This window comes from Bubalus bubalis, chromosome 2, assembly GCF_019923935.1.
Source record: "Bubalus bubalis isolate 160015118507 breed Murrah chromosome 2, NDDB_SH_1, whole genome shotgun sequence".
Classification (NCBI taxonomy): Eukaryota; Metazoa; Chordata; class Mammalia; order Artiodactyla; family Bovidae; genus Bubalus; species Bubalus bubalis.
The window spans coordinates 6,786,704-6,857,196 of NC_059158.1; the positions used below are offsets into that span (position 1 = coordinate 6,786,704).

The 70,493-nt window shown below is 48.7% G+C and overlaps 2 protein-coding genes across 7 annotated transcripts; one reads left to right on the forward strand and one right to left on the reverse strand.

The window, feature by feature from the left end:
- Nucleotides 1–22,474: 22,474 nt before the first annotated feature.
- TFAP2A (transcription factor AP-2 alpha) lies at nucleotides 22,475–45,247 on the reverse strand. Of its 6 annotated transcripts, none has more exons than XM_025265624.3 (8): nucleotides 45,039–45,247; nucleotides 35,937–35,994; nucleotides 35,560–35,797; nucleotides 32,413–32,464; nucleotides 30,149–30,380; nucleotides 28,112–28,230; nucleotides 26,035–26,176; nucleotides 22,475–24,159 (listed from the first exon to the last, which is right to left on the reverse strand). In XM_025265624.3, the coding sequence occupies exons 1-8, from the start codon at nucleotides 45,109–45,111 to the stop codon at nucleotides 23,871–23,873; spliced, it is 1,203 nt and encodes a 400-aa protein (XP_025121409.1). In that variant the 5' UTR covers nucleotides 45,112–45,247; the 3' UTR covers nucleotides 22,475–23,870. The 6 variants fall into 6 exon arrangements, with proteins under 6 accessions (XP_025121409.1, XP_044782814.2, XP_025121394.1 ...); XM_044926879.2 differs by lacking the exon at nucleotides 45,039–45,247 and adding an exon at nucleotides 38,252–40,511 and having other exon boundaries at nucleotides 35,941–35,994; XM_025265609.3 differs by having other exon boundaries at nucleotides 35,560–35,994; nucleotides 45,039–45,204.
- A 2,219-nt stretch (nucleotides 45,248–47,466) lies between these two features.
- Nucleotides 47,467–49,876, forward strand: LOC123332259. Its single transcript, XM_044938252.2, has 3 exons — nucleotides 47,467–47,784; nucleotides 47,969–48,140; nucleotides 48,754–49,876. Exons 1-3 carry the CDS (start codon nucleotides 47,467–47,469, stop codon nucleotides 49,413–49,415), a joined length of 1,152 nt encoding a protein of 383 aa, XP_044794187.2. The 3' UTR covers nucleotides 49,416–49,876.
- The last annotated feature ends 20,617 nt before the right edge of the window (nucleotides 49,877–70,493 follow it).

Genomic DNA, 70,493 nt, shown 5'->3' on the forward strand with positions numbered 1-70,493 from the left:
TTTTTTTTTTAGTACATTTCCTAACTAGTCTTATGTTCTACTACTCAAATGTCTTTCTACAGTGAAAAATTCCTTTCAAAATTCCTCCAAAAAATCTCAGATATTGGGCCCAGTAATTTCTTAGGTTAAGCTTTGGGCAAGATATAGAAGTGGTAATTACAGTTAGCCCAAAGGATAAGAACTGCAAACCAAAAGAATAAATTACTTACAACCTTGTGAAGGGATTGTATTGCTTTCTCTGTGTATTAAAATTTGATATCTTAACCTCTGCATGAATGGAAGGAATCATGCTTGCAAATTCAACAACCATCTATTTGTAACTAATAACACAGCATATCATCTGTGCAAAACTTCTTGCTTCTCAGGATGTCGACGTTGTATCTAGCAGCTTCTTCTGGCAGCAAGGAAACTGAGGGACTAAAAGTTGGTTCAGAGTTAACTAATTTTTGAGGAAACAAGAGGAATAATAGAATTCACTTTTTTGAGACTGGGCAGGACAGGGCAGGCAAGTCTCTATATTAAGACACAAACCAAGAAAGCTTTTATCAGTAAAATAATGAAGAAGTTTTGGACAAATCAACCAAACCAACAGCTGCTTTTTAACTAACTGAAAATGCCAGCCACAACTGCCAACTTGGTAGTCTTAGATAGCCCCTGACTTTGTAAGGGAAATTCATCTATCTAGCCCAGTGGTTATCAGTCCTTTTTTTTTTTTTTTTCCATATATCACTCCCTCAAAGATGAAAAACATTTGACTTCAAGTCTATGTAACAAGGGAAATTAAATATAAAAGAATAAGCTTTTATTGAGTATTGCTGGTCTTGGAAGATCACAAACCAATGTAATAGCTAAAAACTTCTTGCCCCCCAAGAAAGACCTTTTGCCCTTTTCAAGTCAATATCACCCCAACTGAGAATGCATGCTGTAGCCTGCTGCCCGTATATCAAAATGATTAACTGACTCGGCCCGACTGTGTGAATAAATCTGTATTAAAACTTCCCTCACTGTTCGGTAGTATATTTTCACTCATCTGCCTCCCCACCAGCCTGGGAGCCTCTCAATGGAATTTTTGAGTTTTCAGCAAAGAGCTCGAAAAGAGTTGAGTACATGAATGCACACATAAACAAATGAAGGAAATATAAAGACTGGTTGTGAAAGGGTTAGCTGCTCAGTCATGTCTGACTCTTTGTAACCCCATGGACTGGGGCACGTCAGGCTCCTCTGTCCATGGGATTCTCCAGGCAAGAATACTGGAATGGGTTGCCATGCCCTTCTCCAGAGGATCTTACTGACCCAGGAATCAAACCCAGGTGTCCTGCATTGCAGCCAGGTTCTTTATCACCTGAGCCACCAGGGAAGCTGGTTACTAAAACCGTTAAGAAGCTGCTGCTGCTGCTGCTGCTGCTGCTATAGTCCCTTCAGTCGTGTCTGACTCTGTGCGACCCCATAGACGGCAGCCCAGCAGGCTCCCCCGTCCCTGGCATTCTCCAGGCAAGAACACTGGAGTGGGTTGCCATTTCCTTCTCCAATGCATGAAAGTGAAAAGTGAAAGTGAAGTTGCTCAGTCACTCAGTCGGGTCGCTCTTAGTGACCCCATGGACTGCAGCCTAGGAGGCTCCTCCATCCATGGGATTTTCCAGGCAAGAGTACTGGAGTGGGGTGTCATCGCCTTCTCCGGTATTCAGAAGCTAGTATGTCCTTAACAGCTTTGCCTCTTTGTGCCTCGACTAGCTGACCCAAGTTTCCAACAGTAAAGACATCTTTAGGTGTCACCCCAGACAAGGGACTCCTGTGAAAAGGTGCTAAAGGTTTTCAAACACCCACAAGGTCTTGCTTACTCTGTGGGGGATGACAGGTGCGATAGGCAGTGCCAGACACTTGATGTTCGTTTGATGTCTTTGGGGCCGTTTCTCTACCAGTCACAATAAGATGTGGGAAGTAGCAATTATGTTGTCTCCAGGCAGCACTGCAAATTTACTCAGCAAAACGAACACTTAACCTTTCTCACTGCTGTGCTGGACCGGCTCGAAGAGTGATGGCCAACGACAGGGCCGATGGCACAGGCAAGGAGGAGCAGGGAACCCTGCAATTAGGAGGAAGGATGTCCCTAGGGAAGACTGTGGAGGGTGGGTAGGGGGCCTCAGACCCCTTCCTGCCAGACCCTGAGATCCCCCAGGATGCAGCAAGACTCATCAGGAAGAGCCGAGTCATCTCCGTAGTGTTTTCTCTACTTAACCAGCACATTAAATGTGCTAGCCTATCCCCACCAGATCCATCACCGCCTGCATCCCCCAAACAATCGCTCAGCCAAAGTTCCATCAATTTCAGTGACTGCTGCTGCAGAGCACCTTATGGGAGGTACTAGCTGTTACAGGGAGAAGGCGATGGCACCCTACTCCAGTCCTCTCGCCTGGAAAATCCCACGGACAGAGGAGCCTGGTAGGCTGCATCCCATGGGGTCGTGAAAAGTCGGACACGACTGAGTGACTTCCCTTTCACTTTTCACTTTGCTGCATTGGAGAAGGAAATGGCAACCCACTCCAGTATTCTTGCCTGGAGAATCCCAGGGACGGGGGAGCCTGGTGGGCTGCCCTCTATGAGGTCACACAGAATCGGATACAACTGAAGTGACTTAGCAGCAGCAGCAGCAGCTGTTATAGATCAGGAACAGCATAGAGCGATAATAACCAAAACCCGCGGTATACTCATGCAATGTTTTAACATTTTCACAGTGCTTTTAAATTTTATCTTCACCACACTGTGAACAATACAGAGCAGACAGGTATTGGCTCCATTTTATAGATAAGAAGTTCAGTTCAGTCGCTCATTCATGTCCGACTCTTTGCAACCCCATGGACTGCAGCACGCCAGGCCTCCCTGTCCATCACCAACTCCCGGAGTTTACTCAAACTCATGTCCATTGAGTCGGTGATGCCTTCCAACCATCTCATCCTCTGTTGTCCCCTTCTCCTCCCATCTTCAATCTTTCCCAGCATCAGGGTCTTTTCCAAGGACTCAGTTCTTCATATCAAGTGGCCAAAGTATTGGAGTTTCAGTTTCAGCATCATTCCTTCCAATGAACACCCAGGACTGATCTCCTTTAGGATGGACTGGCTGGATCTCCTTGTAGTCCAAGGGACTCTCAAGAGTCTTCTCCAACACCACAATTCAAAAGCATCAATTCTTCAGCACTCAGCTTTCTTTATAGTCTGACTCTCACATCCATACATGACTACTAGAAAACCATAGCTTTGACTAGAAGGACCCTCGTTGGCAAAGTACTGTCTTTGCTTTTTAATATGCTGTCTAGGTTGGTCATAACTTTTCTTCCCAGGAGCAAGCGTCTTTCAATTTCATGGCTGCAGTCACCATCTGCAGTGATTTTGGAGCCCCCGAAAATAAAGTCTATCACTGTTTTCACTGCTTCCCCATCTATTTGATGTGAAGTGATGGGACCAAATGCCATGATCTTAGTTATCTGAATGTTGAGTTTTAAGCCAGCTTTTTCACTCTCTTCTTTCACTTTCATCAAGAGGTTCTTTAATTCTTCTTTGCTTTCTACCATAAGGGTGGTATCATCTGCATATCTGAGGTTATTGATATTTCTCCTGGCAATCTTGTTTCTAGCTTGTGCTTCCTCCAGCCCAGCGTTTCTCATGATGTACTCTGCATATAAGGTAAATAAATAAGCAGGGTGATAATATACAGCCTTGACATACTTCTTTCCCGATTTGAAATCAGTCTGTTTTTCCATGTTCAGTTCTAACTGTTACTTCCTGACCTGCATACAGATTTCTCAGGAAGCAGGTCAGGTGGTCTGGTATTCCCATCTCTTTCAGAATTTTCCACAGTTTGTTGTGATCCACACAGTCAAAGGCTTTGGCACAGTCAGTAAAGCAGAAGTAGATGTTTTTCTGGAACTCTCTTGCTTTTCCAATGATCCAGCAGATGTTGGCAATTTGATCTCTGGTTCTTCTGCCTTTTCTAAATCCAGCTTGAACATCTGGAAGTTCTCAGTTCACATACTGTTGAAGCCTGGCTTGAAGAATTTTGAGCATTACTTTGCTAGCATGTGAGATGAGTGTAATTGTGCAGTAGTTTGAGCATTCTTTGGCATTGCCTTTCTTTGGGATTGGAATGAAAACTGACCTTTTCCAGTCCTGTGGCCACTGCTGAGTTTTCCAAATTTGCTGGGATGTTGAGTGTAGCACTTTCACAGCACCATCTTTCAGGATTTGGAATAGCTCAACTGGAATTCCATCACCTCCACTAGTTTTGTTCATGGTGATGCTTCATAAGGCCCACTTGACTTCACATTCCAGGATGTCTGGAACATTCCAATATTCAGGACTGGTTTCCTTTAGGATGGACTGGTTGGATCTCCTTGCAGTCCAAGGGACTCTCAAGAGTCTTCTCCAACACCACAGTTCCAAAGCATCAATTCTTCAGCACTCAGCTTTCTTTATGGTCCAACTCTCACATCCATACATGACTACCATAGCCTTGACTAGATGGACCTTAGATGGATAAGAAAGCTGTGGGCAAATAAGTTGCCTTTGATCACGATGGCTGGAAGCTCTATGGTGTGTTCTCCCTTCTAGTGCCAAGGGTTCCAGATTGGGCATTGCCAGGTACTCAGTGCTGGCCCAAGATTCAGTACTTACCTTCTCTCAACCTTGGTTCCCCATTTTAAAAATAAAACACTGACCATAGAACTTATCTCAAAGGGTTTTTGACAGTTTGAATGAGGTAATGCCAATAAGGCACCAAGCACAGTAACTGGCAAAAGATAAGGGCTTAAAAAAGTAGAGTTATTAGTATTGGTACTCATATTTACAGCCCACAAAATATTAAGCAATGGATGCAAAGCCAAAATGACTTGATTTCAGCAGCTCTCAAAGGGAACAGGAAAACATTCAAATTCTCCTAAGTATTTACAAAAAAAAAAAAAAAAAAAAAAACAATTTTATCCATCAGAAATAAAGCCAGAAGAGAAAACAATCACATTAAAGGAATATAAAACATGCACTTTCAAAACATATCCTTTAAAATATTGTGTATATTATTCAGCCTTAAAAGAAGGAAATCTTGCCATTTGGGATAACATGGATGAACCCGGAGGACATTATGCTAAGCCAGACACAGAAAGACAGATACTGCAAGGGCTCACTTATAAGTGGACTTTAAAATAGTTGAGGGCTTCCCTGGTGGCTCAGTGGTAAAGAATCCACCTGCCAATGAAGAAGACGCAGGTTCAATCTCTGCGTCAGGAAGATCTCCTGGAGTAGGAAATGGCAACCCTCTCCAGTATTCTTGCCTGGGAAATCCCATGACCAGAGGAGCCTGGGGGGCTATAGTCCATGGGGGTCACAAGAGTTCGACACAACTTAGCAACTAAACAACAACAAGAAATACTTGAACTCATAGAAGCAGAGAGCTGAATGGTGGTTGCCAGAGGCTGCGGGAGAGGGGTTGGGGGAAAACAGGCTTCAGGATGAAGGGCTGGGTGAACAGCAGAGAGGGAGGAAGAGATGTTAGCTAAAGGATACAGACTTTCAATTATGCAAGATGAACAGACTGGAGATCTAATGTACAGCGTGCTGACTACAAGTAACAACACTCAATTGCATACCTGAAATTTGCTCAAAGTGTAGGTCTTAAGTATTGTCACCAAAAAGAAAAATAAAAAGGTAACAATGTGAGATGATAGATACGTTAATTAGCTTGCGTGTGGTTATCATTTCACAATGTACCCTATATAAAAACATCAAGTTGTACACCTTAAATATATACAACTCCTATATGTCAATCATGTAGCAATAAAGCTGGGGGAGGGGGGAAGGACATATCATTTATATAATGAATTTCAGCAGTTGACCTCTCATCTCCGAAATTCCATTTAATAAGGAAGAATCTGGAAGGTGGAAATTAAAGTATTTTTCCAAAGTTAGGAGACCATTTGTCCAGCCGTGTGAAACAACACATCTACAAAAACATCCCAAATCAAATGTAAGCTTCCTGAGTGGAGGGATTATGGTCTGTCTTGTTAGTTTTGCTGTGTCTCCAGGGCCAAGAACAGTTCCCTCCCATAGTAAGTTATCAGAAAGAAATGTGTGTTGAATATTGAAACTATTGAGTGCTTGAGCATCTCAAATGTCATCAAGTAGATTATCCATTGAGTTATTTAACTTTCTGTTACGGGTCCATCTGCTCATTCACTTACTCAGAACATACCTATTAAACACCTGCCATGTACCAAACACTGGGCTAGATGCTCAGGGCAGAAATAGCAGAATAAGATCGCTGGTTCTAGGAGCTTACCCTCTAGGAGCTTACAGTCTGCAGCGAAAAGAGGAAGAGAAAAGCAATGAGGTCCCCTGGCGGGTGGAAGATGATAAACTTGCCTGGCCTCTCTTCTTCTAGGCACCTCCTCTGGGTTCGATTTTCAGCAGGATGTTTGAGGACATCTGAGTCAGTAACAAGCATTCTGTTGCAAAAGAAAAGGAACAGAGGCGCTGGTTTTATTTTCATTCTGCTCCACCTGTTTGTGCGCCTCTAGTTTTTGGCTGTGTTCCTTATGCCGAAGCGGTTCTCCCTGTCCAGAGAAACACCAACGGCCAAGCCAGATGGGATACTGGGGCGCGAGGCTGGACCGCTGGACCGGACCTCCGACCACAGGAGCCATAGGCCACATTGTTGCTGCCGCTGCTGTTATTTTAATTATAACTGTACGTTAACCACCACCTTCCTTCCTCTGCCTCCCTTCGGCTGCAATGATGTATGTTACTTTTTGGTAACTGGATTTCATTAACATTTATGAACTCTCATAAAGTAGTAGAAAAAGCAATTTGTGTGGAAGAATTTTCCACCTCATTAAACAGTGTTCTTTTGGGGGTCAAGTTGATATTTTTTGTTGTTGTTGGATTTTTTTTTTTTTTAATAGGTCCTTTGTCCTTCCCGGAGCCCTGGGGGATGAAAGGAGAGCCGTCCACACTCGGCGGGGCTCGTGGGAGCTATAGAGGGCGCTAGACCGAGCGCGGGCCCCGCGCGGGCTTCAGCCCGGCTCAGATTGCCCTCAGTCCCTGGCGGCCACTCTGGGTCGCTGTGCCCTTGGCCCGCGGCCCGGTCGGACCCCTCTGTCGCCTGCGCTGTAGAGGAGCGGGGTGGTGTGGCCCGCGAAGGGGCGCGTGTGGTGGTTCCTGGGCCTCGGGGGCTGCTCCCACCCGGGCCTAAGAGGCTACTCCAGGCTTTCTCCCAGACCGAGGTGCTCGGCATCCCGGCGCCTGGCAAGGACAGTCCCTAGCTCGGCTCTCGCCCTTCGACGGCCCCCACCCAAGCCGCCTCTCCCTGGAAGCTCCAACGTAGGCCTGGCGAAGTGGGAGCAGAGACCCAGCTGGGGGGTGGGGAGGGGGGGAGCAACCTCCGTCTTTTTCAAGCCTTTCTCGGCCTTTCAAGCATAGTTGCATCTTTTAGCCACTGTCTTTTGGGCTCAAGGAGCAGGCGTTTCTGCCGTCCTCCGCATCATTACCGCCCCCCGCCCCCGGACTGCAGGCCGAGCCGGCCTCGGTGCGCAGCGGGCCGCGGGGACTTCGGCACATCTCCGGCCGGCCGCAGGCGACGCTTCCATCCCCCCAGCCGCCACCCCTCCCCCTTTTCCCTCACCCACCCTCCTGGCCTGGGCCCCCTGGGGCGAACGAGCAGGCGCGCGGGAGCCAAGGCAGAGGGCCGGGGGGCGGGGGGAGCCATGCCGGAAAGAGGGACCTCCCGTGGGGCCGGGAAGCGGGGTATTCAGCAGCAATCGCGAAAGGCCTTGGTTAGGGAGGCGCTCGGTCCCAAGCTGGGCCCAATAACCCGCCTGTGGGCCCCGGGGAAAGAAGTCAAAAGCCCTAGGCAGTCTTGACGCTTGGGGGAATAAAGCGGAGACCCCAAGACGCTGCGGCCTGAGGGCGCAGCCAAGTGACCCCGGAGCCAGGTGACAGGTGCTGGGGGAAATGAACACGTGAGCACCGCCTTGCTGTGCTCTAAGGGTAAAAATGGGAAACAGTGGTTCAAATTCAAGAATCTGTGTGTCTACCTTGATGCAAAAACAATACCCTACTCTCCAGGAAATCGATTATTTGGTCCGTGAGATGTTTTTCTGCCAGACGGCTCCCAAATCAGATCTGATGAAGGAAGGCCTCTAAGAGCGGTCAGCAGGTGACCCGGACAGGGGCAGGGGCGACTCGGCTGTCCGGCCTCGGGAGAGGCGGTCGCAGGGCCGGTGTGGACCGGGTCGGTGTGGACCGGGTCCCGGAGCTTCTCGGATTTGCTGAGTCAGCTGCCGGCGCCGCAGGCTTGGCTGTTTTCAACCCTGGCGACTGTGCTTCGCTGACTGGTGTGTGTGACTTGGTGGTGTAATTATTGTTTTGTTTTCTAATATGTAATTACTCTTTGTCGTCGCTATTATGAATCCGCCGAGCCTGATTCGAGCAGCGAAATGGATGTAAGTTTGGGGTTAGGATTCGATGCGTGGGAAGTAGAGGCTTCTGCCTACGCAGAGGACAGACGGCCCACTGCCTCTCCTCCCCACCAGCCCAGCGGAGAAGGGAGCCCCTGGGGCTCCCTAGGTGACCAGAGGCCGCGAAGGCCGATCCCCAAAAGCCAGACCCCTTTCTCTACAGGAATTGCTGAGGCTCTTTCTCTCTCTCTCTTCGGCATGTTTTTAAACTAGACGATAGAGGCAGGGAGGAAAGGGAGAGGAGAGAAAAAGAAGATAGAAAAATAGAGAGGAGCTGGAGAGTTGAACCGGACGGGGGCGGGGAGGGGGGGTTGATTTAGACAGCTAACAGACAAGAAAGAGGAGAGAGGAAAGTGTGGGAAAGAGGGAGGGGAGGAGATACACAAAGATGCTTGCCTATATTCAAATATTCCGTTCTTAGACTTGAAATGAAATTCTGGAAAGTTCTATTTCCCCCGTATTTACCTGCTTTAGTAACCCTCCTCCACCACCAGTGGCCGCTGGGGCCCAGCACTAAGAGCCACTACCCTTGCCCCTCTGCTCCGAGTCAGACCTGCAGGGTCCTGTCCCATCCCCACCCCCACCCCCACCCCCACCCGACGGGGCGACCCCTCTCGCGTCCCCAGAGGTGCATCCATCCGAGGCCCTGAAAGTGCCAGAACAAAGAGCTGCCTTCGTGAGAGCCTCCCTGGGCTCTGCCCGCGGAGTCGGACCTCAGGGCTCAGCTCGGCGGCGAAGACCCCAGACCACTTCGCGAGCGGAAGTTGGCGGCTGGCCTCGGTGGGCACCGCGGCCCGGCCCTGCCCACCGCGCTCTGAGGCCTGCGTAGCACGCGGTGCGCAGCCGTCAGCCTTGAGGAGGGACCCGCTGCCCTAGGCCGGGGAGTGGGTCCCCGGCCGAGGAGAGCGATCCATTCTAACCATTTACCCGAGAGCTGTCAGGTTAGCGCTGCCTCCTTGGCCGCCCAGAGAAGAAGGTGTTAAAATTCTTTGCACGGAAGTCTCCCCAGACCCAAATACACCGCACAGTGGCTTGGGCGGCGCGGACCGCCGATCCCTAACCTCGGCCACCTTCTTCCGTTGAAATATGCACATCGCTCTTCAATAATTTAGACACCTGGGAGACTGGACAAGGATAATTTTTTTTCCAAACACACGAGCATCCGGGTTGCCATCAATCATGCTTTGTTTCATGTGAGATGGGCTTTGTGTGTTTAGCTGCCCGGCTCCATCCTATTTGCATGTGGCTATTTAATGGGCATTTATCTGAGCTTTGAAGATCTGCTTAAAAATCTAAACCCAGAGAAGGGAGGAGGGGCGCCCCCCTCTCCCCGTGACTCGGGGGGACTTGCCTCTGGGGCTTCATCCTTTGAGAAGACGGGCCCTAAGGGTCTCGATTACAGATGCATTTTGATTCCGAAGTGGGACTCGCAATGGAACAGACAAGATAGGTTCTTTTTCCTAAATCTCAGGGTTTCTTTCTAGCAAACAATGCTCCAGTCAGTATTTGTGTGTGAGACAAGTCATTGTGCTCCAAACGCTTAAATTAATCATTGATGGGTGAAATTACACATGATCACTTAAAATGTAATGTGATTAAGAGATTATGAGATTGAAGCTAATATCTTGTCTCCCAGCTCCTGGCCCCAAATCTTGACACCACAAATTTGTCAACTGCAACTGTCCTGAAATTTACAGATACAATAGGCTTCTACTGACAACGAATCAAAAGACAACCTCTTAAAAAAAATAAACATATGTAGGTGTGTGTCTCTATATTGTATTGGTGGTGGATTTCTTCTTAAAAGGACTGGAGAAGAGAAAAAGACTGGAGGTGGTGGAGAGCGGGTGTTGGCTTGTTTCGTCTTTGATTTTTGAAAAGTAAATGTGGGGGTGGGGGAGGGCCGGGGCGGGCTCTACGTCTGCGAGCTGATTACTCCCGGTCTGAAAGCGGCTCCATTTCCCGCACGGTGGGTAAGTCCTTTATCGGGGGACGCCCCGGCCTCGCCCGCAGCCATCCTTCGCCTCGAGGCGCGCGCTGGGCCGGGGCACGGGAGCCGCTCGGCGACTCCGTAATGACCCGGGTTCGCCGCAGCTGCGCCTTGACCCTTTGTGATGGCGCCGATAGCGCTCGGATGAAATTATGTCCTTCTCCGGGTGTGAAATTACCATGTTTATTAATTGAGCCAGACATTAGCTTTACCTTTTCTTTTTAAGCCGTGAAAATTTGTGATTCAGGGCAAATGATTCTCCGACAGACGCTCGGCCCGCGCGCCCCCTCCCCTCGCTGTTCCCCTTCCCCCCACGTCCCGGGCAGTTCGAGAAAAGCTTTCCAGGTTTCCACGCTGGAGAAGCCCAAGGAGAAAATGCCAGCGGGGCCTCCAAGTGTGCGAGCGCGCGTGTGTGTCATCGCGCACGCGGGGCTTCTCCTCCTTGGCTAGTGTTACCCAACAATAATAACAACCCCGACTCTGAATTACAGCCTTGCCCCCAGAATCCTGGATCAGGAAAACCCAAATCGTTTTCAAGACAAAGCAGCATCAATCAGCGACAAGACAGATTTAACGTATTAAATCTTTATTAAAGTGAAGTCATTCTTATTGAAATGATGTATTGGATGTGTAGAAAGATTGGATTTTTTTTTTTTTTTTTAACGGTGCTCAAGATGGAGATGGTGGCGGAGAACCAGCGCTGGGTCCTGCCTTTATTGTCTGGGGCTTGGGATTGGGTTACTGGGGCCCGGGGGTCCCGTACATGGGGAACCCTGCCTTGGACTACGGGGAAGAGGCTGACCCCCTTCCTCTTACCGGTCCCACTTCGATTTCCCGAAGCACAAGTGTCCCCGGCCCCCTCGGAAACTTCCCGGCTTGGTCCGCGCGTCAGGGAAACTGAGGTCTGGAGCGCAGCCTGGCTGCCCGCGAGTGAGCCATGTCGACGACTCCGGAGGCCTGGAGAGAAGGAATGCCCAGGGTGCCCACTAGTTTTAAAGAAGACCCTGTCCTCTCTTTGGAAGGTCCCAGCGCCCCCAGGTTCGAAGGGGACAGGGAGCGCGTTTGCTCTCAGAGGGCTCTCCTCCGGCAGTCTCCACCACCTTCCCCTCCTCCCGGCAGGATGCAGGCAGGAGCTGACCGCTTCCCCGGCTGGAACCGATTCGCAATTGAACTGGCCCTTTGGACCTCGGGTCCTGTCAACGGCGAGGAAACCGTGATGCCAGAGAGTTCACACCAAAGTCCTTCCCCACCCCCACCCCACCCCCACGACAGGCTCCCCAGAGTTGTCCTCATTACATCTTAAGTGACTCAAAATCTTATTTATCCCCCTCCCAGGAGTGGGGGGGGGGGGAGGGGCGGCCCAGAGAGGGAGTGCGGGAGGTGGGGGGTCAAAATCTGTGAGCCGCTTCCCAGCTTGGCAGCCACAACTTCAACAAGATGGATTTGTGTCTCCACCTCCAGACACACGGACGTCCACCCCGACTGAAAATGAACTGTTGGAATCAATTTCCTTGGAACACCCAACTTTTTTTTTTTTCTATCATATTTCAGCAATGGGCTGAACGCTGTAGCCCCTTGATTCAATTTAGTATTTGCATAACCAGGAGAAGAGAGGTGGCTTTGCAGACTGGATGAATAGATCTCTTGTTTGGTGTGTGTGTGTGTGTGTGTGTGTGTGTGTGTGTGTGTGTCTGTTATGGGGTTAGATTCTTAAATATATGTAGGGGAGGAGGCCTATAGGAGGGCGTTTCTAGGACTGTGTGACTACCCGTAGGTCAGACACAGGGAAGTCACTGCTGGGATGGAGGCAGACCATTCTTCCCTGGACCCAAGCACTCTTCTCTTGTCCACCCATAGAATCTTCTAGATGGGAATATTTACTCATGGATCTTTTCTTTCATTTGTTCCAGACAAGGCTGCTTTTAAAGATAAATTGCTTTGGTAAACTGAAATAATTCAGCTCCAAAGAAAGATGGCCATGCCGTTTTCTACTCTGCACACAGGAAAGGAAGATGCAGATTTTCAGGGCCGTCTTCAGAAATAGAACCAGTTTTAATAGGATCCCAACCAGTGCACTAATTAAATATTTCACAGCTCCCAAAGTTAATGTGCTAACATTGGGATTCTTTTTCCACCAAATCAGACAAATTGGCCTTCTGTAACACCATCCCCCACCCCAGCGACCCCTCCCATACACACACACACACACACACACACACACTCCCAGCCACAAACTCCTACCGAATGGTTTTCTGAATGGCATTACAAAGAATTTTGTTAAAGAAAAGTCAGACTAATTGCTGCCAGAAGACCCGTCTCGTAGAGAAGTCTGGTTTTCATAAGCCAGATTCAGTAAGGGTTGTGGTTAAATCTAAACCTAGTAGAAGGTTCTTAAGGTTTTCTCGGCAAAGGGGAGAAATACAAAGGAACACAAAGTTCAGCCAAAATATTCAATGAGGAGGGAGGGGAAGGTAGGGAGGAAGAGGGATTCAGGAGGATGCTCTGAACTCCTGTTTCCTTCTTGAAGGAACTCTTCTTGCTACCTTTTCTTAGGACTTTCTCCATACTTACTAACACCCACTGAGAGTTTCTCTAAGTAGCTGTAGCTCTGCACGCAGACCAGTGACTTAACTCTCTTGACTTCCAAGGGCTGGGGAGGAATTTCCCAACCCCACCATTATCTGAGCCACCTCTCTGCTCCAGGCTTATCCCTCAGACCTCCTGGTGGAGTTAGTAGCAAAAAGCCCCTTCAGAAACAAGCAGGTGGATTCTTCTCCTTCTAAGCCATGTCGCTGAGGGACACAGGGCTTTTCTGGAGCCTCAAGGGGCATGACCAGTCCAAGCATCCCTGTCAGCTCTCCCCGGCTTTCCTGAACTAACCCAGCAAGATGCTTCTCAGCCTTGAAACAGAGCTCGACAGCAGTGGTTTCAGTGCTGTTGGGTGAGATCAGTATCTCTTTACGTGAAAATAAAATGAAAAATCCCCCCAAGAATGGTCTCCTTATTAAAGGATTGGTTTAATTTTAGATTTCTCTCATCAGAACTTTCCTCTATTCTGTTGTTCCTGGAACTTTTTTAGGCTGAGTCCCCGGGGAATGGTTAGAAGCTCCCTGCAATTCATCATTTCCCCATAATCAGTCTCCCTCATCCCACGTTGTTTCAGGAGCCACCAGCTTATGTCTCATAATGTAAGAGGAGAAACCCACCCAGTTCCCAACCTGCGAGCTTAATGGGAATCTTCAAGACTGTTTTAACTTTTAGAAATAGCCTCGAGGTTAGAACTCTTCACTACCATATTCCCTGATATTCCAGAAAACACATTCTTTTCTGGAGCCCATTCAACTGACCATGGAAGGAGTGATGAGAAATTGAGAGATTATGTAACAACTATGTTTATTGAGCCTGGTCTTCCCCACTGGAGGGTTCTTACAGTCCCTGCCATCATGGTTTTTAACTTCTCTCTCCTTTTCAAGATGACTACTTCCTTCTGAATTCCCCTCCGGCCCCCTCACCACCCCCAACCTCACCATAGAGATGAAAAGAGAATTGGAGGAAGACTTAATGTTACTGTGCATTTCTTTTGTTCTATAACTACAAAAAGATCATAATATATGCAATTGAATGAAAACTCACTCTCTTTTTCCTTCTGACGATCCTCATGGTTTAAATTTCGAAAGATTTCCACCATCCTTTAGTGTTTCATATTCATAGCAAAGTAATTTCTAGTTCTCAAGATTTAGCTAAGAAATTTCCCAGTTTCCAGGGTGAGTTGGGACAGCCTTCCCCTTTAAATCCGACCCCTTCCTATCTCACAGCCTGGACATTTTTAGAGGACTTCAAGCCTTACATTTGCAATCACCTTTTCAAACTGTGGGCATGGAGGTCCGACTTAGACACCTTGGCATTCACAGCAAATTTGGCTCATCCACTTGGTTAATGGAGAGGACATCAAAGATTTCATCTGACTTTGGAACTGGACCATGGCTACTGGGATTGGCATTGTGGGGTCTATGTGATCAAAGAAGACCTTATCACTTGCAAACCTTTCATAGTTTCCTTAGCTTGGACTTGTGAGGAGTGAGGGAAGTCACCAGAACACCCCATGGAATTTTAAACCATAAAGGCCTGCTGTATTCTAAGACTGTAGAGCAAATGGTCATGTCCAACCACATTGCCTTTCTTCTCCTCCATCATCAGGAAATAAATAGCTGCAGAAGAAAATTACCTAAGTCCTTGAAATCGGTCTCAACATGGGGTAATTCTGGATTTGAAGGGCACTGTTCATTACTCTGAGGTTCTCATTTTACAAACAAGCAGCAAAGCTGTGTTCCTGTAATAGAACTACAACCTCTTCTGTTTGTGTATATTTGCATAATAATTGCTACACAAAATCAAAGCTGGTGCTTTCTCTTTTGCATCTGGGTTCATTACTTTTTTCTATAGCGTCACAAATATTTTAAAGATCTCCTTGTAGGGTCTTATCCAGAGTTCATCTTTTCAATCTCTCGTTCTCTCTTTTCTTTTTTCTCCTGAAGCTGGGAATCCAGTCAAGTTATTAAATCAGGAGTGTGTAAGACTTGCATATTTACCCAGAGAGTACTATCATAAAGACAGAGATCTTCAAATTCAACTTGCATTTATCCCCTTCGTTGGCAACAAAAGAAAGAGAGGGGATACTACATGGGGCTCAACTCGAGGGATTTTTTTGTGAGAGTTTTTTGAGAAAGAGACTATCAAAAACATCCTTCAGACATGGTCCTTCCCTCTTCTCTGACCGTTTTTCTAAGCCTGTTTCTGCCCGTCTTTTTAACCCACTGGACTGCTGGAATACTCGACAGAGGCGCTTGATTTCTGTAATTCCAAAGAAAAATATAACAGATGAAGCATGTTTTCACTTTGAGGGTGACCTCTGACCTTTCCTTTCCAATACACCTGACACCAAGGACCAAGGGCTTTAGAAAAAGACATGTGTGTGTCTAGGATGCTGATGTTGCTTTTTTGTTGTTGTTCTCTTCTGTCCTCTTCTGCTCCCTTTCTCTCTCTCTCTCCCTTCTCAGAGGCTGAACTCAATGAAAAGTTGTTGCAATAATCTCAGCTCCCAGCTCCGCCAGGGCCGAGGGAGGCGGGCGGAACACCGAGGGTGTTTTGTTAAATGCTCCAGTCGTTCGCAGGGGCTGGGACTTGATAAAAGGAGACAGTTTTCTGAAAAGATTTGATTGAAATGGCGTGTGCCAGGGCTGATGGGAGCCAGCGAGGGACAAAGCGCCGCGAATCCATGGACACTCGAGCAATTATGCCTCCACGCTGAAGGTGGATTAGCGCGCTGGAAAGAAGCATATGTTTGGCCCGGGGCGACACTTCCCCCCGGCTGAGCTTAGAGAATGGGAGCGCGGAGAGCTGCTGGACCCGGAATATCAACTATCTGCGAAGCCCCCCTCCCCAGCCCAGCCCAGCCAGCCTCCCCGCCCCCGCCCCAAAAGTCAGAGCGCATTTTTACAAAGGGAGGAGGAGGGAGGAGGGTGAGTGTTGAGAGGAGGGAGGCGGAGGAGGGAGGCAGGGGGCAGGGAAGAGGGGAAACGAAGGAGCAAATGGGCCTGGGATTGGCGAGGATCAGCACCCAAGGCTTTCATCTGAAGTCATCCTAATGGGCGATCCATGTTGGGTGCGGAGACCCGGGGCGTTGTCGGGGAGCGGGGGCCGAGGGTCACATAAGTGGTCCTCCATAGAACCTCCCATTCCTAAAATAGTCTCTGGTCTGGGATGCTGGCTCAAACGGGTATTGGAAGGTCAACTGAATTGTCGCAACCAAACAAGGTCTTAATGAGTTTGTAAAGATTCAGATGGCTAATGGTCATTGTCCTGCTGTGGGCGGGCGGCGCGGGTCCAGGCGAGGTCTCGGTCTTCTCGGTGAAAGGGAAGCCTGGGGGAGAGGTCGGACAGTCACAGCTCTGCCGAGATGGGTTGAAGGTGGAAAGCTCGGGGAGGCCTGGTGGGAGAGGGAAGATGTGGGTCCCCAAGTCGAAGGCCCACGCCGCTCTGATCAGTTTAGAGACCCGGGCCGGGGAGTCTGAAATTTTGCGCCGCCTTGGGAGTAGTGAAGCAAGAAAGTTGCCCAGATCTCGCCTCCAATCATTAATTAAAGCGCCATTCCCGTGAAAAAGGCCCTGAGAACTCTGACCTGGAGCCTCCCAGCTCTCGCTCACTGCACCGGCGAGCGCAAAAGGGAAGCTGGCAAGTCCCAAACCTCTATCTCGGGGTTTTATTGCAGTTTAATTGGGTCTAACCCGGAGGAGGGCTCGCGGGCCGCCGCCCAGGCCGCCCACACCCCTCCGGGGCCTCCTGTGCCCCTCCACCCCCGACTCCGACCACCCCAGGTGGGCTCGAGCCTCCTGGCCCCCAACCCAACCTTCGCCGCCTCGCCTCCCGCCTCCTACTCCAGACCCCAAAATCAAACAGCAAGTTGCTTTTCATCCGGGGGGGTAGGAGGGGGGCGCGCGGAGGGATTTTTTTTTTTTTTTTTTTTCCTGGAAATTGAGCTAAGAAGGCTCCCAGGCCGGCGCCGATGGGGTACGGACCGTGCTAGTCTCCTCCCCGGCGGGAGCCTGGAGCCTGGAGCTGAGATCTGGCGCTGGAGGCCGACTCCATGCTGGGGACAAAGGCTCAGCCCAGACCTGGGGGCTCCAAAAGAAGATGGGGTGGGGAGGTGGATCCTGACACAGGATTTGGTAGCTGACAAGGCAAAACGGAAATTCGATCCTGGCATTAACTCTGTGCCTCAGGAAAAATTCTTTCAAGCTATGATAGTTAAATTAAGGTTGACCAAACACCTCAGATATGAATGTAAATAAATTTGTATACATATGTGTGTACATTTCCCCAAGATACGCTGGACTTTAAAAGGGTGATGAGCCAGAACAGCTCGTGAGAGAGAGAGATTGGAGACATGTGGGTCCAGAGGAAACCCAGGGCCGGGGTCTTTCCACTTGCAAAAGTCAAGAGTCCTAATGGACACCCAACAGAGGGAGTTGTGATGGGCAGAGGCTGGACCATGAGATTCCACCTTCAGTTTGAGGGCTTGTGTTTCGGATTGTTACTGAAATTTAGCAGATAGAATCTTTGTTTCCATAGAAAAATCACACACCAAAAAAAGCATAGCCTGGAATTGGGCCACTCTGAGAAAAATCCCTGACCTGCTGCTGAAAATATTCCCATTTCTAAATGGATGTTGGTGTGGAAGACCAAACTAAGTCTACCAAGCTCCCCCAAAGACATTAAATTTATTGTCTAGTTACAAAGAGATAGAAACGGAGAGAAAAAGAAGAAAGGGGTACTGGGAGAGAGGAAGTTGGGAAGGAAGGAAAGATGGAGAGAGGGAGAGAAAGAAAGAGAGAAATATATGTATCTGTACATAGAAAGGCCCTCTACCCTGAGTTTCCTTCTTCTCTAACATAGATTTTTCCAGCAATATGCTCAGTGTTGCCCTTTTGCTAAAAAATAACTCTCTGTGAAAGCAAAGATGGTTCGACATCATCCTTTCAGGCATCAAAGAGGGGGAAAAAGTAGTTTTACATGTGAATAACATTTAAAGCTTAGTTATAGGGGTCCCAGGTATAGCCTCAGATCTTTTATTCCCTCCTTTCTTTTTCTCAGTCATGATCCTAAGGAACAGAATGTTTTTTAAATTCAAGACCTTCCCATATACATGAACTACACAATTTTCCATTCGAATGTCCTTTTCTCTCCTCACTCTGATGATCACTATGGGATATACTCTGATACTATAGTTCCATGGGAAACACCAATTACTTCTTTGGGGATGGACTTAACGTTCCTGATTTGATTGCGAATGTTTCTCATCTATGTCCATAGGGGCAAGGATGAGTTTGGGCTCTGCTTTTGCAGACAGGAATCATAGTTCTCTTGAATCACACAAATTGCTCTCTGTTTGTAAATAATCCACTTCAGACTACTTCATTCCTGCCTTCAGAAAAACAGTGGAGTCAACTCTGATCATTAATGGAGCCTTTAGCTCTTAACTCATGGTTAACTTGGCAAATAATGTTTCTAAAGAGAAGCTTCCAAGAGAAACCCATTTCAGGGTAGACTTTCTCAGTTTCCCTCCCACGGTGTGTCACAAAGAGGGCAGTATCATCATAATAAAAACAATGGAAAGCTGAGATGGCATACCTGCATAGCAACCACGTTTAATATAAAAAAGAACTGTTCATTAAAATGGACAGGGAAAGATAGCCCTAAGCATCGTAAGCAGTGATGCCGGGGTGTGAGAACCATTGGTACCTGCTGTGCTCTGTGGGTTCATCCCTCTGACACGGGTGGTTGGGTGATGCTAGGAGATCACAGGTTTGTCCGTGGCGTGCGTGGGTTATTTCTTCTCTCCTTGCATTTTTAGATTTCTTTTTACCACACAGCACTAAACAATAGGGAAACAGGGATGCTTTTCTTCAAATGCCCAACTTGGATAATCAGACAAATGAAAGGACAAAAATCTGTGCTCTTGCCTCAGGATGCTCCCATCTCTGCACCTGTAACTCAGAGAATGAAAACGCTGGTTATTTATGTTGTCCTTTCTGCCTCTTGGATCTCTAGTGAGTTGACCCGATTTTTATAGCCCTTTTACCAAAGCCATGAGGATTCTTCCCCTCACTTCACCTCCCCCCGACCCCACAAGTGAGTGGCTTAGGAGGGGATCTGTAACTGGGATGAAGCAGCTGTTGGCTCCATGCCGTCCTCTAACTTGATTATTCTTTGGACACGTTAGGCAAGCATTAGTGATTGATAATGACGCTAATTAACCCCTTTCCTTTCCAAACAGTAAACTGCTGCCAGCAGGATGCTACAAACAATAAATATAAAGCACTGCATACATCAATATCTGTTTAAAGCACAACTTCATTTGGGCACATTTAACCGCATTGCTTTCAGTTAACAGTTCGCTATTTATTCAAGCACTTCTCCCAAAGCCGGAGGGGGGGCACAGAGGAAGGGAGAGGGTTAAGAAAAGGGGCCTGTGGCTTTAAGACCACAAAATGCTGTCATACCTGTCAGCTGCAGCGAAGTTGAGCTCTAATGGAAACCATGCGTAATTTTTTTTTTTCAATTTCAGGTCAATACTTTTTTAAAAACTTAATTAATCCAGTTCTGTTCTTAACCTATTTAAACTTAACACAAGGCTGATGACCACAGATGAGATTTTTTTTTTCTTTGTGAAGGGGAAAGCAACTTTCCTACCTGACCTGGAATTATGATGCGTTTACTTTTGATTGAGGAAGGAAGGGGGAGACATTGTTTTGTAAAGAGTGGTGAAATTTAGATTTTAAGCAGGATTTGGGGAAACCAGGGCAAATTTGATCTGATTGTGCAAGCCAACACAACCTGAGTTGTAAAGAAATGTACGTTAAATTTGAAATTTTGATAAATGAATATTCCTAGCAAGTGAATAAAATGTATTCAATTAACTAAAACCCTGTGCACTTCTGAACTGAAGTGGAATCGACTGTAATTGATTTATTTGAAACCAGAGGTTAAGGACTGAATTAGCTAAGTACAACTGGGTATTTCAAGCCACTGACTTCTCAAATGTCAAATCCCTTCTATTTTAAATATTATTTCAGCTGCGGGGCATTGCAGTCCTGATGGTAGTTCCATCAAGAACTCAAATTATATTAATATTCGATTTTGGGGAGGAGTGGATTGGATTGTGCTTTTTAAAGGGTATTGGAGAATAGAAGGGGTAATGATGACTACCAAACTGGAAGGAGACTTGTGTTGCCATAAAAATCAGTCTTAGTAATTAGCACAGCCTAGCAAGCATCCTTATCATTCAACTGTGTATCCTAACTTGAGTTAATCCAAAGAGAATCACTGTTGTTAGTATATAAGCACCTGACCTGTCAAGTAATCACCAAGTGTTTTAGAAAAGGTGCATTGGTCACAACAGAGAAAGCCCAAATCCATATAGCCATAAAAGTCATGTTTAATAATAACCCTTCTGATCCCCCACCCCTTAAAAGTATGCATAGCTTCTCTAAATGCGTGGTTTTTTTTTTAAAGAAAGAAAGAAAAAGTGACAATATCATGTTCCTCCAAATACCCAACTACAGAATAAAAACAACTAATTCTGTGCATTTGGAAACCATTGTTTATCATGACCTTGCCATGCTCTAACCCACTATTTCCTTCTATCTTTCTCAGGATGCAAGGATTATATGGGGCTCAGGTTTTCCAACATAACAAGCATCTGTAAATCCAGATATGAATGAATGGTATTTAATAAGATTGTTTTCGTTTTAGAATGAGTATTTATGTGTCATTGGAGAAAGACTAGCAATGTATGGCTGTTTGTGAATGCTATTGCGCCTGAGGTCAGGATCCCCCACACAATCTGAGATGCAGCCAAGAAAAACAGCCTTGATAGACAATGCTTCACTTCACCTGCTACGATGCTGTGTGCATTTCATTTCTGTCAAGAGTATGTACAGTTAGGGTTCATTCGCCTCATTATTCTGTTACATCTACGTTACAGTTAACCAGTCTCTCTAGGAAATAATAAATAACCGCTTTAAAAAACAATTGCTGCACTGCGAGCTGAGGATACACTTTCCATCTGAATTTTTTTTTTTTTTCAAACCCACCATTGTTATGAATTCTCTGGCTTTGGAAAATAGAATTTAGACTCCACCAACTCTCGTTCGTCTGTCGAGATTGATTTTCCCCTGCCTTCCATAAGGAGATTAGAAAGCAAAAGGCTGCAAAATGGACACTGTCTAATGCTTTCTTCTTCAGTCCTTGAGAATGTCAAACCGGAAGAACAAATGTTGAATCCCTTCCAGTATGTATACCTAGACACTTTCCCTATGACCTCTCCTGTGAATCTTCCAGCTAACCACCTCCACTTTCTTCTTTAAAAACCATAAAAAAAAAATCCTCCTTACTTCCAAAGCAAAGACTTTCCAAAGCAGTTTACACAGGCTCAGAATTCGCCATTTTTCACACACAGGAAGTCCTTTCGGTAAAAGCTAAATGCTAAGTCAGGTCTGCAGGGGTAGGACCCCCAGCCCACCCCCCCAATTCCCTCCACCCCAGAGAACGTTTTGTATTTCTTAAAGGTCCTAGGAGGAGCCCGCATGGTGACTGAAAGGGGTGGGTGGGCATTTAGGGGGCTGGAGGAAAAGATTCTGGGAATCCACAGACATTCCCAGTCCTCTCTGCTGCCTCAAGAGCTACTAAGAACAGCCCAGTAATGAATTCATCTCTAAATGAAATATTAAAATAAATGGGAGGCAATTTGCCCTCTCTGTCTCTGCTTTACGTACACTTCTGCCACTCTTCCCGGAAAACTAGAGCCAGTTTTAGCTCATTTGCATGTCTTAGCCACTGAGAAGCCAGGGCAAGTTAAGTGAATTTTGAAGTGGGTATTTCCTTTGTGCTAATGAACCAACAATTTAAATTTCAGTTATCCTCTGAGACAGATTCCCAAGTAGTTATGAGGGGCAAGGGGGAGGTTCCTCTGGCTTGTTCTCCATCTTCCTTGCCATTCTTTAGGGTTTGGCTCTGAAGATTTTATATTTTGGTTTTCAAAACACAAATGAAAACCTAAAGGGTCAACATAATAAAATATAACTTTATTTTTAATAATAAAATTAATGTTTCTAGTAAGGAAAAGATAGTATGTCATTCCTTGAGCAGTACACACAATCTTTTATCCAAAAGAATACATTGGGTTTTATTGTGTCATTTGTCTGAATACAGACTCAATGGAATATCTAAATGATACCCTGCTCTGAACTCCAAGTTGAAAGTAAGTTTTTATTATACTTAAGGGAAACAATGGGTTCAGCTGCTTATTGCAAGGAGCAATTGCCAAGGGAGAGTTAAACTCAATTACTGTAACCATACTGAATAAAAAATACTGCCAAGAACAAAAATACGCCTGGGTAAAGACAGCCACTGAATAAAAAAAATCGACATAAAGCGTATCAAATATTTATTTATCTGGGCAACAAAGGACTATGATACATTGACAGGCATGAAAACTACTGCTGGCACAACTCAATACAATACAGCTAGAACTGCTTCCAAACGGCCAGTGAAAATACAGGGTACCAGGCGGTCCCAAATGTGTGAAGTTCTTTCAACAAAAAGAGAGAGAGAGAGAGGAAAACATCCCTAACCCTTGGTTTAAAGACAATACTCATTTATTGCTCAAATGATGCTTTTAAGGGAGGACAGTGGAATAAAATAAACTTTTTTGCTTCTCCCCCACAAAAACATAGACCGGTTATCAAACCACTCAAGTTAAATCTTTCCAGGATCCAATATCACTTTTTTTTTCCTTTCAGTTCAATGAAAAGCTAAATGTAATACTAATTATTTATAAAATTTTATTTTACTTGTTAAAATTTGTTCAGCTGTTTCATTGTCGTCTTTAACATGCTACAACAGGGCTAAATTCATGAATCCCAGAGGGAAAAAAAAAAAAAATCCCCCAAACCTTGAATTCCTAAATAAGTACCATGAACCACATGAAGAACTAATAGGGAAGATTCAAACCCACTAAACAAGAGGTAAACGAGATCACCAGATAAATAAAAAAAAAAAGGCTTAAAACAGATTCACCATATTTACAATTCCCATTAAATTACACATAAATAAATATATACAGAGACGTGAACACTGATTCCCTTATAGAATTGTGAATCGTGTTGCCAGAGAAAGTTCAAGTTAGTCGCTTTACCTTGAAGAGGGAAAACTTTTACAACTGAAGACAAGACATGGAACTTCGAGTATCTGTGTGTTCAAGTTTATTCACAATACTGATAAAAATGTCATGATCCTTTTTGCCTTTTTTTTTAAGTATGGCTACAATCTGAACTGAAATATGTAAGGAAGGTGGTGATTCCATCCCGTGAAACTCATAGAATTTTTTTTTTTAATTTTTACGTTCCTTTTTTCTAAAAAAAAAAAAAAGTTTTTAATTTTTTTGTTGTCTTTGTGGTTGATTTGTTGGGTTTAAAAAAAAAAAAAGGTTCACAAACTCGGACAGAACTTTTCTTTGCTGGCTTCACGGCCTGTTCGGTTCTCTTAGGCTCCACGCGGGGGGGTGGGCAAAGGGGAGGTGATGCTCATGGGGGCGGTCGGGGCCGGGGCCTGAAGGGTCGCCCCTCTCGCCGTGGAGCGTGGGCCCCGGGCCCCCGGGACTCGGGACCGAAGGCGGCAGCGGCGGCGGCGGCAGTAGCAGCAGTGGAGGGTCGCTGGTCCCCGGCGCTGTCACCTGCCGGCGGTGGGGGGATGGAGGTGCAGGCGGAGGTGGACGGGTGGGTGGGCGAGCGCGCGCGGCGGTGCGGGCGGGGCGGGCGGAGAGCCTCACTTTCTGTGTTTCTCCTCTTTGTCACTGCTTTTGGCGCTGTTGTCCGTGTGGCTGTTGGGGTTGTTGCTGAGGTACATTTTGTCCATGGCCTTGAGGGCCTCGGTGAGATAGTTCTGCAGGGCCGTAACCGCGGCGCACACCGCCGGGCTGCCGAAGCCGTGGGAGATGAGGTTGAAGTGGGTCAAACAGCTCTGGATGCCCGGCTCCAGGATGGGGTTGGGCCGCGAGTTCCCCAGGGGCGATCGGTCCTGGGCCAGCAGGTCGGTGAACTCCTTGCAGATCTGTCTGCAGCACAAGCGGGGCAGAGAGACCGGGGTGAGGCTCCGTGGGAGCACAACCAGCAGCGAGACAAGACCTTCCTCCCTGCAAGCAGCTCTGTCTGCAGGACAGCTGACCTGACTCAGGGCCCCAGAGACAGACTAGGGGTGCAGGGCACAGCTGGGGAGACCCAGCCACCTCTCAGGAGCCATCCACACATCTCCTGCTCCTTACACACTTCCACTAACGCCCCCCTCTCTCTTTCCACCTGTGTGTTTCTCACCTCTCAGCTGCACCAAACTTTTTTTTTTTTCCTTTGCTGTGCCCTGTGGCATGTGGACTCTTAGTTTCCCCACCAGGGATCGAACCCGGTGCCCCCTGCAGTGGAAGCACAGAATCTTAACCACTGGACTGCCAGGGAAGTCCTGAACCAAATTTCTAACCCCCATTTCTCACTCACACCAGGCATCCCTGACATAGGAAGACACTTCACCCATCAGGAGAGAAAACAAGGTGAGTAGGAAAGGCAGGGAGTCAGAAACACAAGCATCTCTTCCACAGCCAATAGCCTGTACCATCAGCTGTCCTGCTCAAAATACTGTAGAGACCCTCTTCCCTGACCTTCCAGTGCGACCTCAGCAATCTGAGGTCTGGGGGCATGAATTCTCCACTCATTCACCTTCAAATCAGGGTGGGTGTGGACAAGGAAGGCAAAACTTTTCTCAGGATTGCTTTACTCTTAAAAAATAAAAGGCACTCCAATACCCAAGTGTGGGGATAATTCAGTTCCTTGGGGAAGAAGAAATAGACATTTCAATCTCCCTTGCCACCTCCTTTCCCATGCATTCCGCGCCCCCCTCCCCCACCGCCACCAAAAAAAAGGTCTAAGTAAAACTTTGAGTGTGGGTGTGCTTAGGAAGCTAAGAGAAGAGGGAAAAGTTGAAATACAAGCGATGAGGCCTACAGGGGTAGCTCAGTCTCTGAATCTGGGAAGCCAGGACTGGCTGGGGCCTTCCCGAGGCAGCAGCAGCCTTTGGGTTGGGGCTTTGGGTAGGGGGCCTCGCAGGAGGGAGGCAGAACGGGGAGTACTGGCCGGCTGCCTCCCCCAAGGCCAGTTGATGTCTCCCCAGGCTAGAAAGTGCCCTGCCAGAGGCCTCAGCCTCTGCCCTCTGGATCCGAGCCCTCCTGGGACATCGACTTTGATAATTACGGGCTTCCAAACAAGCCTTTTAATTTCCAGAAAACATATCAAAACAGTCATTTTCTTTTCACACACCACCTGGAGAAGCCTATTCAGCCCAGGCACCGATGGGAATATAACTTGGGCCATTTTAAAACTGATTTGACATCTCGCCTGTAGGCTAGAACTTGTGGGCTGTGTGTGTACAGCACTTTTGAGGAGGTCGAGAAAGCAAGGCAAGAAATGGGAGAAGGGATTAGAGTAGAAACTAGGCCAGCTTCTGACCCGAACATTTTGCAAGCCACTAGCTTAATCCTTGCCCTTGGAGAACCTAGTGATAAGAGACAAAAACTGACACAGGCAAGTCTGTCCACTCCTTTAAGAACGTGGTTCTGGTTTTCCTGAAGTAACATAGTCACAAAGCCACACTCAGCTTCCCTCACATCCCCACTATACCCCATTCACATACATGCTAATTTTTTTTTTTAATGAGAAGGTAGGGCAGAAGGGAGGGGAAAGAGGGAAATACACACTCATAATCTTCCTCGTATTTCCTCTTTAAGCTCCATCATGGTTTATAAGATTGTGTTGTAATTTCAGTGTTTACAACAACAAAACTGATTAACACAAAAGGAAAAGAGGCCAAAAGTGAGAGCAAAGACGATTTTGATGTTTCTCTTTGACAGTGAGGCACAGAGACCCCGAAGAGGTAAATGTCTTACTTTGTAGCCAGGAGCATGTTTTTTCTTGTCACTTGCTCATTGGGATCGGAATGTTGTCGGTTGAGAAATTCAGCTACTGCTTTGGCAGGAAATTCGGTTTCGCACACGTACCCAAAGTCCCTGGCTAGGTGGACAGCTTCTCCTGGCAAGAGGAGGAAGGAGAGGGCAAGAGAATGAAAAAAGCTGGGATCAAGACTTCCAGCTCCCTTATTTTCTTAACCCAGCTGTTGCAGGAAACACAAACGACTTGTTTCCCCACTTCAGGCATTTTCTTTCCTTCTCTGTAGGGTTCTAGCAGATGCATTTCTCAGGGAAAATGGCCACTTACCCTAGAAGGCCAAGATGATTTGAAAATGTAGATTCCATCACCTCCCCACGCAGCCTCATGCCCCACCCTGATGACATTCTCCCACCTTCTCTTTTAAAATGTTTCTTGTGTTCCAGCCTCACATCTATCAACGCGTTCATAAAATGATATTCATAATTACTTCTTGAGCTTTTCTGCAAGGGAACGACTCAGGGTTTACATTTTAACTTTATCGCATATAATTATCTGTTCATCCAAACCGATTAACCAAGAGGATTTGAGGGTCACTCCACTGAGTCTGTCTGTGTTGTTGATTTTCGAATCTTTGGTTTTAATTTCCTGAACCAGTTGGTTTTTACTGCAGGGCTTCCTGCCATTAGCTCCAGCTCCGGAAGAACGCATGCGCCAATTAGAGCATCAAAGCCCTCTCCGCGGAGCTTGTTTCCATAAAATGGAGCGGATCACAAACAATAACAGTTCTCCAGAAACTGCCTCCCTGCGATGGGACTCAACCCCCAGACCCATGCACACTCTCACCCTACACCCAAAGTCGTTACCACTATTTTCTTTGCGTATAATGCTTTCGGGGTCTGAATGGTGGGTTCCCAGGGCACCGGCATTATTTTTAATACAGTGCTACTGTAGATAAGTTTCTGGAACTGAACGATTGCTTATTCCTTAACAGTTACATGAGTTATCATTTTTGACACCATTAACAAATGGTTCACAGGATTTCTCCTCAAATTTGTGTTTTTAAATATTTTAAAAATTTACAATGCAAGAACCTGAATTCAGTTATACAATATCTCCTCAAATACAAGATACAAGTAAGATAAAGTGCCATCTTTAAATATAAATGGTGGTTTTGAAATCTGCACCATAACTTAAGTTCCTTTTTTTCCTATTGGCATGAGACATTTCCAACGGAACACAAAGGAAAATGCAAGAGAACTATACATTCATTGCAACACACCCAAACTTTAGCCAACATAGTATCAGACAAACTTAACAAGGATCTGGAGGAGGTAAGAATGTGACTACCATAACTGGACTATGGTGTATATTGAAAGGGAGTGAGGACAAGGTGAGCTTTTGTTTTGAGGGGTTTAGAAGCCTGGGGAGGGGGGGGTGTGTGTTTGTGTGTGTGTGTGTGTGTGTGTGCTTAAAAAACTGGCATGAGAAACTTTTTGCAATGCTTATTTATTTTTTCTTTTACTATCCAAATAACTAAAAGTCTAAAACTGTTCATTTTTCTTCCTCTCCAGTAGAGAAGCACAATTAAATGAGAGATAAGGGAGCATATGTTTGGAAAACAAAAACCTGAAAGGGCATATAACCCTGAGCTTTCAGGATGGTCTTAAATCAGGATGCAGGTCAAAGATTCCCAAATTAATTCAGGAAGTAATGGTCACGCATTTCTCAAACGCAGATGTCAGAGTAGCTTAAGTGATTTACTGCTGAGCTCCATAAAGGAGACAGGAACTTGAAGAGTATGCAGTTCTTAAATTTTCACATTGTTTAGGTCAAAACTGGGCTGGGGCGGGGAGGAGGGAGGTGTAATTTGGTAGCAGAGGGGAAGAGGAAAGGAGGACAGGACTAAATGCAAATAGTTTTTTCACATGCAAGAATCCCGTTCACTTCCAGCTACCTTCTCTGGAAAAAAATGAAATTGCACAACTGACACAAAATATAACCAAACATCTGGCCACTGAATAGCATCCACTTTCCCAGGAGAAACTTCCCTTCTTGTTAGCAAGGGAACTCGCTTACCCTCTACTAGTGATGTGAGCAGGGTGACATTGGCAGCTTTACGCCTCCCTGCTGGCAGATTTAATCCTATTTTGTCCAGTTTTTCTCTTAAAGATCTTCCTCCATTTTTAGACTTCGCCCTGTTTCACAAATATATGTGAGAAATGGATTTAGAAAACATTCAGTTGCTCTGCATCCCACTGTACTCATTTTGACAACGTCCTAAAATGTGCTTTTAAAAATTAAGAATCCTGGCCCCTAGACATATAAGGAAAGGCAACCTGAGAAGGAAGGATCATAGGAGATGCGTGCTTGCTGAACTGTAAAGCACCCTCTGTGTTCACTTATTACTGCAACTATGGAGGCAGGTTAGAAGGTTTTGATTTCCCAACGCTCTAAAGAAGAGCCACAAACAAACAAACACAGTTCTCATCTCCAGGCTGTGAAGTGTTTTTGAGTTCAACTGATTACTGTATATTTTCCCTGTTGTTACAATCACACAAATCCCAATGGGGTCTTTAAATTGTCTTTGCAAGATCTGCTGTGAGCCTGTTCAGAGTAACCAACGTTATCATCACTCTCAGGTTTCTTGCTCGGCTTCAGGCCCAGTGGGAAATTCATTTCACCAACTGTTTACATGCCATGTCACCAGCCTAACTGGAAATGTCAAAAGTTGATATCAGCCTTTACAAATGTCACTGAATTCAGAGACAGTGGAGGTGGTTCTAAATAGATGTCTAAATAGGCTCCCATAATCAGAAAGTGGTTAAGATAAATTGTTTAAATAAAACAGCAAATTAATTAATTTCAGATTTTATTCCCTACTCAAGTGCTCTTTAATTGTGTGGATTAGATTATACTCCCCTAGGTAAACAGTCTCCAATACTGGGGATGGGGGAAGGGGTAGGAAGAGGCAGCGGCAGATTTAGATGTGTCAGTGAAAGATTACAAAGGGACAGCAAATGATTGTGAAGGGGGAAGAAAAGAGTAGAACAGCTGATGCTAAAATCTGCCCAAAAATGGTTCTGTAAGCCTTTGTATAGAATATACCCATCACAGCAGAACTCCGGGTCTATAAATAGCTATATATACACATATCAAAGAATGAAGTTTTGGGCCCACTTTCTTATTAAAAACTACAAAGAAGTAGAAAATATCTGGGACGGTTCAACGCAAGACCCACCACACACAACCCTGGGTGGGACCCCAAGAAGTAAAAAGCCACAGGAGGGACAAACTGCCCTCAGGGAAGGTGCTTCGCCTCGCTGACCCTCATAAAATCTTATCTAGGAAACGAATCATTCAAACCTCGCGCGCGTTGAGATGAGAATTCCTGACCACGTAGGCAACATGCAATCGTAGGTAGCGACCGCACAAAACACACGTAACCATGCCTTGCACGTAAACGTGCCTTGCACGCAGGCTGGCACGTGCGGACGCAGCGCATCCGAATTATTAGCGCAAGCCCCTCGGGCCCGTGGGACCTGGGGGGACGGGGACGCGGGGGCGTGGCGCGCTGACTCTAAAACCATCGTCTTCTGCTTAAAACCCTATTCAAGGGCCGCAAGCCCTCTGCGATCAGAGATCCTGCATGCAGGCAAGGAAAAGTGAGCAGCCCGAGATGAAGTTTTCCGAGGCCTGCGACACTGGCGCGAGGAGGGAACAGGCGGGTGCACGGCGCCCCGCGGCTGCCGCGGGCGGGACTGAGTCCGCCGCAGAGCGAGCTGCGCGTGCGCGCGGGGAGGGGCGGGGGGCGGCCGAGCGCCCGGTGAGCGCGCCGCGCCGGCCGCGCGCCCCTGGAACGACGGAGCGCGCGCGCGCGGGCGTGAAGGCGGCGGAGTGCGCAGGCGCGCGTCGCCTCGCCCCGCCCACACCACCCCCAGCTCCCACCCACTCTGTTCTACGCTCTTTCTCCCCACCCCTTTCTTATCCCGCGGAGGGCGGGCCCTGGCGCGAGGCCCATTGGCGTCACCACCCCGGCGCAGGCGCAGTGCTTCCCCTCCTCCCCTCCCTCCACGGCCGGGGGGCGGGGCTGGGCGGGGCCGCGCCGGGCCTCACCTCCTCAGCACTCCGCCCAGCAGCGAAGCGTTGAGACACTCGGGCGGTGAGAGGCGCCGCTGTACTTCCGCCACCGTGACCTTGTACTTCGAGGTGGAGCTGAGGAGCGAGAGGCGACCCGGAACTGAACAGAAGACTTCGTTGGGGTTCACGACGCCGCCGAAGAGGTTGTCCTTGTTGATGGGGATGGCGGAGACGGCGTTGCTGTTGGACTTGGACAGGGACACGGGGCCTGCGGAGACACATGGGGAGGCCGCGTGTGGGCGCCGGGGAGCCCTGTGGAGCCCCGGGCCCCTCGCCCCAGGCCTGCGCTGCCACCAACCCCCCCCCCCCCCCCCGCCCACCTCTCCAGCCCCGAAAATCCCATGGCTCCTTCCCCACCTGCCCTAGTCCCTCCGGCTCCATCCCTGTGGGGAGTGGAAGCCTGAGCCCCTCGGCGCTTCCCCCCGGCAACCCCGCCCCGCCAGCCCGGCCTGTCCTTCAGCCGGGACCCCCTCGCCCTGTAACCGCTGGGGTGCTGTCTAGAGGTGCTGGTGAGGCGGTGATCCTCTCGGCTCTCCGCATCGGAGGACATTGGGCCCCAGAGCCGAGAAAAAAATCCCCCTGTGCATTCGGGGGAGGGGGGGGCGAGGGCTTCTTCAGTGTTGGGGAGAAACTATTCAAAGACCCATAATTAAAATCAGCCAAGAGTCTCCACGGCTAAAGCCGCTTCTAAAAATGAGCATCTCAGTCATGGCACCCAAGCCGAGAAGTGGTGGATTCAAGTTGTCACACAGCGCACACGCCCCAGCCTTTCAATAAATAATCCTTTCCTTCCCCCCCTCCCCCTTACGTTTATCTGTGAAAAGGGGTTTTAGAAGTCCATGCCAAGCCCAGTTTTGAATTAAAAAAAAAAAAGGATAAACAGGCCTACCATGGAATATTAGCAATGTGTTCTTTCGACGAGCAAAGAGTTAACAGTCCCTACGCTTAAGCGCCTTCTTTGGGAAAGGGGGGTTGGGGGGAGGCTATATTCTTATTAGTTAAAATCACGAGCTCTTCATTGTTGGATTCCCCCATACTTGGGGGGAAAAAAAAATTCAAGGCCAGCAGGAAGTAGACCAACACGTTACATTTCTAACACCAATATAATTCAGATGCATTCACAACCATTTAAATACAGTATGCATTTGTATTAAGATTCCACATGGAGACATACTACATAATACATGCTTATCTCAGTACTCTCTCTTTAATGGGGATATTTTAGACGTATGGGGGGGGGCTCTAGGTTTTGGATAGATCACTTGTGACATTAATAGCTCTGGGGAGGCTAATAGAGACAATAGGAGTTAAACGAACTCTTGAGAGATTACTAATAAAAGAGCCAATTATCATGTCGACTTGGAAAGAGCATCTCTTAAGATTTATCCCTTGCACATCTAATTTGACGTGACAAAGACTTCGCAGATGCAAAAATGAACTTTAAACTCGCTAACAATATACTGATTGGGGTTAGAAATGAGAACAGTTTTATATAGCATCATCCTCTGGTGGTGCCTAGAATCCTGAAATGTAACGTTGCCACTATAACCAAGGGGAAAAAAAAAGCTGCTGTGAATAGCATTTAATCCAGTAAACTTTATTTTACTCACTAAACGAAACATAAATTACAAATCCATCCAAATCACTTGACACTTTTAAAAAACAATTTCTGCTCAGAACAATTATGCTAATAAACCTGACATCTTCAAGAGGCTCATTTTAACCAAAAGCCAAATTTTTGCTAACCTAATTCACAAAGTTTAAAAAAATCCTTCAACACCTAATGAGAAATTCAGTATAAGAACTTGAAAGATTTTTTTTCCCTCTCTGCTAAGGAGTGCTGTCTTTATCATCTGCCCCCATATTAACAGTGAATTACTTGCATTGTTTTTAGCATTATACACTTCTTATAACACTTATGGCCACTCACGCAGTGGATGAATTGTTAAAACTGTTTCAAAATTGAAATGCCACTTCCAAATCTGCTCAACTATCACACATTTCATGTGTTTGTCCAGATATCATTAAACTAAATTAAATGGTCAAGTCATAAATCACAACAAAGCTAGCCTGTTGCCATTACTAAATCATTTGAGCATTGCTGTTCTACGCCTATCTATTCGCTAATTCTGAGCCTTTAGGAAATCCTACTTGAAAAAAATAAATACACCTCTGCAAGTTCTTTTAAATAGCACTATGCCTGTAAGGACATGCTTGGAATGCAGAAGGAAATGGCTTACCTTTCTTAATTACAGTTTGATCTGGGATGTTAATACCCGGGTCTTCTACATGCTGCAACAAAAGGATACACATGGATGTAAGTGTATAATCAAAACAAAAGGAAATGAATATTTCGCTCAAGATAAGGGGAGGGGAAGGCGTAGAATCGAAATCCCCCCTCCCATCTGGTGACATTTATATATAAACATCTCATCTTGGCTTATTGGAATTTGGAGCTTTGCAGCTCAAGAGGTTTCAGTGTACACCCATGGCCAATTTCTCGACCCCCAGCAAATAATCCACATTTGAAGGAGGTGGAGTGGGGAACAAAACTTTCTTTGGAAATTAAATCGAGTTTGGGAACACCTAATCTTTCTCACAGCCTGCTCAACCTTTCAAAATACACCTAGCTTTAGTTTGGCGCCTCAGCGGCTTCGGACTTCAGCAATTCCACTGTTGAGGCAGCAAAAGCCAGAGAAACACAATAGAAATGACAGAGGCGGGAGTGGCCTGGGAGTACTGGAAACGTTTTAGGTGACATGATAAAGAGCAAACGTGTATGTGCACCTTCACTTACAGAGAAACAAACAAAATAAAAATTTTAAGGACTACTGTCTAAATTGAATATCAAATATCAAATTGGATATGAAAACGATAGAAAGAAGGGAGGGGGGAAGCCTTTGAGGTTTCCCTGCTGTGTCCAGCAGCAGATTTGTTAGTGTGGGCTTCTTTTTTCCTTTTTTTTTTTTTTACAGATGGGTGGCTATACGTATGTGCTACAGTCAAAACGTGATTAGAAAGTAAAATGAAATCATGTTTTCTAATGCAGAAACTGACAGGCAATATAATGTCTGGCTGTGTTTACAAATTAGCACCAGGGCTGCTGAGATAGAAGATTTCGCAATCGTTACCAAACGCAGGCATTACCATTTAAAAAAACTATTACTTCCTTCTCTAGTCTTTGTCCAACAATAATACTGATTCAAACATTTTCCATTCTGTCTTGGATTTATGCTCCTGTTAATTGTGCCTGATCGCAATGATTCCGGGTGGATGGTACTAAGTTGCTTTATTACAGGTTTTATTATACTCAATGCTCTCATTTGTAACTTGCCTAAAGTGCTTCTGGATTTAAGTATAATTAAATTGAGAAATGTTCAGAAATGACTACTGCTGCAGTTCTTGTGTTTTAACTATATGGGGAAATATGATCCCTTTATGCATGCACCCTAAACCCATAAAGTAAATGTAGTGTGGCATAATACTTTTATTTGTGTTATTTCTAGACCTTGTCCATACAGGGAAGACTGTTAAGTTTAAAACCCCACTGAGATATTAATGATTAAATAATTTTCACCATCGATTTTATTTTCTTAAATATTTGGCGTTCGTTTTCATTAAAGGTTAACTGTTGCAGCAATGGGAAAATTGAAAACAACCCTTTTCTTGACCCAAATTCCTTTGAAAGAATTTTTTCTTAAAAGGTTGGGGGAGGAAAGGGGAAGAGCAGCAACTGGGTTTCCTTGTTTATATTTGATCTTTTGGTTAATTTCTCCTATAGGCCAATTTCACCACAAAGAGTGACTATACAGATGTTAAGAATTCACACCAGCCACTTTGGAATTTTTTGCAAAGTAGAGCAATTCTAATTCATAGTAAGTTTAAAAAGCTTGCAACGTTATTTTGCAATTCAAATATTTCCAAGGCGCAGACTAGGATCAGGACTCAGAGACTCTTCGGAAAGGGGAACTCACAACTTCCAAGTTTGTTTTTTAATGGCCCTTCTCCCAACTATTCCTCCTCTCATTTTACTTTCCAAGAAATGCACTGTGTAATATGTTTCTAAAAACATGTATGACAACACACACATACGCAGGCACACAAGGCTTACTAAACCCCACACTGGATCAAATGCCTACTTTCCTGCTTTCCATGCTAAGCTGCTAAACATAGCCAACAAATTTCAGTGATTAACTAGGCCAAATGAGAGATGTAATAAATTTTCTATTTCCCTATGTAACTTAAATAATGTTTTAAATTCACCAAGCAAGCAGGTAAGTTCATCTGACCATTTTCTTTGCAATCTAATGCAGTAATCATTAAACTGTCAACGGACATATTGCTGCAATATTTGATGCAGTAATTTGAAATAGCATTTTAGCAAAAATCACATCCAGATACATTTCCTCTCCAAAGAAAAGCAGCATTAACAGAGCCTTTACAGCTTTAATAAAATTATTGGCTTGTTCTAATTCCATTTCAGGAAGGTTGTGAGGAAACCATAAATATGTAGAATTGAAGCAGAGATGCCGGTTTAAATTTAATTTCAGAAAGTATTTTCAAATTATCAATAGCCTGGTTTGCATTGCCAAAGAGTAAATGTGCTAATACCATGCTTATTTAGAAATCATCGAAAACTGCATTTATTGATAACTGAATTAGAGCTCAAAGACTGCATTGCCCAATAGTCTCAAAACATTAAAGTAATATGGGGGTGTAGCAGGTCCTGATGGGCGTTGGGAACCCAGCTAATGATTTATGAGGTCAGCACTTAGCACCCCTAGGAAGAGAAAAAAGGCTGCATTTAATGTCCTCCTGTTCGGATTTGCCCCTTAGTATTCTTTAATCAGGGTAGGGTATACACGTAACTTTCAAAGACCCCTAGCACTCATAAAATCCGGTCAAAATAATTTTATTCGTGTGTCTTTTACACTTTCTTTTAAATCGATAGGGCATTTAAATGAGCTCTTTTGATCCACTCTAACACGTCTTTCAGGACTGGGAGGAGAAACCCCCACGTCAGACATAGCGGTGGAATCAGATCCTCTCATAATCGAAACAGTTTACTGTCGCCGAGAGGGGAAGGTAGCGTCCACGGTGACACTCGTCTGATTTATAAATGGTAACGCAGGCATTGTTTGAAGGAGCTCTGCGAACCATTGTTCTCCCGGCCGAACTCTGAACTACTTTTGAATCTTTGGCATGTGGTTGTCTAGGTGGGTGCTTAAAGGGTCCACCCGATAAAACAAAAGGAGATTTGGAGAAAGTAAACAGCGGGGAGGAGGAAAGCCGGGGCTGGACGTTCCAGGGGGGGGACCCTTTCCCGGGCGTGGGTGAGCGGGGACCGCGTTTGCTCTCCCGCCGCCCCCGCGCGCGCGGCCTCTTACCGGCACGTCCTCGATGGCGTGAGGTAAGGAGTGGATCGGGAGGTCTCCGAGTCCGGAGCCAAGCCCGTGGGGGCCGTGCAGGAGGTCCTCGTGCCGCCGGTAGTCCCTGCGAGGATCCAGGCCCGACAGCTGGTGGGGCAGCCCCCGGTGCGTGTGCAGGAGCCCAGACTCCTGGCTCTGCCTCTGACCGGGCCAGCCCGGGTGCTGCGGCTGCGGCTGGGCGTGCAGGGGGTTCAGGCTGTAGGGGTCGTTGACGTGGGAGTAAGGATCTTGCGACTGGGGGTAGATAGGCTGGTAGGGCGGGGGGAAGTAGGGGGGCTGGAAGTCGGCATTGGGGGTATGGGACAGCGGCGGGGCGCTCGTGTAGGGAGATTGACCTACAGTGCCCAGCTGGGGCAACCGTGCCGTCCCGTTGCTGGCGCCGTCGTGACGGTCCTGCAAGAGAGCGAGGCCAAGGGGAGAGAAGACGGCATCAGGCGTCGGGCCACTCCGCCAGGCTGCGTGCGAAACCGCCCGGCCCGGTCCGCAGGCCGCCGCGAGGAACCAGCCCTCCACGCGGCTTTGGCAGAAAATTCTCCAAAAGCGAAACGGGCCCTTCCTTCCCCAATCGCAGGAAATTTTCGCCGATGCCAATCGAGGGGGCATTAGAGACTCTCCTTAGGCGTTTCTTGCAAAGGGGGGAAAAAGGCAGAACCCGGACTACAGCCCGCTCAGCAGCAGAGGGAAACCTCCCTTAAGCAAAATTAAAATTCCTAGTAAATATTAAACAGCTAGAAGCGGCCTTTTCTCTGTCCCTGGGTTTGAACCTGCCCGCCACGGTGTTATTGTTTACCCTGTTCCATTTATTTGGAGGGAGTAAAAATCATGCCCATTCAAAGACTATTACCATTTCATGACTATTTAAATAGAAACATATTTCGTAGAGGGGCTGTAAGGAAAGCCCACGTTTAAATTACCAGCTCAAAGAAGGTTTTTAACTGCGGGATTGGGGGCTGTCTTTTCCGCTTCCTCACTTAGGAGCCTTTTTCTGGACAGAGTCGATTTATGAGAGCGACGGGGAAGAGGGGGACGTCAAGTAAAGGTTTAAAATGCAAAGATTCAGCCTTATATTGGGTTTAAAAAAGAAGTGCGCCCCGGGGCGGAGGCCCCCGCCCCTTCCACCCCAGCCCCAAAGGGCAGAAGAAACGCCTGACTTATGTTCCCCTATTGCAATTCGTTTGCAAAACAAGCGAATGGAGTTGATTCCAGGGAACGCGAACCCTCGGAGGTTCAGCCCTGGGCCCCGGGCTGGGGGGAAGAAGGGGCACGCCGGGCAGCGTTTTTCCTACATCCGGATTAAGCATCAGATGTTGAGCACATCTCGGAAACAAGTGAAGAGGCGAGGAAAAACAGATGAAAGCAGAGAGAAAACACGCTGGGGAAGTAGCGGCGAGGTAGGTGTGCGAGCCGGGAGAGGTCGCGCGAGGGTGAGGGGGGGACCGCGTTCGACTGAAGGATGGAAGAGAGGGAGAGAAACGGGGAGGGGGAGCGGGAAATGCAAACGAGGAAAGGCGGGTGCCCTGAAGGAAAACCGGGCGAGGACCCCGAGGTCTCTCTCCGCAGCCCCAGGTTTCCAGACTAGGATTCCTAAGGAGGCAGGGGTGGGGGTGGGGATGGGACTCACCATAGCTGAAAAACTGTGAACTAACATCTGCGAAGAGTCTGGGGTAACGAGTCAGGATGGAAAACAACAAGCAAGCGCGGAGAGCCCGGCTGCCCCGCCGCCCGAGCGCGCCCCACACAAAAGGCGCCCCGCGCCACCCAGGACTCCGGTCACCGCGCCGCCGCTCCCCCGGGCGCCGGAGCCCCGCTCTGGTCCATCCGAACTTGAACCACCGATTCGAGCGGCGCCTTCAGCTGGTCGAACCCACGGTCTCTATCCTGCCGCAATCGGGTAGGATTCAAAGTTCCTTTAAAAATTGGGGGAAAAAAACCGAAAAGGCAAAAAAGCAAAAAAAGAAAAAAAAAGAAAAGTGTGTGTGTGTGTGTCTGTGTGTGTGCGCGCGTGTTCCTTAATCCGTGTCTCCCCCTCTTTTCTGAGCCGCGGCTTCGCTTGAGCTTCTAATAACCGCGCTGGGCAGCGTTCCTGGAGCCTCCTAATAGCAGATATTCATGACTATTAATATTACACGAATACTTAATAAGGGAAGAATGCCTGGAAATCGAGCGTGAAGCTGAGAGGCAACTCGCGCCGGAGCCGGCTCTCAATGCAGTCCATTGACGGGAGCCTCAGTGTAGCAAATCGGAGGTGGGGAGAGGCAGCGCGAGAGACAAAAAGCGGGCGAGAGAGGGAGCGGGCGAGCGCGCGGGGGGCCGCGGCGCGGCGGCTGGCGAATCACAGGGAAGGGGCAACATTTTAAAAGGTTGCAGGGTAGGCCAAAGCGAAAGAGAAAGAGGGAGACGGGGAGACCGAGCGCGAGCGCGCGGAGAGGGGGAGAGTGTGTCTTGCGTGCGTGTGTGAGAAAGAGTGTGGGCGCGAGAGAGGAGCCCGGAGTGGGGAGAGGGGAGGGAGAGCCCGGGAGGAGGGGGGGAGGAAGGAGGGGAGGAGAGGGGAGGGGGCCGCGCCGGAGCGCGCGGAGGGGGAGGCCGCGGGGGGAGGGGGAGGGGAGAGGAAGCGAGCGAGGACAATCAGACCTAAAAGGCTGGGGCAGACCTCGGCATGCCGCGGGGGCCGCGCGGCGCGGCCGGGCGCTCCCGGGGACCGCGGCCGGGCGTTCGAAGGGCTCTCCGCCCCCGAGCTGCGGCGGGCCGGGCCTCTCCGGCCGCGGGCTCCTCCGCTCCGCTGCCGGGCCTGAGGCGGGGGGTCCTGCCGCCCGCCTCCGCGCGGCTTCTCCATGGCCCGGCGCCCCGCCCGGGACCGGCTCTCGCCTGGGCCGCCGCTCTCTTGCTTCCCGCGGCCTCCGGGGACCGGCCGCTCTGCGCCGCCGGCCGCCCCGCCCTCGGCTCTCCGGAGCCGGGGCTCGCGAAGGAGGGGCAGGGATTGAGGGGGGCACCGGGCCGCGGCTCGGGGAGCGCAGAGACGCGAGGCAGCCCAGCCCGGGCGCCGCTGGCACGGACTCCCCGCTCCCGGCGCAAACCCGTCCGACTGGCTGGGCCACTCCCGCCCGACGCACCCCCGGATGACACGGCTCGCTCTCCCCTGGCTGCCGCTGCCAGTCTGCCCGCCGGGGTGTCAGAACAAGCGGCACCTCGCCTCCTGCATGTCCCTGCAGAGCCCGGCATAATTAGACAGTCCCGAGCCGGCTCGGAAACCCGAAATCCCTGCTCCGGCGCTCGCCACCGCGAAGTTGTTGAAACAGCCTTCACTGTTTTCTCCTCCTCTTTCTCCTCTCGCTTCTCGTCTCCCCCCCCCCCCCGCCCCCCCGCTTTCCCTTGGCTCTCACTCACACGCACATGCACACGACGCGCCCCAACAGGGTCCCCACTCTGGGGGTGCAAGTTCGCTTCCCACCTGGGTCCCCCGGGCGCCTCGCGCCACTTTGGACCCCGCCCGCCGGGGCTTTCGGCCTTCGAGAAGGGGATGCCCGAGCCCCGGGCCACGGCCCGAGGAGGCTTAGGAGCCCGCTGTCATCCCGACCGGTCCGCAAAGGGTCCCCCCGGCCCTGAAAACAAAGCGACTGGTCTGACATGGAGTCAGTCTCCGCGCCCCGCACCAGCCAAGCCACGAGTCCCCAGCTAAGCAACCGAACCCTTGGCATGTCACTCCGTGCCCCATTCACAGGGGAAAGGAAGGGCGAAACAGGAGGGGCTGGTAAAGGAAAAAGAATTAAAATAGTCCACGGAGAGGAGAGGAGGAGGGAACGGAGGACACGTCGTTCACCCAAGCCCAGATTCTCATTTCAAGTGAAGACCCCCGCCGCGCCCCGCACAGACCTCTACGCTCCACATTCCCAGCTCCAAATGCCAAAAAGAGAAGGTGGGGGAGGGGGGAGCCCAAGCCGGGACTGCCACCTACTATTTACGTAGCTAGTCTCTGGCGGCGGCCCCCTCCCGTGATTCATCGGCTCTTTCTAGCTGGGGGCTAGAAGGGGGCTAGGGCAGCTGCCGCCAGGCCCGTGGGTCCCGGGGCTTCCCCGGCTGCCCCACGAAGCCGAGCTCCCGGGACTGTGGGTTTTGAAACGGGCTCCAAGGCGGCGCGCTCTATCGGCCGGGCGGGCTCCGCGCACCGGAGGCTGTGGGTAGCCCCGCCGGGATTCCCACGGTCACGCAGCTGACGGCGCGGCGGCCAGCAGGCTCCCGCCTCCACCCCAGGGATGCGCCGACCCAGTAGCACAGAGCGAGAAGCTGCCTAGAACTTCTCGAATAACGCAGGGTACTGGAGGAAGCCCCGCAGCCGTTCGGTGGAGGAGTGCTCCCAAACTGAACCGGCTCACAGGGAGGTGCGCTCCCGCTGAGAGCGCAGGCTGCGGGCCCCTTCTCCAAATGGGAGGGGGCCTTTTTAAAGCGGGTTGGGTGGAGGAGTGGTAGAAAGGAAGGAAAGAATGAAGAAATGAAAGAATGTTAAAGATCAGAGACAAAGAATTAAAGAGGGAAAGAGGTTTTCCCTTTCTCTTTCTGGTGAACTGGGCCCTCAGAAGCTCATTGGAGAGACTAGCAGAGTTCAGAGACGCCTGCCCAGTTGCCAGCAATGACTTCAAAAACCCACGCTCGTCTACCCTTAGCCACACTCAAAACTGGTCTGGAGAAAATCGCGGTGGTGGGGGGGGAGTGGGACAGGAGGCTGCGAAGGAAGAGAATGAAAGAAGGGAACGTCCTCAACCTTCCTCGCCAGCTTCTCCCCTGCGCTCTTCGGGCGAATCGGAGAGGCGGGCGCTGCGCTGGGCAAAGTTTGTCCCACCCGCCTCTCGCAGCTGGCGGCGAGGAGAGGAGGGAAGCGGAGCTCCGAGCCTACAGCCGCGGGAGAGACTGCGCCCGCGCCGCGCTTACCTCGCAGTCCTCGTACTTGATGTTGTCCGTCAGTTTCCAAAGCATTTTCATGGATCGGCGTGAATGGGTTTGGCCCCTCTCCGCCTCGCACCCAAGTGGAGCTACTCTCTGGGTAAGCGCAAAGTGCCGGCTGCGGGCGGCGAGCGCAGGAGGAGGGGGAGGGCGAAGAGGAGGAGGGTGAGGAGGAGGAGGAGGGTGAGGAGGAGGAGGCGAGGAGGGAAGGAGCTCCCGTGTGCGCTCGGAGATCTCCCTCTAATGGTAGAAACTTTTCCCTTTTCCTGCTCTTTACCAACAGCCTAATCGCCTCATTAGCATATCAACAATAGTCCAATTGCTCGCCAGCACCACAATCTGCCGCCGGCCGCTCTGACCCAGGTATAAAGGCCTCTGCGAGCCGCGAACTCGCTCCTAGAGCGCACGCCTGCCCGGGAGCCCACGGAGTCTCCCTTGAGCCCCGCAGCGCGCCGCTGAGCCGGCGCCCCCGGCCCCGTGTCGCCCGAGTCGTCGTCTCTCTCCTCTCCTCGTCCCGGCCCTGCGCACGGTCCGAGTGGCCGCTCCCGGGGCCCAGCACCTCTCCCCCATCCCTGCCTCTACCAGTGGTTCCGTCCTTTCGGGCCCTGTCCAATTTTAGCAGAAATGATTATCCCTTTTCTCAATTAAATATAACTATCAACCCAAGACCGGCGTCATCACTCCAGGATTTTCTGCCCAGCCAGAGATCGCCTCCGCTGCGGGCAGCCGCCACCTCCGGCCGCAGGGCCCCGGGAGTTTTATTGGCTTCGCGCTTCACCGCCCCCCTCCCCCCCCCCCCCCCCCAGGTTGGAGATTTTTGCCAAACGGCTTCAGTCGCTCGGCTGGGGTTTTTGCCATCCTTTAATTGCCGCCGTGTAAAATAAAAAGTGTACCCTGAAGAGGTTACTTGACAGCTCCAGGGGTTAAATACTTTTCCTCGCATTTGTACGAAGCTAGGGCCGACGGATAATTCAACGTGGTATTTGGGCTAAGGGCTTCCTAGGTGCGATGTGGACAGGAATATGGAAACTCCTACGGAGGCTCACGCACGCTTCTGGAAGTTGAGCCGAAATACCGACATGTGTGCGCCGTGTCATGCATGCATCAAAATAAATCGCTGGGAACCAACCCTTTGCTGTGCTAATCTGCTCCAGTTTTCCCAAGATTCCTTTTTTTAATTAAAGCAGGGAGAGTTCCTTCATGATTTGGTGCTGTTACTAACGCGGGCGCCCTCGCGGCGCAGTGCCCGGCTGGCGAGGAACCCGGAGGCCGGGGAGCCACCCCCTAGTCCGGGTCCGCCAGTCTAGGCTCCCCGGCTCCACGCAGGGGCCTGCGCGCCCCACTCGGGCTTCGTGTTTTTTGTTTTTGTTTTTCCTAGTGTGAAATAAAAAATTTAAAGAAAGAACGACCCAAAAAGATGTGATGTAATCCTTAGAAATACAGAGGGATCAATTTCCCCTGGTGAGCGTCCTCGTTTGTCCTCCGTAAAAAACCTTCTTTCTCCCTCTGCAATCCTGCAAACCACTCCCCACCCCCCGCCACCCCCAGCAACAGTAGGTTTCGCCTCTGAGTTACTCTAGTAACGACCTCTGATTCCGTCTAGGCCTGTTTCTTGCAAAACTCCAGGCCTCCCAGTTTTCTCAGAGCGTCCTCGCAGGGGCGGGGGAGGGAGGGTAAGAGGCTGTGGCAAACAGGAGCGTTGCTTAACAGGTGGAAGGAAAGCGAGAGGAGGGGGACCCCCCTCATCCCCAAGCTGCCCAAGGGCAAGTCTCCCTCCAAAAAGACCGCCGCCAATTCCCCAAGCCTGGCAGAGTAGGCCACAACCACCACCGTCCTCCCAACGACAACAACACCAAAACTTTAAAGTTAGGAAGGCGACCAGAGCTAGAAGGGGGTTCAGAGCCGGGGGTGGGGGGAGAGGGGACGCCTCCCGAGGCGCCAGGCCCTCCCTTGCACTCCCTTTTCCCACCTGCACACCAGCACAGCCTCTTGGCTGAACCCAGCTCGAGATTCGGCACGGTACTCCGCCCTCAAAAACGGTCAACTTCCAGCCTAGCGCCACTCACCCTGCGGGCTGCCCCCAGGGCCGCCGCCCAGCAGCAGCGGCTGGACGTCGGGAGGGGGGCCGCCTGGAGCACCGACACTCTCCCAGCAGCCGCCGCAGCCCGGAAGAGCGATCCGTAGGCCACGCTCTGGGCTGGGAGCAGGGCAGTGTACACCCTCACACCGCCAGCGCCCCCAGTGCGCTTGGGGAGCTCTTTAAGTTTCGCTTTCTTTCTCCTTGTGGGCTGGGGAAGGCATGTAAAGGCCTCCGTCTTATCCACCTTCCCCCTTCGCTGACCCGAGCCCCGCGGATTTCTGGCTCCGCACCCGCCGGGGCTGCTAAACTGTTGTTGTTTTCCCGCCGAGGGCGCCTTTGAGGTGCAGATTGGGGCCCGAGGGCTCCGCGGCGCCGAGCGCTTTAGAAAGGCCCCGGCGAGCGTCCCGGCGCCCCCGGAGCCAGCGAGGCCGCACTGGTGTGAGCGTAATTTCCACCACAAGCCTCTTCATTGCATGTCAATGCTCCGGCCTGCCTGGGACCCTAGGACGGCAGCGCCAGGCCTGGCGGCAGGGGTCGGGGGGTGTCCAGGCCTGGCCTGGGGGCGTGTAAAGGGCTTTGGGAAAAGAGTGAGTTATGTGTAAGGGACAGAGACAACTGAGAGAGACCAAGAAACACCCAGGATGCTGCCATTTTCGCCGGTGGTGGTGGTGGTCACCACCAAGTGGGCCCCAGGAGTCCAGCAGGCCCAACCTGGAGGACCTGGCCCCTACAGACCCAAAATCCGCCTGTCCGACCAGAGATCCCAGCTTCCCACTGCTTGTTAAACTGAGCCCGCCGGGAGGCAGGACCACGGTTCACTCCTGTCTCCTTCAGGCTGGAATCTTGCTGCTTCCAAACCTCAGCGGGGGCTCACTGGAGGCCCAGCCCCTGGCCAGGCCTGCACTCTTGGCCTTTTCTCACCCCGAGGATTTCTGCTCAAAGTTCACCCGGCTTGAGGAGAAAACCGAAAGACCTCGGCTTTCAAAGAGCCCCCCAGTCTTCACCCTCCAGAGAAGAGAATGAAGAAGGTCTCTGAGAACCACAGGGCAAGAGAGGGAGAGAGTGGGTGCCGGACATCTGAGTTCGGAGTGGGATTTGCACCCTTAAACCACAAAGTCTAACTCTGGAGATGAAGTTGCCCTTGTTTAGGTTTAACTGGGAAGGAGAGGCTTCAAAGACCTCCTAGCTGATAAAATAATAAGTACAAGGAAAGAAGGAAAGACATCGTGTTGACTTCCTTTTCCCGACTCCAGAGAGCGAGGTGAAGATGGGACTTCTCTGAACTTTGCTTCTCGTGGCCAGAACCTGAAACAAGCGAAAGAACTCGCTCCGGAAGGAGCAGGGCCTCAGCTTTTCTTTAGGAAGTTCGGGGCCTTCCATTCCAAAGGGCCCGCAGGCTTTTCCGCACTCAGAATCTCGCCCCAAGAGGCCTTCCTTTGGCTAGGGCGCAAAGAGGGCCCCGCGGTTCCCATTAAGAAATCAGCGACAGGAGAGAGGCTGTCCTCCTCACCAGCCAGGCCAGAGACTCCCTGGTTTCGTAGGGAAATGTCTGGAAGGTAGGAGGAGGACGCTAAACCTAAGGCTCCCTTGGCCGAGGTCGGGCCCCGGGCTCAAAGAGCGAAGTATCTGGAGTCTACTTGGCCTCGCGGTGCCTGCGGCCTACTCGGGCCAACGTCGGGAGGCGTTGGTTTTGACCAAATCTAGGCCTTCTGCCGCATCCCTCACCACTTACTTCCCCCCGCCAGTCACCCCCAACCGGAGCCCAAGCGGTGAAAAAAAAAAACTAGCTTCGGCCACTAGCCGGAGTGAGCAGCTCAACTTGGCGCAAACTCTTTAAGGCATTCCCCGAAAGAACACGCTCGCCGGCGCGACCCGTCCAGCCGGCCCCCTCTCTAGTCTTCCCGCCCTGTTGGTTTCCCCAAATGTGGAGCCGGGAAGAGAGACAGGTGCACGGGAACCCCGGCTCACGCGCAGCCTTGGGGTCCAGGGCGAGACCGGAGGCGTAGCGAGCCGGGAACCTTCCTCCCGGCGCAGCGCACCCCCGCCCCGCGCCCTGCCCCCGCCCGAATGAGTCATCCAGCCCAGTTTCTACTTGGGGGGTGGTGGCGGGGGTGGAGGGGCCGGTGGCCGTAGCGCAAACCACAAGTGACCCCCGGGGCCACCTGTGGAGCGTGCGCCGGACTTTCCCCCGCACCCGGCCGGCCGGTGGCGCGCGTGGCCCCCAACGCCGCGGCCGCTGCCTGCGCCCGTTTTCTCCTGCCCGCGTTCTCACCGGGGAACACTCCTGGGCGCTGCCCCGCGCGCCCCCCCTGCGACTCCGCCGCCCTGGGCCACGGCTCCTGCTCTCCGCCTCCCCCCGCCCGGCCCCCTCCCCCGCTCCACCCCCGCCCACCTCAGCCCCAGCCAAGGCAAACCCCCGTACCTGCCAGTCCCCCATTTTGGCAAGTATGGACATCGCGGCTCGGCGCTCCTGGCGACGGGTCCCCGCCGGGCATGGGCTGTAGGGCTCGGCTGGGCCCGCTCCCTGGAATCGCTTAGGCAAATCCTTCTTTTTTTACCTGCTCACCAACATCTCACCTGGTCATAAAGAGCTGGGTTGCTACCTGCCGACGCATGCGCGCTAGCCCAGGAATTCGCTCCGCCAGCCCTTTAGTCCCAGCGCCTCGCAGAGCTGACCTGGGAAGTGATGGATTTATAGCCGCGGCAATCTAGCCATCAGCTCCAGCTTTTCCCAACAGCCCCAACCCGCTTTCCCGGTCAGTCCCTGGCCGGAGAACCGAGGCAAACTGCCTGCTGGAGCGTGCTGGGAGCGACGCGAGAGTGACTCGGTGTGTTTGCCCACTCAAGCAATGGGGGCATCTGCACGCTCGCCCCCCGGGCTCTCTTCCCCTTGGGAACTTTGTGGCGGGGGGGAGGGCGGGGAGCTGGGAGACTTTCCACCCCTGGGTGGGGGGGGTGGGCGGGGAAGGGCAAGACCCGGGGCCTGGGCCCGCCGCTGAGGTGCCGCGCACCTGGAGGCACGCGGTGCGGCCTGATCCCGGTTCCGGCCTCCCCACCGGCCCGCGAGGTTCAACCCGGCGGATGCGGGTCCGCAACCCCCAGGGCGGCTTCAGCGTCGGATCTCAGATCAAAGTGTTTCTCAGTAGGTGAAGACGTTCACGGTTCTGTTTCATTTCTGGCTTTCAGGTTTAATCTCCTCCCACTGCAGACAGTCAAACACGCGCGCGCACACACACATGCACACACGCATTTGCGCACTCAGATACTGACGCTTCTATTTTAAGTGCACCCTGGCCTCTTACTTTCACAGGTTCCCGCCCCTCCCCCACTCCTCGATGGCTTCCTGGCTCTTCCCCCCCCCCCCCCCAACTAAAACTTTTTAGAGGGACGACGGGGGCGTCGGTGGTTCTGGGCTGAGCCACCGAGGTTTGGGCTGGGGTTTGCTTTCCCATGACAGATAAAATCACCCAAATGATTTCACCGCTGTCTTCTAATTAGAAGGGAGCTTGAAGCCGCAGGATTCGGGGCTCCCTCGGAGCTCACCTGCTCGGGAACCACACCTGGCCGGGAGGGAGGCGAGGGGAAGGGGCTGAGGCCCTCGGCCCCTAGGCGACCGTGCCAGCCCGGGTCTGGCCGCCGCCAGTCCTGGGCTTGGGCCTGGGACTCCTGGGACGGGGGCCCAGTTACTTTCCCAGGCTGCCGTCGCGGGGACTGAGAGAGGAAAAAAGAACCGATTTCAAATCCTCTTATCTGACGAGTCAGGCAAATGTGGGCGAAAGATCAGCTCCGCGCTGAGGGGAAGGACTTGTCCCCACAACAAAACCTCCCCTTTCTAGAACCCCTAAGAGCCTCTCTCTCCCGGGGTGGGGGGCGCGGTCCCAAAGGCCTTGCACCTTCCTGGCCGTCCCAAGGGTGGTGTGGTGTGTCTCTTGGATCTTCCCGTGTCACCCGGGCATATTCATCGTCCCTGGACTGCGGGGCCTGGAGCCCGCGCCAATTCTTTCTAGCTGATTGGAAACTTTCTTGGACCTGACTTAGAACCTGGCTCAACAAGTTTGGGTTTTGTTTGTGGGTTTGTTGGTTTTTTTCTTTACAGCGAATTTTAAGCAACTTAAATTAGGGCGTTTTTAACCCATTCGTGTCTATCTTTAACCTCTCTGGCTTTTTCCAGCGGTCAAAATAGTTTGGTGAAAACCCAGTTCTTCAGAAAGCCGAACGCACGCCGAGGTCGCGCCTGTAGCTCGAAGAGTCTCCGGCGAGAGGTGCTGTGCACCCTTTAAAGGAAGCCCAGGTTCAGGCCCAGGGAGCCTGGCTTCCCCCTCTTAGGCGTGTGAGAGCTGGAGGGACCTGGGACCCGGCTGACGGGGCCAGGCCCACCCGAGGAAGGACCGGGCCGGTGCCAGGGCCGAGATGGGGCGCGAAGAGTTGCCAATTTAGTTGCCAAACTACCAAACAACTAGGTAGTTTAGAGGGAGTTGGGAAGGGAGGCAAAGCTGCTAGCGTGCTTAAGCGTGAAGCCAAGGCGCCGGGCAGGGTGGCCTGGAAGAGGACAGAACAGTTTGGAAGTGCAGCAGCCCAGGCCTTCGGCGTGAGAGCCCCTGGAGTCCGCTCAGAGGCCTGGGGCAGGGACCGGGGTGGGGACCGGGGAGGGCAGGGGTAGGGACTCGAGGAATCCGGGAGCGGCCAGGAGCTAGAATTTGCCTCTGGAGTGTGACCCCTGGGGGTCCGAACTCAGCTTAGTCGGTTTACGTTTACTGACTTGTCTGAACCTCAGTTTGCTCACTTGTAAAATGGGGAATGTGTTGAGACCTCGCGAGGAAAGCGGTCGCAAAGCGCTTGGCAAGGCGCGCATGCGGTGCGCCAGAGGCTGCCGAGTCCACCCAAGGCCGCCCTGCCCCGGCCCGCACCCTCACGGCGCCCGAGACCGGTTCTCTTCTAGAAGGTGTCTACGCCATCGCTCCTTCCTCAGGCGCACGGCCGCCGGACGTGGCGGCCAACGGCTCCTCCTGCGCCTCCCCACTGACAGCCCTGGTCTGCCCGAGCGTGCGCCCTTGCCCTTGCTCGCGTACCGGCTTCGCCCCGCGGGGCCTTTCTCCACCTCGACCTCCTTGGTGGCTGGAACCAGCCTGATCCTGCCGCCTCCAGGAGGGAGGAGCCCGGGGGGTGGGGCGAGAAGCGGGACACCTCCCAGCTTCATCCAGCGCCCAGGCTCTGATCAGCCTCCCCAAGGTGCCAGCTGCGCCCAGTGCCAAGACAGGCCCACGGCCACTAACTGCTCTTGGCAACCGTCGAAGCGCCCAAGCAACCTCCGGTACGGGGCCTCAGGCCTCTTGCAAATCTGAGACAATTTAGGCTCCTCCTTCCCTCCCCGCTCTGTCTCCTTTTCCCGGGTTAGCGGCGAGAGATCAGCGGGATCCCACAAAGCAGGTTCCGCCGCTAACAGATCCTAGGACTCGAAGCCCAGTCTGGAACTTTTCTGAGGCCGGGAGGACCTGGGGTCAGACTGCAGCGAGCTCCCAGTCAGGTAATGCTGCGCTCAGGTTCCCGGAGGCCCCTGGTGTCCCGCGAGAGGGGTGGAATCTCTTCCCAGCCTGTAATGCCCCTCTCCCGTTTCCATCACCCCCAGAGTTGCACCGGGACTAGCCTTTCCCTTAGGGCAAATTTCCTCCAGGAAGGGCATTCACTCGACCCTACAACCTCCAGGAATATTCCTGCCTTTTCACTCATCATGAAGTGCCAACCTCCCCCCAGAGTCCCCGTGGAGGCTCCTTAAGGGATTTGGAAATCGAGATCTGAGCAATGGGTTAACTCACACATTCACACCTGCGGTGATCCCGGCTTCGCCTGCCCCTGAGAGGAGGAGTCTGGATTATTGGGAGAGAATGAAAGCCCACCCACTGCTTCTCGCCCCCAGCTTCTCCTGCAGAAGCTCACCTTCCTGGCGTCTAGGCCTGAGAGAGCCTCAGTCAGTTTGGGGTCTTCACTGGGTCCCTCAAAGGATGAACTGGTCCCTTCCAGGCTGACCAGCGAAGGAGAGGGCGGGACCACTCAGGGAGGGGGAAAGGATGAGGGGAATGGACAGGCGTCTTGCCGCTCCAGAATCTGAGGCCTTCACCTTGAGCGATTCCTCCCTCCAGCTCACGAAAGCCCGCTCAAACTTCCAGCTGGACTCGGGCAAAGGAATAAGGTTACCAGAAACTACAGAAGCCAACCCTCTTACCATCGGTTCCGAGGGGGAAATGCGAAAGGGCCGCCTCGAGAGCCGACGTGCACCCACCGCTGTACCTCCAGGCGCGCGCGCGCGTCCAACAGGGAGTTCGCAGAGCAGTGGGTTCAGAAGGCCCGAGGAGGGCAGCAAGCCTGGAGGCCCAGAGGCCAAGAGCCTAGAGGTGCCCTGGAGGCCGGAGGATCGCGGCTGCGCTCGGAACGGCCCCGTCGCGCGCGGCCCCGGTCCCTCCCGGCGACAGGTGCAGCCGCAGCCTCCGCCGCCCGCTGGGCCGGGGCGGCCGCCGCGCATTGGTGCGGAACCACTATCGGAACGAGTTTGCGCTTCTGTTTACAAAGCAATCCTTCCATCAAAAGAGGAACAAAATCACCACTTATCACACCCTGTCATAAAGTAATCTGCCCCGGAGGGAAAGCCTGGCACAGAAGCGCGCGGAGTGTGTGTGTGTTGGAGCGGGTGAGGGGCGCAATGTTGGGGGGGGGGCGCAAAGGAAAGGGGAACTCTCCCAACTCTTTTCCAGGGAAAACCGCTTGGACAAGCCGTGTCCCTCCAGGCCAGGGAAACAGAGGGTAGTCCGAACGCTGGCGCGGGGATGTGACAGAGGAGTCCACGCTGGGAACTGACTCGGCCGGGCACCGGATCGCCCTCTTGACTCTTTGGAATCTGCATCGCCCCTCCTCCACTGTCTGCTTTTGGGGTGTCTTCCAAGACGCTCCCCAGTCCCCTCTCCTCCATACAAATAGATGGGCAGAGAAGGGAAGCGTGCCTTCTCAGAAACTTCAAGGTCTCTTTCTGTCTCTCTGCCCCAGGAAGTCTACACGGCCCAAAGGACAGTCTTCAGGAACTCCTAACTGTGGGGAGGGTTCTGCTCCCCTAAACCCCCATATCCCCCCGCCCATGCACTTGTTCTTGGATGAGGGGAGGGTTAAGGACAGGGAGGGTTAACTGGTCACTGATGACTCATGTCACTCAGTCATGTCCAACTCTTTGGGACTCCATGGACAGTAGCCCCCCAGGCTCCTCTGTCCATAGGATTCTCCAGGCAAGAATACTGGAGTGGGTTACCATTTCCTTCTCCAGCAGATCTTCCCAACCCTGAGAAGATCTTCCTAACCCACCTGTCCTGTATTGGCAGGTGGATACATTACCGCTGAGCCACCAGGGAAGTCCATTCTGGGTGTAGGACTCAACCATAAGTAGTTATTAAAGTATCCGGGGTGACTGCACTGTGCAACGAAATTTGGGAACCAATGGCATAGACAGTGGCTGTCAAAGTGTGGTCCTAGGACGGGCAAGAGAGCATCACTTAGGAACTTACTAGAAATGCAAATTCTCAGGGGTCACTTTAGCTCCACAGAGAGCTCTGAGGGTCGGGCCCAACCAAGAGTACAACACCAACCCTCCCAAGGATGCTAGTGCAGACTTAAACTCGAGACCCACTGACCTAGGGAAATGTGTGCCTCTATCTAAGATAGAGTTTGGAGGCTGACGTTCCCGTCCCCAGCCATTCTTCATCTTCTGCCTTGAGAAAAACTTGAGATCCCACCTGTACCTGTCCCGACCTTTGAGAAAACAGGACATGACCCGGTCCTAGGTGTGGTGAGGTGTGTGAATCTCTCAAGCAACTTGCATTAGACCTAACCAACTTAAGAACAAGTTCAACATCACCGCTCAGAAAGAGCTGAGGAAGCTTAGCACTCCCCCGCCTCTCTCGGCGGCGTCGACTGTTTTCTCGAGATACAGACTTAGAAGCACACCTGGGTTTTTCTTGGGGTCAGCTGTGTCTCTGAGCTCCAGGACTCCTCCTCTTTGCCAAGAACCACTTCTTTCCTCGTCCACCCCTTCCCTCCCCGCTTCCCAACTCCTCCGACCCTGCTTGGCGTGTCAGTTTCACTCGCTCGGGCCGCGTGCGTGTCCTCCGAATCTCAGGTCCGAAAAGCGCGAATCCTCCAGTCGCCCGCTTCTACCTGCGTCTGGGGAGGGACACCTCCGCTCTCCGCTCCCTCCCATCCCTAGACTCGTCTAGTTGAGTTTGCACATCAAGGGCGCACCCATTCGCAGCGTCCTAGGGCCTCCCCCAGCACCCCTGAGGGCAAGTTCGAGGTTGTTGGACCCAAAGTCCGGCCGGGCCGGCTTGGGAGAGGCTCCGGGGCGGTACTGGCTGCCGGCGAGCGCGCCCGGCCCTCGGGGCCTCACCCGCTGAGGTCCTCCGGGCCATGAAATATTGAGCAGGGTGTGTGTCCACGTGGGGCCTGCTCACCCTCGGGGCTACAGACGCGTGTCCTTTTCTTGGAAATTCATCTGGGGAAGAGGTGGGAGTCGCCCCGCGGCGGCGCGAGGGGACGCGCGGGGGCCGCTGGCTACCCGAGCGCCCGGGATCCCGTCGCCGCCGCCTCCCCTCCGCGCGGCCCGGGATACGCTCCCGGGGAGGAGGGGCGCCGCGCGGGAGGACGGTGCCCGCTGCGCGCGGGCCGGAGGGCGCTCCGGCGCCTGGCGGGCCGGGGGCGGGGAGCAGAAGGCGCTCATCCCATTCAGGATTTAGCGGCGGGTGGAGACAGAGAGTCTCCTAAGCTGATGCAAGTCTCCTGGGAGTCTGGGACAGGAGCCTCAAATTTTCAGCCATTGACGACCGCGGCAGCGGCGAGGGCTCTGGCCCGGCTCCCTTGGCGCAAGTCCTTCCATTTCCCCCATCGGCCGCTGCCAGGAGCGGTCCCGGGTGCTAGATCGACTTAGACCAGGCTCCGCTTACTTTCTGTCTTGTCTAAGTTGCCTGATGGCGGAACAGGCTGGAATGCGTGCTCTAAGACTTTTCTCAAGGATCTGTCACTTTCATTTAGAAACACGAGGTAAGGCCTTCCTTCCAAAGGTGGCGACCACTCTCTTAGCCTTTTCCCGCCTTTCTCGAGGAAGCTCCCGAGGATGCGCTCCATGGTACCCCGCGGACACCAGACTCCACTGCTTTTCCAAGCGACCACTTTCTTCAACAGAGCAAACGTCGTTTGCCATTAAAACCTTCAAGACTTCCATGTCTTAATGTCTTGTAATTTCTTACTAATGCAGGTTTATTGCTTTTGCACAAGATGCCGAAAGGCTGGCAACGCATGAAGGTGTCTGCTGTGTGTGTTCTGAAGCTGTGCAAGATTTTTTTTTTTAAACTGGAGTTGCTTTTCAACGTTGTGTTAGTTTCTGCTGTACAACAACGTGAATCAGCTATATGTATACCTATATCCACTCCCTCCAGAACCTCCCTTCCACCCCTGCAAGATTATTTATCAAATATCTCAAGGCCAGCCTCCTCCGGATTTCCAGTTACATATGCAAAAATTAAAGATATATGCTAGGTGTTTGGGTTTTGGCTTCTTTTTAAGTCTCTATTTTTTCAATAAAATAGTACTTCATATGGCTATGGAATCTTGGGGAGGCATTGTACAAATGCCTTTGTGTTTTTCTGTACTTCTTTCAATATCTCGAGTTGCCTTCAGACTTTAAGTTGACAATGTAACAAGGCCAGATCAAATACATAAGGTTTTTTAAAAATTGACATGGCACTTTTCATCTGTTTCCAAACTCAAAATGTATTCTTTCTGAATCTTACAACATAAATTGTGTAATAGCCTTTCACATTAGATCATCTCAGCCCCGACACTGAGGATGTGAGAATTATAGAATTTCCCTGTATGAATATGAAGAGTGGTGCTTAGAAGAATGAAAGGGAAGCTCTTCCTTGGGAAGTGATTGAAAACAAACACCAGAACCTGACAATTTATGCACACAGTTCCCTTCTGATTTGTCTCTTCCATTGGAGAATTATTAGTTAAAATACCCAAGTTACAGGATATTAAGTGTGGCCTTCGGTTTACATACTTTATTTCTAAGTTTGAAAAACTGGTTGTCAAGACACTTTAGTTGAACAAAGACTCAGATGATAATAACATCTAACTGCTTTTAATTTCCAGCTATCTTAATTTTTGGTTTTTTATTTTTAATTGGAAGGTAATTGTTCTACAATGTTGTATAGGTTTCTGCCACACAACAATGCAAATCAGCCATAAGTTCGAGTGTATGTGTGTGTGTGTGTGTATATATATATATATATACACACTTATGGATGTGTGCATATATGAAGTGAAAGTTGCTCAGTCATGTCCAACTCTTTACCACTCCATGGACTGTAGCCCACCAGGCTCCTCTCTCCATGGGATTCTCCAGGCAAGAATACTGGAGTGGGTAGCCATTCCCTTCTCCAGGGGTATGCATATGTATATGTATATATATATTTATATATATTCCCTCCATCTTGAGTCTCCCTCTCTCCCTCTCCCTCTTCTTTTTTTATTGTAAAATTACAGCTTGAATGACCCTCTCAAGTGTACAGAATAAAGGATAAATGCCTACAAAATGGTTTAAATATGTATTTTCTCCTTTCGTTGTTGTATTCAGGTAATCATCATATGAAATTCATGTTAAGCAAAATATGTAAAAAATAAATATATATGTATATATATATATGTACACTTTACATATCCTTATTGCATTCAAATATTTATACAAAAGCTCCCCAGGATTTTGACAAAATTTTAAACACTCTTTTTGGTTTTTCTCTTACTGCTAGAGAGAGAAGCGCACATAGCAAAACTTCTTCAAACAGTAGGATTTCCTGGCTTTGGCAGCTCTGATATGTCCCAGTGCCCGCACTGGATAGAGAGGACCTGATCTGTGACATTCAGAAGCAGCCAAGGTCAAACCTGTCAAAGAGAGTGAATTTGGTATGTGCCGGCAGTTATAAAGTGAGGCAGAAACCATCACAGTCTCAGAATTTTAGAGCCTTCAAGCTCTCATCGGAATGCTCCTCACCACTAACGTATGTCTTCTGAGCCCAGCACAGGTGTGTAAACTGAGCTGAGCGCTGTTCAGTTTGTTAATGGCCAAGGCGGTCAGAAGAACTAGGGTGCAGGCTGGGGGCCCTTCTCATCACACCTCTTCCTTACTGAGCTGGTCCAGGATATTGTGTCCTGATTGTGCTCAGGATTAAAGGCCTGATTAAAATACCTTTTTGACTACATGTGTGTAAACCCAAGGATCCAGTGTGTCTGCTTTAAAAGGGTTAGGATTAAGTATGAGCTCTGTGTCCATCATTCACTGCAGGTGGGAAACAACTAGTGTGGCTAGAAATGACCTCCAAAGCCTTGATTCTGGATGATGCTGGAGAAATGGCTCCTTGAGTCTTAGGGTGACTTTTCATTCATGACTCTTTCCTATGAATGAGTGAGGCCTCCAGTGAATTCACAAGAAAACCAGAAAGTGTGAATTTTGGGGCTGAATCTGCCTGCAGCTACCTGTCTGTTTAATGTCTCTTGAACATTGTCTAGACAGATGCCTGACATTTTATGGCACAAAATTCCAGTGTGATAATTCCACATTTAATGGAAAACAGGGGTAATAACTCAGAAATCACTATTTGGGAGTTATTGGGAGTGATAAGAAAGAAAGTGTTAAATGAGTGGGGAAATAAAAAATAGAAGGAACCATAAAAGAAAATGTTTTCTTCATCAGTAATCATAGCAATGAAAATGGGTTATTATTATAGCTAAAGAAAATCTTCAATAAGGTCTTCCATACTTGTTACAGTCTGTGTGACACATAATCTCATTAACTTCTATAAGGAAGGTGTGGCTCAATATTCATAAACATCCTGAAGACACGCATCCTAGTGATAAGTAGTGCTTTTCATAATCTCTTAGCAGTGGCGCAGTTGGGAGCAAAATTGAATCTCGCTGATCTTCACTATCTCTGAAGTCCCCAACACCACGTTGTAACTTATGGATCATGGTGATGTCAATACCATCAAAAACAAACAAACCAAACTCCCCCAAATATCCCATTTCTAAACATTTTCTGGACACACACACACACACACACACACACACACACAGAAGTGGAATTTTTTTCTAAACATTTGCTGCCCCCATGTGTCCCTTTAGAAAACTGAGGCTTAAAGCTAAATGTTTATTTAGCACCTTCTGTGCAATTTAGATACACAGAACTACAATCAGAGAGACGATTGCAATTATTGTAAGAACGAGGGCCAAAGACAGGGCAGAAGAAAGGTGGAGAAAAGGTCTTAGGTTTGCCACAGACTTCTGACGTAATCTCCAGTGTTGCGTAACTTCTCTGTGCTTCCGTCTCTCCCAAGGTGAAAATGAGTGGCACTTTGGCAGGATGGGGAGAACGTGGGAGCCGATTTTCTCTAAGATCCCGTTTAATCTAACATTTGGTCACTCTCATTGAGGATAGTAGGAAAAACTAGCTATCCCATTTCCTGTCTAAGTAATCAATGGGGAGGTGTGCCCAAAACTCAGGAATGAATTTCCTGTTTCATCATTGAAATCCATTACCTTGGTCCTCTGTCATCTTGACAAACCTGCTTCTCAGTGTCTGAGTAGCTCTGAGCCCAAGAGACAAGAAGGAATTCATTTTCTATTAATATTATGGCCAATGAGTATGCAGTAACTGATGTAACTTCAAAAGTGAAACTCATCTTCAGTGTTTATAACGTGTATTAGTGACAGGTGCTTCTAGAGCTCTGACTAGTTCTTAAATCTTTTCCCTCATTCCATGATCAAGTGGCAAAGCCGTTGTCTCCTCACTTCCGTGACAACAGAACCCTGATTTTATTCAGTTATCAGGCAACTCAACCACAGGTCTCAAGAAGGGCTGGTCCTTCCTTAACCAAGGGGGTGAAACTTGATTCATCTGAGAGTTAGACTACTTAGTGGTTCTCACCCCTCATTATTTTCTTCTATTCAGAAGTTTTTGTTTCATTATTACCATTTAAAAATTATTTTTGAGGTATAATGGACATACAATATTATATTAGTTTCAGGTATACAATGTAATTACTTGATATTTGTATATATTGTGAAATTATTTTCATGATAAATTTAGTTAACATTCATCCCCATACACAGTCACACAGTTTTTTCCTTGTGATGAGAACTTTTAAGACCTACTCTCTTAGCAACTTTCAAATATGCAATGCAGTATTATTAACTATAGTCACCATGTCGTACATCATATCCCCAAGACATTCATTTCATAACTAAAATTTTGTCCCTTCCAACTCCTTCCACCCAAAAGGACCTCCTGCTCTGGCAACCACCAGTTTATTCTCTGTATCTGTGAGCTATTTTCTTGTTTCTTTCTTTTCTAGATTTCACTTATAAGTGAGATCATACAGTATTTGTCTTTCTATGATTGCACTTAGCATAACACCCTCAAGGTCCATCCATGTTGTTCCAAATGACAAGATTTTCCCTTTTTATGGCTGAATAATATTCTATTTACAACAATACATGGATAAGCAAATGAACAACATCTATTTATATATATCACACATTTTCATTATCTGTTCATCAGCTGATGGACACTTAGGTCATTTCCATATCTTGGCTATTATAAATAACGCTGTAATAAACACATGAGAGTGTATAATCTTTTTTAAGTGGAGATATGCATAAGTCCCTTTTTACTGTATTTATTTATTTATTGTTGGTCGTGCCACATGACATGTGGGATCTTAGTTTCCACCAGGGATAGAATCCATATCCCTTGCAGTGGAATCACAGAGTCTTAACACTAGACTGCCAGGGAAGCCCCAGGGTGCATACACCTTTTCAAGTTGGTGTTTTAGACTTCATTGAATAAATGCCCAGAAGTGGAATTATTGGATCATACCGTAGTTGCATTTTTTATTTTTGAGGGACATTCAGACTTTTCCATAATGACTGCACCCATTTACATCCCCACCAACAGTGCAGAAGCGTTCCCTTTTCTTTGCCTCCTTCCCAACATGTGTTATTTCTTGCCTTTTTTATAATGGCCATTCAAACAAGTGTGACCACCCCTCTCTGTTCATCAGAATCTTCTGGGGAGCTGTGAAAATACTGATGGCCTACAGAGATTCTCATTAATCAGACTAGAGTTGTACAGTTTTTGAAAACTCCAAGTGATGCTCGTGTGCAGCCTAGGTTGAGAATCACTTATTTAACCAAGTGATGGTCAATCTGCTTCTTGCCCTGGTGACTGGTTTAGGAATGAGCACATGATGCAATTTTCAGCCTTACAAGGAAAAATCTGATTGGGGCTGGGGAGTCTGAGTAGTTTTCTTCACAAGGGAACACAAAATAAGTTTATGCCCTTATCTTTTCTTCTAGGTTTTGTTTGTTACCCTAAGGGATATAAGGGATGAGATGTCTGGAGCTGTTGCAGCCACCTTGTGACCATGAAGAAAGAGCCCACATGCAAGATATAGCAGAATGGAAAGAAGGAAAGAATTCTAGGTCTTTAACTTTTTCTTTTTTTTAAGCTGCTAAATTATCTGTCTCTGTAGTGTCCTACCTGAGAACTTTTTAAGGACTTCCCTAGTGACACAGTGTATAAGAATCCACCAACCAATGCAGGGGACAAAGATTTGATCCCTAGTCTGGGAAAATTCCACATACTGAGGAGCAGCTAAACCCGAGAGCTGCAACCACTGACGCCTGTCCACCTAGAACCTGGGCTCTGCAACAAGAGAAGCCACTATAACGAGAAGCCTGCCCACCTCAACAAAGAGTAGCCCCACTCGCTGCAACTAGAGAAAGCTTGCACAAAGCAACGAGGGCCCAGTGCAACTAAAAATAAATAAATAATTCTAAAAAAAGAACTTATTTGAGCACGTGAGTTAAAAACCATTTTGTTTAGTTGGACTCCAAATTATCCTCACTGATAGTTCTGGAAAAAGTAGGCACATGTATTTTAAATTGAGTTCTTCAAACCATGTCCTTGGGACCCATGGGATGTCATGGGTTTTGCTAGTATTCTGCATTTTGTAAGTGGGATTTTGTATGGTTGTGTATATGTGTCCATGGTAAAATGTGTGGGAATATAGTCTCAGGATATTATTTAGTTCACTTTACTCTTCAAACTAAAGCAGTTTGTTCATACATTATGCTGGAATATTAATGAGCTAGCACACTATGCCTGATATAACAGCTTGGTAAGTGACTGTGCTCCTAGCTGCTTGGAGGAACTTGAGTCTAGCACTCTTGTTAATACCACGTGTCCTTCTTTGTGAATTATGTACATGCATACCCTTACCTATGTGGATATATATATACAAAGGAGTTATTAATTTTGGTCTGATCACTATCTATTACCACATGAAACTTAAAAATTCAAACCCCAAAGGCAGGAAATGAAAGATTTCAGCTTAACTTTGGTGGATTTCCAAACGTTTTCTCCATTACCAGATGGCCTAATATCTAACTGAATAGGAAACAGCTTTATAGAAACTATAAAGTGTAGAAATTATTCATGTGTCCTTACTTAAGTACTAATAGTTCTGTTATTCAATTTTTCTGTGTACCAAGAAACCAATGAAGTGTATAGACATTTTTACCAACTATAATTGGAAGTTTGTGGGGAGAGCCACAGATATGTGTCCTTAGAGCAAGACTTCCCTGGTGATCCAGTGGTTAAGAATCCGCCTGCCAATGAAGGGGATATGGTTTGATCCCTGGCCCAGGAATACACCACATGCCGAGAGGCAAGGAAGTCCATACGGCCGCAGCTACTGAGCCCACATGCCCTAGGGCCCGTGCACCGCAGCGAAGATCCAGTGCAGCCAAAAATAATAAATAATAATTTAAAAAAGGTTTTAAAGATACAGAGGGCAGAGTGACAGATGTGACATGATCACCTTCAGAGATGCAGGCACCGTGTCACTGAGTCACTCCACTCAGACACTGAATGGAGAATTAAGGTGCCAAGATTATTTGCAATCCACTTTGCATTACTAAGGTTTTGTCATTTCTACCAGGATTCTCACATGTCAGTCCCCATCCCCATGATGTACCCATTCTTTCTCAAAGCCGTATGATCCATTTAAGTATTAATACAATACATATATCCTTCTAAACATTGCTACTGTCGCAGGTAAGGCGATGCTCAGTTCACAGTGTTTTGGAATGTGTGGGTTTTCTGAGTGGGATAAAGGAAAGAAATCGAGACTGGAATTGGAAGAATGGGATTCTACTGTCGACGTCGTCATAAGCTACCCGCACCTCCTTGGGCAAGTTGCTTCACGTCTCCAGGTCACATTTCCCGACTTGCAGAGCAAGAGTGTGGAGCTGATTATCTCTGAGGCCCCTTCCAGCTCTAAAAGCCCTTTGAGTCAGATTCATATATCTGTCAGATGGGTTCCAAAACAACACAGCCTGGAAACAGTGCTTCTAAAATTGAAACGTACAGCTGAGAAACCTCAAGGCACCTGCCTAGAAGATACTGTCTAATGTATTTCACCACCTTCAGATGGAATCTCAGCAAGTAGACAGTTTGGTCCACAGGACAGTCAATCTTATTTGAGATTCATGATTACTAGGCAATACATTTTCAGCTTGTTGTATTTCACTCTCTACCCTAACTTATAAAATCTGGGTAACTTCAGCCTGACATGGAGATAATATGCCACTTAATCACATTATTGGCTTCATTGAAGACAGCTATATAAACACATGCCAATAACATCCAGGGGTATCATTAAAATTATGACATTTCCTTAAGGGAATTGATTCATACAAGCCTATGAGTGGATTCTATATAAAAACCTTTACAGGCAAGTATGCTGTTGTATTTTTTTTAAAGAAGGATGAGCCTTACAATGCTGTTTGTTGTCTACAAAAATCCTCTAAGCAGGAAGGATATTGCATTTGGATATTTAAAGGCACAAAACTCAGATTTTAAAAAGCACATTTACTTTAGCCATGGATACCTGAGAAGGAAGATCACAAGAAGCTGCCCCATGCTTCCTTCTGTCTTTCCACACTGAGATAGTAAAAACCGACAGATTTACGATTTATCCTGTTATCCGTCATCTTCAGAGATTCGACTGTTTTTCTTTATTTAGCTTATTTGCAATGCTTAAGAATCCTCATTGTCTGATAATTTTTTTAAATTGTATCTAATCCAGAGGTGAGATGACTTGGGAGATTGTGATTCACACATATACACTACCAAGTATGTAATAAGAGCCTACTGTATACAGCACAGGACTTCTACTCAATGCTCTACATAGGAAGGAAATCCAAAAAAGAGGGGATATAAGTATACATATAGCTGATTCCCTTTGCTGTACAGTAGAAACTAACACATTGTAAAGCAACTATACTTAAATAAAAATGTAAAGTAAATAAATAAAATTAAAAGTAAATTTAAAAATAAAAAAGAGGATATATGTATACATATAACTGATTCCCTTTGCTATACAGTAGAAACCAACACATTGTAAAGCAACTATACTTAAATAAAAGCTTTAAATAAATAAAATTAAAAGTAAATTTAAGAATAAAAAAGAGAGGAGATATATATGTATAGCTGATTCACTTTGCTATACAGCAGACACGAACACAACATTGTAAAGCAACTGCAGTCTAATTTAAAATTTTTTTTAATTAAAAAAAATTCATCCAATCCTTCTTGTAGTGGTTTACATCTAACTTTCCTTGTTTTCCTCTGTGTGAGACATGGACAGCTGCTGGGAATTCTTTGCACAATAACCGTTCTCATTCTTAGTAATTATCTCTAGATGAGGCAATATGGTATGATTCTTTCCATTATTCAGCCTCTATTCATTGTGTATCTTCCATGTACCACGAGCTGTTCTAGATTTGCGGACTACAACAGTGAAAATAAAGAACAAAATCTCTGCCCTTATGAAGCTTATGTTCGAGAGCAAGGAAACAGATTATAAACAAGATAAATAAAGTATATAGTATGTTAGGCAATGGTATGGGCTAAAGGGAAATATAAAGGAAGAAGAGGAATTAGGAAGCCTGGGAAAGCAGTGATGTACCACTTAGACAGGGATGTCCTGAGGATAAGGTAACTCCAAAGCCCCTTGGCTCAAGAAAACATCCCAGGCAGAGAAGTCAGCAAGGGTAAAGGCCCTGAGGCAGAAACAGAGACTGGCGGTGTAGTCGGAGCAGAAGAGCAAGAGAGAGAAACCAGACCAGGCGGGAGAGAGAGAAACCAGACCAGGCGGGAGAGAGACTGAGAAACGCTGGGGGCAGGAGGTAGAGGTACCCGGAGTGAAGGACCTTGTGAGCCCTTAGCAAGACTTCAGCTTCTCCTCCGAGGTAGAGGAGAGAGCGGTTGGAGCCATTTGAGCGAAAGAATGACATGATCTGACTCATATGTTAACAAGGATGCATTGGCCGCTGTGTCACCGTTTGGGGCACAAGCGTGGAGGCAGGCGAACCAGTTTGAGGCGGTAGCAATTACCAGGAACCTGTTGAGATCACCTGGGAGTGCTTACGGATAAACAACAAAGAGGCGCAAGAACTGAGCCCCGGGGTCCTGCAGCGTTCAGCGTCAAGGAGATGTAGGGACGGCGGCGCAGAACACAGCTGAGAAAGGAGGTAGGAGGAAAACCGGAGAGCGTGGACTCTAGGAGCCACTGTCCAGAAGAGGGGGCGAACGGCTGAGTCCAACACTGCGGCTGCATTGAGCGCCGTGAAGACGGAAGGCAGACCCTTGGCTGCAGCCACGTGGCGGTCACTGTCCGTGGTGGAGCCAGCCGGGACATCGCCGTCAGGGAGCCCCAGACTCAAACACGTGAAAAGCCTGGGAGAGTGTTACGCAATCTACATATCCCTTCGAACTTCAGTGCTCCCCTTGGTAAAACTGGCATAATAATTCCTACCTCAGGGTGGTGAGAACTTAAGAGATAATGTGAGGGAAGCCTGTATGAGTCAGCTCGGTGGCCACACAAAATACCACTGACTGGGAGGCTTAAATAACACAGATTTACTTTCTCACAGTTCTGGAGGCTACAAGTCTGAGATCAAGGTGCCGGCAGGGTTGGCTTCTGGCTTATAAACCTGTCTTCCTGCCCGATAGACTCCTGCCTCCTTTCTGTGCTCTCACATGGCCTCTCCTCCGTGTGCCCATAGAGAGGGATCTTTGACGTCTCTTCCTCTTCTTTCACTGGTTTATTTATTTAAAAATTTTTCTGGCCGCATCGCAAGGCATGGGAGATCTCAGTTCCCCAACCGGGGATCAAACCCGTGCCCCCTGCATTGGACACTCCTGGAGTCTTAACCACTGGACCGCCAGGGAAGCCCTCTTCCTCTACTTATAGGAACACGGTTTCCAGTAGGTTAGCCCCTCTCCCCATGACCCTGTTTCACCTTAATTATCGCCCTAAAGAAAGTGAAAGAGTTCATCCTTCAGTCGTGTCCAACTCTTTGTGACCCCATGGACTGTAGCCCACCAGGCTCCTCTGTCCATGGGATTTCCCAGGCAATGATGCTGGAGTGGGTTGCCTTTCCCTTTTTCAGAGAGTCTTCCCAACCTAGGAGTTGAACCCAGGTCTCCTGCATTGTAGCAGGTTCTTTATGGTCTGAGGCACCAAGGAAGTGTCTCTAAATAAAGTCACAGTGGGGATGAAGCCTTCAACATATGGATGGGGTGGGGAGGGGATACAATTTAGTCCATTACAAATCCTTTAGCAAGTTGTTAATGCTCAGAAATGTTAATTAAGTCCACAGTTACTGTGTGATTGCTGCTTATGTAATTATCTCTTGAAGGTATTTCTTAGTTTTGCAATTTACAGCATAATATACAATATTCAATATACACATTCAATTCTTTTTTATTGAAGGATAGTTGATTTACAATATTTTATTTGTTCTGGGTGTACAACATAGTGATTCAATATTTTTCTAGGTTATGCTGCTGCTGCTAAGTCACTTCAGTCATGTCTGACTCTGTGCGACCCTACAGATGGCAGCCCACCAGGCTCCCCCGTGCCTGGGATTCTCCAGGCAAGAACACTGGAACAGGTTGCCATTGCCTTCTCCAATACATGAAAGTGAAAAGTGAAAGTGAAGTCGCTCAGTCGTGTCCGATTCTTAGCGACCCCAGGACTGCAGCCTACCAGGCTCCTCAGTCCGTGGGGTTTTCCAGGCAGGAGTACTGGAGTGGGGTGCAATTGCCTTCTCCATTTCTAGGTTATACTCCATGTAAATTTATTCCAAAGTAATGGCTTTCTTTGCTGTGCCATACAATATATCCTTGGTGCTTATTTATTTTATGCGTAGCGGTTTGTATCTCTTACTCCCTTACCCCCATCTTGCCCCTTCCACCACCCCTCTCCACACTGGTAACCACTCGTAGAGCTACTCTGTTCTCTATGTGAGTCTATTTCTGTTTGGTTGTATGCACTTGTTTGTTTTATTTTTCAGATTCCATGCATAAGCGATCACATGGAGTAGTTGTGTTTGTGTGACTTATTTTACTAAACATAATACCCTCTAGGTGCCCCCACATCTTTGCAAATGGAAGAATTTCGCTCTTCTTTAATGGCTGAGTATAACATTCAAATTCTGTTTAGAAAACGTAAGATATATCTAACTTCTTCAACAAATTTTAGTTAATCTTGAAGAGCAACTTTAAGAAAAAGTTGATCAATACTGCCATCTACTGGAACTTTGTTCAAAGCTCTTTTGTGCTGCTGCTGCTGCTAAGCCGCGTCAGTCCTGTTCAACTCTGTGCGACCCCATAGACGGCAGCCCACCAGGCTCCCCCGTCCCTGGGATTCCCCAGGCAAGAACAGTGGAGTGGGTTGCCATTTCCTTCTCCAATGCATGAAAGTGAAAAGTGAAAAGTGAAAGTGAAGTCACTCAGTCGTGTCCGACTTCGTGCTTATCTTCTGTTAATTCTTACAGGTCCCCATGCTTGTTTTTCTCTTTTAAATAAGCGTAAAAATGGATCTTTTTGTTCTCAGTTCAACCTCACTAGCAGTGTTTAAGAAATACACGTCTGTTAAGAATTGAGTTTTTCTCCAAGTGTCAGTAACCTCACATGTTAATCACTCAGTTGTGTCCAACTCTTCGCAACCCCATGGACTGTAGCCCGCCAGGCTCCTCTGTCCGTGGGGTTCTCCAGGCAAGAATACTGGAGTGGGTTGCCATGCCCTCCTCCAGGGGATCTTCCTGATTCAGGGATTGAACCTGGATCTCCCTCATTGCAGGCAGATTCTTTACCATCTGAGCCACCAGCAAAGTCCATAATCAGTAACCTCATAAAAGTGGCTTAAGCTGCTTCTCTTCTCTTGCCAATTAAAAAAAAAAAAAAATCCAGAGAGAGGCAGGTCATGGCTTTTCAGGGGACTCCATGAACCTCAGAATCCAGCTTCTTTTATCTTGTTCTGTCATCAAAATGGGCTGTTTCATGGTCCAAAAGGTTGCTCAAGCTCCAACTTGCAGCAAAGAGGAAGATTTGGGGATGTGTAACATACACTTGGACTTCCATTCCAGTATCTACAACTTAGTTACTCAGCAAACATAATTAGGTAAAGGAAAGCCTGTGAAATGAAGGTTTTCAGCTGAGCAACAATGAGCACCCCACATAAGTCTAGAGTGCTGTTACAAGAGGAGTATGCCCACGCCTGTTGGGCCAGCCAGCGGGCACCCTCTGCCATAGTAGGCTGCCACTCATGCAGGGGGCATGAGTAACATGTACAGGTATTTGTCTGGAAAATCTTGGAATATCTAGAAATAACACAAGTGCCTAGTAGCAATATTGTCTTTGCAAGGGGCTGGATGACCCTGGAAAAAGTGAGGGACGGGGGTCATTTTTGCAATTTGTATTTTGTGTGTGTGTATGTGTGTGTGTGTGTGTGTGTGTGTGTGTGTGGTTTGTCTGGCTATGCTGGGTCTTCTCTGCTGTGCGGGCTTTTCTCTCTGGTTGTGGCGAGCAGGGGCTACTCTCTAGATGTGGTTCATGGGCTTCTCATTGGGGCGGCTTCTCTTGTAGCAGGGCATGGGCTCCAGGGCACGTGGGCTTCAGTGGCTTTAGCATGTGAGCTCGGAAGTCGTGGCTCCTGGGCTCCAGAGCACAGTAGTCGTGGTGCAGGGGCTTAGCTGCTCTGCGGCACGTGGTGCCTTCCGGGACCAGGGGTCAAGCCTGTGTCTCCTGCATTGGCAGGAAGATTCTTTACCACTGAGCCACTAGTGAAACCGCATTTTGTGTCCTTTGACTTTATAGTATGTCTGTGTATTTTCTATGGAAAAATTTTAACACAAAAGTGATTGTTGTTGCTGTTCAGTCGCCAAGTCGTGTTTGACTCTTTGTAACTCCATGGACTGCATCACGCCAGGCTTCCCTGTCCTTCACCATCTCCTGGAGCTTGCTCAAACTCATGTCCATCGGGTCAGTGATGCCATCCAACCATCTCATCCTCTGTCGTCCCCCTCTCCTCCTGCCTTCAGTCTTTCCCAGCATCAGTGGGAAGTGATGTCGTCTCTTCACATCAGGAGGCCGAAGTACTGGAGCTTCAGCTTTAGCATCAGTCCTTCCAATGAATATTTAGGATTGACTTCCTTTAGGATTGACTGGTTTGATATCCTTGCAGTCTAAGGGACCCTCAAGAGTGTTCTCCAGCACCACAGTTCAAAAACATCAATACTTTGGTGCTCAGCTTTTTTTATGGTCCAACTCTCTCATACATGACTACTGGAAAAACCATAGCTTTGACTATCAGGATCTTTGTCGGCAAAGTGATGTCTCTGCTTTTTAATACGCTGTCTAGGTTTATCATAGCCTTCCTTCCAAGGAGCAAGCTTCTTTTAATTTCAAACTGCAATATATAAAATCTCAAACCAATACATTGGACACCAGAAATGACACAAAGTTATATGTTACCAATATTTCAACAAACAAACATTTGGATTTGAGATGCTACAGCTGAACCTGATTTGTTAGCTGAAAGTTCCTAGAGGGGACAAAGTAGAAAGAAGAGGTGAGGCCCCTTTGGTGGAAGAAAAGAGCTGGAGAAATGTGAGTTGTGTTTTCACCATGACCACCGGGCAGGGGGAGGTGGAATTCTGGCTTCAGGCTGACTCACCCGCCCTTCTCCTGACTGGGAGCCTCCAGCATAGGCTTCTCAGCAGAGATAAGATTTGAGAAACTCTGCAAGAATGGAAACAAAAGAAAAACTCGGTGGGAGAAAATGACATATTTATTCTTCAGCATCGGTAACGTTTCCTCTATTACATGCCTGCCCTGTGAAATACACGTACATTTACAAATGAAAGATACATGTTCCTATATTGGAATCCGCCATCCCAGACAAAATGCTCAAATCAGTTGAGCACATTGGCATGCTTTAATTTTCTTTCCCCCGAGAGGAAATTCGGGGAGCTTCAGAGGGTTTCCCAGGTGGTGCTAGTGGTAAAGAATGGCCTGCTTGTACAGGAGACGTAAGGGTTTGATCCCTGGGTGGGGAAGATCCCCTGGAGGAGGGCATGGCAACCCACTCCAGTATTCTTGCCTAGAGAATCCCATGGACAGAGGAGCCTGGTGGGCTACAGACCACGGGGTCGCAAAGAGTCAGACACAACTGAAGTGACTTAGCACACACGCAGAGGTTTGCCCAGTGGTATCATCTGGTAAGAAGGTTTTCAACAGAGCGTGACCCTGTGGGGGACTGCATCACATGAGCCAGTGACCCACAGCCTGTGGACTCTGCCTATGGACTCGCCCTTCACCTACTTGCTGATGCCTGAAATTTTTTAACGTGAGATAAAACCTCTCATTCCCCAATTTAGAGATAAACTGTGAAATCTGAGGATAAGGCATGGAACACAGGGTTGAAAGGGCGAGTGTAGAATACCAGAGAGGCTGGCAGGGGGCAGGCGCCAGGCGGCTCTCGCCCCTGAGTGGGAAAGGGAGCTGGGGATGTAGACGAGGCAACCAGGCCGTTAGCACAGCGCCACAGAGTTTCTGCGAAGATGGGAGAGACAGTCGGCCTCAGGCCCCGAGATACAAAGACACGCTCCCAAAAGGAGAAAATTTCTACAGCCCAGGGCCAAGAGGTGAACAGGAGGAAAGGTGGCCATGCTAAGGAGGAATAGAACTGCATTCCATTCCCAAGGGAACATCCATTCCCACCAGGGGAACAAGTCTAAGAATTTATGCCCCCATCATTCGGCGGGGGAACGTGACTATGCCGCGTTTTTATCGCCACTCAAATCTTTACCCCTGGGGAATATATAGAAGGATAACTGTGTTGTTCCCCCAGGGCATGAAGTCAGCAAGCATTCCATTCCCCCAGAGGCATTACTTCAGAAAAACTTGAAGGCCTGTTATTTTTGTAGGTTTCTATATAAGTCACACGAAGACTGCCATGGAGATAAAGCGCTCTCGTTGTTCAGCATCTTGAGCACTTAAGGTTAGCTTCTTTCCTGGTTTTGCAACAGCCTGGGCTTCTGCTTCAGTAACAGTACTGAATTCTTCTGTGTAAGAGGTCTTGGGTCACCAGGGTGACGCCCTTTACTAGGTTGAAAAGTGTACCCAAATGGAGGAGGGACTTAGACAATCAGGATGAGATTTCCCTTTCCCCCAGAAATCTGCTTTCTCTTCATTTTAACTGACTTCTGGGTTCAAATTTGACTTTCCAATCGTCAGATCACACTGTGGAGAACGACTTCTCTCTGTCTCCCTCTTTCTTTCCTTCCTTCCTTCTTGACAAATAAAGACACTTCAATTTAAAAATTATTTATTAACACTCACCTCAGGTCAGGCACCTGTGATACATCAAGACAGACTCAGCCCTTTCTTCTATGTCCTCACACGCAGTCAAGGCCTTGTATTCTCCTCCTAACTATTTACAAAAAGGAAACTCAAATGATAATCGAAAAGCTGGAAAAACGGAACGCAAACACCCACATACCCTTCTTCTGTTATTTTACCACTTCTGCTCATCTCTCGATGGATAGATAAGTAATATACGGGCGATAACAACATAAGATCGGTGCATAGGAACAGTTTTTCCTTAGCCGTTTGAAAGTAAATGGGAGACACCATGATCCATCACCCCAATATACTTCAGAATGCCTCTCCTCAAAATGAATATACAAGGTTAGATTTTGAGAAGAGAAAAAGTGATGTCTTTTTTTCTTAGGTAGAGTGGGTCCTTGAGGAACACTGACTGTGTTCCGGGTGTGGAATTACAAGGGTAAGAAAACTGGAGTTCAGGAAGCCGTGGAGCCTGCAGTTTGGACCTGCTCTTGAATTTTATAACTGGCTCAGGAAAACGGCACTCGTGTGTTTAATGCCCAGGAATAATAGTTAGCTCATCTCTGCGTCTCCTGTTCAGTCTTCTCTGGTCAAGCTGGATTTGGGGAGTTAAATAAATACATCGAACTGACTGTATCTCTGTAATTTATACTCCCTGCCTGTCCCCCCTCCCCTCTTTAAATTCTCACACTGAATCAATAAGTTTGCACAACTGGCTGAGCAGGTGTGGTACTTTTCACCCATCTGAGTACCTGCCATGCTGAGTTGAAACACTGTCACAATACGAAAAGCCTTTGCTCCTTGCCTTCTTGCCTTTATATCTTTGGTTCACAAGAGGAATCAGCAGGAATTTGCTGGTGGTCCAGTGGTTAGGACTCTGTGTTCTCACAGCGAGGGACCGGGTTCAGTCTCTGGTTGGGGAACTAAGAGCCCACAAGTCATGCAGCACAGCCAAGAAAAAAAGAGAGAGAGAGGTTAGCAACATACTGATGAGCACTCTGTCTGATGCAGGTTCTTGTCAGAACACTGATTTGGTACAGATTATACAATAATTCTTTCCTTACTTGCATACACCGCTTTGCAGTGCAGTTTGACTGTAATTACAATATCTACTGGATGCAATACCACCAATATTTCTGTTTAGTACAGAAATATTTCCATCTGTACAGTATTATGATTTCAGAGTCTTTTGTAGATTTAGTTCAGCATTTTTTAGAATGCACTTTTTATATAAAAAGAGGTTCAGAAAAATAATATTTTGAGATACAAAATATCTTGCAGTTACTCTAATATACATTTTAGTCACATTTATATTCCTTCATGTTCAATGCACTTATCTGCTACATTAGAAGCTCAAAGAATAAATACAGAAACTCAAGGAACAAATAAAATTGTTACATTTACTGCCACAATAAGCAATATGGAACATTAAAAACAGTATGAATTCATTAAAAAAAAAAGAGCAAAGATGGAATGGCAGCATAAAATTAAGAAGGACATTCTAACTGGGCTGTATGGGAACCAGCCTCATTGGTTTCTTCCAAGCAATGCATTTTTGTCAAAACTCATACATAGTCACCAAAACAAACAGCATGTCAATGAATTCAATGAACTGCCACTGAAACTGAGACATCTATTTGCTCGCATCTGCTTACGGGAATTATGTAAAATACTTAATCCAATGTGTTTTCACCGCAATCCTATTTTTGTCTCCCATCCAGTGAATTTTCATTTAAACCAATACGTTTGCCTGAGACCCGCACACGTGCGTTTCTTGGAACCTCAGTGCAGTCACAGATTCAGGCATGTCTGCGGACGCCTAACCAATGCATTTCAGTGCAACTCAGCCAATTTTCCACGACACGTATTCTGATTCTCTAGGGGGTATAAAGTCTCCTATGATTGCGAGGGAAGGCAGGAGAGGGCCTGCCTGGATTGGCGGGTAATACCACAAGTGTGGCTTTCCTAAAGCCTTGATACCCGACGCGTGCTCTGGGGCCTGCGGCACTGCCATCCGGGAAGCCAGTGCCACAGGAAGGCTCTCAGCCCCGACTCCAGACCTACTGATCCAGAATCTGGATCCCAGAAAGATCCCTAGTCGATGTTTTGAACAGTAAAATATGAGAAGCGCTGTGTCAAAACAAACTCTTTAACGACCATAGTTATCTCAGGGGTGACACTCAAAGTTTTCTGAGTCAAGCGCTTCTTCCAGTGGATGGAGAGTTTGATGAGACAGAGGTTGAAACCAGTTTACTTCATATGCTAAGGTGACACCACCCCCTTTTTATTGCACACATGATTCACGCGTACGTTTTCTTTTAATCAATTCACGTATACACTTTCTCTGAATCAATTTTTTTTTTAATTAAACCATTCAAGGCTTCTCTGGTGGCTTAAGTGTTAAAGAATCTGCATGCAATACACGAGATGTGGGTTCAATCCCTAAGTCGGGAAGATCCCCTGCAGAAGGAAATGGGCACTCATCCCAGTATTCTTGCCTGGAAAAGCCCATGGACCAAGGAGCCCAGCAGGCTAGAGTCCATGTGGTCTCGAGAGTAGGACAAGACTTAGCAACTAAACCACTGCCACGAACAAGAGTTACTAGAGTTAGCAACAGAAATAAACAATGAGGTCATTGGTGACCTGGATAAGAAACTTGTCGGTAGCACTATGGGGGAGAACTTCTTTGCAATGGGTTCATAAGAGAACGGCCAGAGAGAATTGCTTGCGTGGTGTCCTGCAGCAGGAAAGAGATGGATGGGATGCTTAGCCTGAGGAATAAGGTCAGTTCGTCCATATCAACAGGAGAGAAGGTCCAGTGTATGCGAAGTGATTCAGGTGTGTTGAAGTGATGGTGGGAGCTGGTAGTAGTTCTGTTCTATTTACTTCACTTTTCTCAGAGGATCGGGAAGTATGTCATTAGCTGAAAGTGACAGCTGATAGGAGGAGGAGTTGCTAAGAGGCTTGAGGTGGCAGAAGCTACAAAATAGTCACTGGGAGAGAGTGGGAGTGTATGGAGCCCACCATGGACTT

Coding starts and splice junctions, on each gene's coding strand:
- TFAP2A (XM_044926879.2), bottom strand. CDS start 38,820: ATGCCGGGCTCTGCAGGGACATGCAGGAGGCGAGGTGCCGCTTGTTCT. Junction 32,465..35,559: donor ACGCCATCGAGGACGTGCCG/GTAAGAGGCCGC, acceptor CTTTTGTTGCAG/CATGTAGAAGACCCGGGTAT. Junction 30,381..32,412: donor TCAAACTGTAATTAAGAAAG/GTAAGCCATTTC, acceptor GTGTCTCCGCAG/GCCCCGTGTCCCTGTCCAAG.
- LOC123332259 (XM_044938252.2), top strand. CDS start 47,467: ATGCGGTGCGCCAGAGGCTGCCGAGTCCACCCAAGGCCGCCCTGCCCC. Junction 47,785..47,968: donor GGAGGAGCCCGGGGGGTGGG/GCGAGAAGCGGG, acceptor GAGACAATTTAG/GCTCCTCCTTCCCTCCCCGC. Junction 48,141..48,753: donor TGCAGCGAGCTCCCAGTCAG/GTAATGCTGCGC, acceptor TCCTCCCTCCAG/CTCACGAAAGCCCGCTCAAA.